General features: G+C 55.5%; 3 protein-coding genes and 1 long non-coding RNA gene across 6 annotated transcripts; 3 read left to right on the forward strand and 1 right to left on the reverse strand.

Annotated features, from left to right (window-relative positions):
* The first annotated feature begins 3,615 nt into the window (after window positions 1–3,615).
* Window positions 3,616–4,513, forward strand: LOC135405543 (olfactory receptor 14J1-like). The gene has a single exon (XM_064640250.1). It carries the CDS (start codon window positions 3,650–3,652, stop codon window positions 4,370–4,372), a length of 723 nt encoding a protein of 240 aa, XP_064496320.1. The 5' UTR covers window positions 3,616–3,649; the 3' UTR covers window positions 4,373–4,513.
* Window positions 4,514–22,221: 17,708 nt separating this feature from the next.
* Window positions 22,222–25,532, forward strand: LOC135404910 (serine/threonine-protein kinase pim-1-like). Its single transcript, XM_064639639.1, has 6 exons — window positions 22,222–23,013; window positions 23,098–23,148; window positions 23,354–23,720; window positions 24,362–24,538; window positions 24,806–24,959; window positions 25,154–25,532. Exons 1-5 carry the CDS (start codon window positions 22,222–22,224, stop codon window positions 24,910–24,912), a joined length of 1,494 nt encoding a protein of 497 aa, XP_064495709.1. The 3' UTR covers window positions 24,913–24,959; window positions 25,154–25,532.
* Window positions 25,533–25,581: 49 nt separating this feature from the next.
* LOC135405637 (uncharacterized) lies at window positions 25,582–31,868 on the forward strand. 3 transcript variants are annotated; one of them, XR_010425891.1, is made up of 3 exons: window positions 25,582–26,037; window positions 26,837–26,949; window positions 27,453–31,868. It is a non-coding gene; the product is annotated as an uncharacterized LOC135405637 (long non-coding RNA). The 3 variants fall into 3 exon arrangements; XR_010425892.1 differs by having other exon boundaries at window positions 26,841–26,949; XR_010425890.1 differs by having other exon boundaries at window positions 26,866–26,949.
* Window positions 31,869–45,452: 13,584 nt separating this feature from the next.
* LOC135404911 (zinc finger protein 501-like) lies at window positions 45,453–46,997 on the reverse strand. The gene is made up of 2 exons (XM_064639640.1): window positions 46,950–46,997; window positions 45,453–46,749 (listed from the first exon to the last, which is right to left on the reverse strand). The coding sequence occupies exons 1-2, from the start codon at window positions 46,995–46,997 to the stop codon at window positions 45,568–45,570; spliced, it is 1,230 nt and encodes a 409-aa protein (XP_064495710.1). The 3' UTR covers window positions 45,453–45,567.
* Between the last annotated feature and the right edge of the window lie 14,685 nt (window positions 46,998–61,682).

Raw genomic sequence — 61,682 nt, forward strand, 5'->3', positions numbered from 1 at the left:
GGCTAAGGAGCTGTGGCCTCACTGGTGTGGAGACTGAGGACAGCACAGGACAGCCCTCAGAGGGCTTGAAGGGAGGATTTAGAGCTGGTGGATCCTTTTGTCAGAGCAGAAAAGAGCATGAGAAAGAAAAAATTAATGCCAAGTGCAGCTGGGGAGGTCCCGAGTGGACATGAGGAAAAAGGAATTTCACTCCATGGAAAACACTGTGCTGGAACACATCAGTCAGGAGGAGTCTGGATGAGGCCAAGGCTTTGTGTGTGCAGGAAGAGCCAGGGAGGACGCAGAGATGTCAGTGCAGGAAGGTGCCAGCCAGGTGGGGCAGCCGGGGGGATGACGACAGCCTGCAGGGAAAGGGGCAGGGCATGGACACCGTAGGACAGCCTGGGCTGGAGAGGAGACAGGGAGGGGGAGAAGCTGAAAGGCCCTGCCAGAGCCACCTTCTGCAGGCCTTTGGCCAGGGCTGCTGTCTGTGCCCCTGAGGCCAGGAGGAGGGGAGTGCCCCTTGCAGCCCTGGGGCCTCATGGCCTCCTTGTCCCTGCTCAGCAGCCTGGCAGGTGCCACCCCATGGTCCTGCCCTTGGCATTGCACATCCCACATCCCAGTGCCCCAGGAAGAGCCCTGAGGAATGAGGCAGGGACAGGATCTGCCTTCCCAGGGGCTGGGGTCAGGGCTTGGCCCCTTGGTTTAAGGAAACAAGTCAAGGTTTCTTCAGCATCAGAGCCACCTTCCCCTTGCTTGTCCATCCTTGGCATCACTGTCTGCAGATTTCTGCTCTAACTGGAACCTGGGGACATGTTCTCAGTTGTGTCCCTCAGTGAGACTCATTAGCACTACAAAAAACTTCAATATTTTAATCTCATTTTGACTTCTTGAGAAGTTGTTTGAACTTCCTCTCAGGGACTGAGTCTCATGTAAACAACATCAAACCCCCCGAGGGTCCTGAAATGCCTGGGGCTGTTGCTGTGCTGCTGAGCTGGGCCGGGCTCCTGGCACACAGGGAGCTCCTGGCAAGTGGGCAGCACTGCAGAGAGACAGCTCTGCTGGTGAGCAGCTCCTCTGCACAGCCCAGCAGGGCTGAGGGCACTGCCTGCAGCACCCAGGGCACAGGAGAGAAGGCAGAGAGATGAGAGGCAGCCTGGGCTGGGAAGTGACTGAGCTCTCACAACACAAGAAACCTTCACAGGATTTTAATGACTATTTCTCTGGCTGTAGAAATATTCAACTTCCATTCCTGGAGGCATCTCCTAAAGCTGGCACATCCCACAGCTTCCAGGATCTTTCAGCAGCACTCTCCCAGTTGCTGCAGTGCAGGGGAAGTGGCCATATGGCAGAGCAGGGCAGGAGCTGCAGGCAGCAAGGGCAGAGAGGAGAAGGGAGCAGGAGGTTCAAGGGATCCTGGGGTGGGAGGACAGGGCAGAGCTGCTCAGGGCAGGAACCTTGCCAGCCCTTTGCCACGGTCAGGCTCTGGCTGCAGAGCAGTGCAGGTGAGTTCCTGCAAGTGCCTCTGCCAGCTGCCAAATGGCAGCAGTGGCAGGAGCTGTCAGGATGGCTCTGCTGGATTTGCTGGGGTGCAGCAGGAGAAGCTGCTGCAGAGCAGGACTTGCTGCTGCCCCCTCAGAGGCCCAGGGCCAGAAGGTTCCCTGTGCCAGGGCTGGCTGTGGGGTGGGAAGGTGGGGGTGCAGCCAGGGGTGCCCAGGGCTGTGGTGCAGAGCAGGGTCCTGCCCCCAGGGCTCTGTGTGCTGGGGCAGGGACTCTGCTGCCTGCCAGGGGCAGCTCTCAGCCCGGCCAAGGAGCTGCCACGGCCCTGCAGGGAGAAGGGGTGGGTGGAAGGAGTGACCCCTCAGGGCAGGGCAGGGCTGGGCAGGGCTGGGCAGGGCCCTTCAGCTGCAGGCTCAGGGCTCCTCACAGCTTCAGCTCCACCTCCTCCATTTCCAGGGGCCCTTCTCAGGAAGCACATCCCCCCAGAACACCTCCCCCTTCCCAGCCACCGCAGGGGGTCTGGGATCTGCTCTGCAGCCCCTGCCCAGGCAGAGCTGCCCCTGGGCACTGGGCTGGGGATGGCTCTGGCAGCACTGGCAGGGAGCTGAGCTGGGCACAGGCAGGGGCTGCTGGCAGGAACAGCTCCTCACCCAGAGACAGGCAGGCAGGGAGAGGCAGCTGCTGCCACAAGGGCTGGGCAGGGGGATGGGGGCCCCTCCCTGCTGTCCCTGTGGCACAGACCCCTTCCCTGAGCAGCTCCTGCCTGGGCTCCTTTCCCAGCCTAAGCAGAGCCTGTGCCCTCAGGCCCACGGGGGCTGGGCTGTGCATTGCCCTGCAGCAGCCAGAGCCCAGGCAAGGACAGGGCCCTGATTTCCAGCTGTCTCTGTGTGTCCCTCCTCCCTTGGCAGCAGCACTGTGGCATTTCCCTGCCATCTCCTGCTGTCTGGGCTCTCCTTGTTCTCACCAGTGGGTTTTCTGAGCCAGTGTGGGGTTTGGGGGGTGGCAGATTCCTGTGCAGACCCAAACCCTTTGGGTAATGCTGTGGGGATGTGTCTGTGGGAGCCAAGTGCCCAAGTGCCCTCCAGGCACCTTCAGGGTATTCAGCTGTTTGCCTGGGGGTCCTGCAGGGCTGCAGGTGCCCTCCAGAAGGGCACAGCTCTGCCATAGGATCTCTGTGCTGCACAGGATCCCCATGGAGAAAACTCCTCAGGGCTAAATCCATGCAAATGCTCTGGGCAGCTGCAAGGAGCATTTTGTGTCTCACTCTGGGAGGGGAGAGATGAAAAGGTGAGGAGTGTGTCAGTCTGTTCTTTGGACATGGATTCCTGGATCTCTGGGCAGTTTCTCTGGAGGGGAACAGTTGAGTGTGATGCTCCTCCAGCTCCAAGCTGCCAGCACAGGGCAGCTGAGCCCAGGACTGATGGGCAGAGCAGCTCTTCGCTCTGCACTGAGGGACTGTCCCTGTGCCCCTCAGAACCCACAAGACTTGACCTGCAGTGCAATGGAAATGTCAGGGATTTCAAACCTCCACAACCACTCATAAGGGTGGCAGGTGCAAGTGGGTGAACAAATCCAAAGAATTCCCTCAGCTCAGTCCTTCATTTGGGCAAATTGCAAACAGCAAAGCTGAGAAGCTCTTGGATGTATCATGAATACATTTAATTTGAGATCACCCTGCAGTCCAAGTTCCCTCTCCCAGCAGAGCAAGAAGGAGTCCTTGGGAGCCCATCAGAGAGTTCCTGATTCCAATGGTCCCCTCAGGCAGCAAAAGGCAGAGCTCAGGGGAGGGAGCTGCAGGGAGGTCTGAGTGAGGAGAGAGAGCCTGAGAGTGGGGTGGCTGAGACGGGTAATGTTTGGCTGCAGAAACCTGGTCTAACTCAGCAGTGACTTTTCCTCCTCAACAGATCAAAATAGTCTGGGGAAGGAGTAGCAAATGTCCAACAGCAGCTCCATGGCCCAGTTCCTCCTCCTGGCATTGGCAGACAGGCGGGAGCTGCAGCTCCTGCACTTCTGGCTCTTCCTGGGCATCTCCCTGGCTGCCCTCCTGGCCAACGGCCTCATCCTCAGCGCCGTAGCCTGCGACCACCACCTGCACACCCCCATGGGCTTCTTCCTGCTCAACCTCTCCCTCACAGACCTGGGCTGCATCTGCACCACTGTCCCCAAAGCCATGCACAATTCCCTCTGGGACACCACAACCATCTCCTACATGGGATGTGCTGCACAGCTCTTTTTCTTTCTATTCTTCATCTCATCAGAGTATTTCCTCCTCACCATCATGTGCTACGACCGCTACGTTGCCATCTGCAAACCCCTGCACTACGGGACCCTCCTGGGCAGCAGAGCTTGTGCCCACATGGCAGCAGCTGCCTGGGCCACTGGCTTTCTCAATGCTCTGCTGCACACAGCCAATACATTTTCCCTCCCTCTGTGCCAGGGCAATGCCCTGGGCCAGTTCTTCTGTGAAATCCCACACATCCTCAAGCTCTCCTGCTCACACTCAGGCTACCTCAGGGAACTTGGGCTCATTGGGGTTAGTGGCTGCTCAGCACTTGGTTGTTTTGTTTTCATTGTTTTCTCCTATGTGCAGATCTTCAGGGCTGTGCTGAGGATCCCCTCTCAGCAGGGACGGCACAAAGCCTTTTCCACGTGCCTCCCTCACCTGACCGTGCTCTCCCTCTTTGTCAGCACTGCAGCATTTGCCAACCTCAAGCCCCCTTCCATCTCCTCCCCATCCCTGGATCTGGCTCTGTCAGTTCTATACTCGGTGGTGCCTCCAGCACTGAACCCCCTCATCTACAGCCTGAGGAACCAGGAGCTCAAGGATGCCCTGAGGAAAATGATGACTGGATGCTTTTCAGGAGCAATAAAGTGCCTGTGTCCTGGTGTGTAGCATTCAGAATGGGACTCCTTAATGGCCCAGCCTTCCTGCTCAGGTTTTTCTTGGAGGTCATTGGATTCTTCTTGCAATAACTTTCTGTGCAATGAAATATTTTTATGCATCTGCCTTCTAATTTAGTGTCTACCCATTGAATTTGACCCAGGGATGTATAAATGATGAATTGTCCTCTCTGAGTATTTAAACAAAATTAAGGACCCTGCAGTGTCTTCTTTGTCCAAGACCCTTCTTCTCAGATGTTCCTAAAGGACAGCACACTGCAGGACAGGAGGTATTTGGAAAGGGGAAGGGGACAATAATCCCAGCCCAGCAGCACTGCCAGGGAGCAGCAGTGCTTGGTCTTTGCAGAGCTGCTCTCTTGCCACTCCCACACTGTCCTCCTGAGCCCCTTTCTCGCTGTAAGGCCTGAGTGTTCTCTGAGCACAGTCCTGGGGAGTGGAAGCCCTTGGAGCACAGGCAGGGACAGGCCCTGGGAACTTGTGAAGCAGAGCTGGGCTCTCTCCTGTGAGTGCTTCAGAGCTGCCATCCTGGGGCAGCTCCTGCCCAGCGTGGGCAGGCACAAGGTCTCTCCAGCTGCTCCTCTCCCCTCCCCAGTGCCACTGTTTTCTGCAGCCTCCTCATCCTTGCCCAGCACAGCCCTCCTGGCACAGTTGGACACAGCCCTTGTTCTACCCCCTCCTCAGGCACCTGCCCAACCCCCTCAGCTCCAGCCTGATGGCCACAAACCTTCAGGGCAGGGAGGCACTGGGGAAATGCTGAAGGAACCTTTCAGCTGCACTCAAATCCAATTGGAGGGGTTGGCCTCGAGGAAGAAATCCCTTCTCATTCTCCACAACCACCAGGACAACCTGTGTTATGTCCTGGGCACTCCTCTGGAAGTGGGGGCTATGGAAAAGGTTTTGGTGTCAGGGATATTGGGAAGGCTGGGCAGTGTCACTGGGAGACCTCTCCCAAACCCTTGGAAAGGCCAGAGCCATCCCAGAGCTTCCTGGGGCCTTGGCAAAGGCAGACCTGGAACCAGTCTGCAAACAGGGCAGCAAGGAGGGTTGGCAGAGTTCCAGACTGCTCAGGCTCAGCAGGGAAGGGGATAGGGCAAGTCCTGCTGCAGCCATTGCCAGGCATGGGAAGGACAAGGCAGGGATTGCAGAACCCCTGTGGGAGGGAATAGAAGAGGATGTTGTGTGCCCAGACTTTATCAAGGCCTTTGACATGGTCTCCTGTGGTCTCCTTATGGACAGACTTGTGAGAGCTGGACTGAAGAAGTGGAAGATGTGGTGGGTGGGAAGTTGGCTGAATGAAGAGTGTCGAATTAAATCCATGGTACAAAGTCCCCTTGGCAGCAACTTCCTGGTGAAATCCCACAGTGACCAGCCCTTGAACACCACTAGAGAACATCTTTATTATCTCTCTGTACACTGGGACAAAATGTGTCCTTTGTGGATGATGCCAAATTTCAGGGAGCTCTTGAGCAACCTGTCCTGGTTTAAAGACACATATTGGGGCAGGAAATCCAATAAAATGAACTCACTCCCCTTTTGTTCCCCAACAGTACAAGGAGACAAAATACACGGAGGTATAAGTGAAAAAATAAGATTTGACTGACAAGAAAAACAGCAACAAAACCAGCAATACCAACAGAACAGTTCAAAGCATCAGCAGAGAGAGAAATTTCCTACTCTCTACCCCCTGTCCCAACTTCCTTTTGTAAACACATAAAAACAGGGATCAACACATGCCTCCCTTCCCCCTTTTCTCCCTGAATGTACAAAGAACGAAAAACAAAACCTTTGGAAAGAGGGGACAAAGCAAAATCTGGGAAACTCTCTGGTCTGAGATCAGTTGTGCTGCCCAAGAACACGTTGACTCCAGAGGTGTCCAAGCGGGGCAGAGCCGGCGACTCCGGTCCGTGCGGCGGCGGGGGGGAGGCAGCGGCTCTGCTTGATTCCATGGAGTTCTGGGGAGGCACAGTGGCCCCTTGGTTCCATGAGGGTCTGAGATGTCTCAGGGTTCATTTGGTTCCAAAGAGACCCCACATGTCACAATGGCCCCTTGGTTCCATGAGATTCCACAGTGTCCCTGCATTCCTTTGGTTCCATGAGGCCCTGCAGTGTCACAGGGCCACTTGATTCTGTGACTTTACAAAGAATCAGAATGGCCCCTTGATTTAAGGCCAACTGCACATGGGGCTGCCTTAGGGGGAGTGTGGGCACCCAGACAAGGGAGTTGTCACCCCCCTGGACTCAGCCCTGGGGTCACCACATCTGGACTGGTCGGTCTGTCTGTGAGGTTCCCCATTCTGAAGAAATGAGGAAGAACTGGAGAGGGTCTAGAGGAGATCTGACAGGATGGACCTTTTCTCTGTATTGGAATTAGAATGAAATCTCCACAAAGAGTAGCATGGAAAGTTCAGACTGAAGGTGAGGAAAAAGAAATGTCACTCAAGGGGGACCCTTGTGGTGCAAGAGCTCGCCCAGAGGGAGTCAGGATCAGCCCATGGCTTTGTGTTCCAGGGAACAGCCAGAGCTGGTGCAGAGCCACCAGGGAGGGTCTAGAAATGCTGCTGGGAGGGGGTGGGAAAGCAGGAGGGGTGTGTGCAGCCTGCAAGGCCAGAGCAGCAGCAGGGCCAGGGCAGGACAGCCTGCAGGAGAGATGGCCAAGGGCTCTGGCAGGGCTGCAAGGCCCAAAGGCACCCAGGCCTTTGTCCCCTTGCCTCTGGCAGCTGCCTCTGCCACTCAGGCCACCACAAGCACCTTTCCTGGCAGGTTCTGCCCTTGGGTTCTGCCTCGCCCCTCCCTCAGCAGCCTGGCAGGGGTTGCCCAGTTTTGGGCTTTTGTTGTTCCTCCCCCTCCCATCCCAGTGCCCCCAAACAGCCCTGAGCCAGCCGGGAGGGACAGGATCTGCTGGGCCAGGGCCTGGGGCTCAGGCCTTGGCCTTTGTGCTCCACAAAACCAAAGCAGGCTTTGCTCAGCATTGCAGGGGCCTGCCCAGAGCCTTTGTCTGCCTGCACTCCTGGCCTCCAAGGAGCTGCTCCAAGGAGTCCCTGGGGAGGCTTTGGCAGTGCCTGCCCTCAGTGGGGCCCAGCAATGCTTCAAGGCACTTGCAGTTTGGCTTCTGACTTCTTGGGCAGCTGCTTCAATCTTCTCTCAGTACCTCAAGGATCATGGGCTGGGCTGCAAACACACCGTGGGGCTCATTAAAATGCAGAAATCCCTCAGGATCTCTTTCTTTGTCTTCCTTTAATTGTCTTCAAGGCAATTTCAAAACAAGTCTTCAAAGTTTGTACTTTTTTTGTTTTAATTCAATGATGAATAATTTTTTAGTTCAGAGGAGAGGTGATAGAGGTGTTCTCCAAGTGATCTTGATGCTGAGTGTCTCCTCAGGAGATCCACACTGACCCTGGATGATCAACCTTGCTCCTCACCCCCCAACCTCACCAGTTCTGACATGGCCCATCTTGGACTGACAGCTGATGCAGCTCCAAACACACTGTGGGACCCATTAAAACACTGAAAAACAAATTATTTTTCTTTCTTTAATTGTCTTCAAGATGTCAACAACTAATTGGAGTTGTTTTTTAGTTTAACTAAGGAGGAAGATTTTAAAGTGGACACCACGAAAAATATTTTTTTTTTATGAAGGGGAATGATTTACTCAGATCCTTGGGATGCAAGAGGGTCAGGGTGCAAAGGATTTAGACACAAACATAAGGGCGCAAAAGAGTTTAGTATCATTTAATTATTGACCTGTTTAGCAGTTATCAAGTGATTCAATAGCATTTGCCACAATTTTAACAGTGACTGAATTAGAGATTCACAAGAACAACATTCACCCCTCAGTCAATTCACACCCATACCCAGGCAGAGATGTGTGGACACATCAATAGCTGGCTGTGGAAAGGTCCCTCTCCAAAATTCTCCTTCTTGTTAGGGAAACACTCCCCCAAATCCCTTTGTGTTTGCCACCAGACAAGGGTCCCAGCTGGAGGAGTGTTTGTGGAGGGGGATCAGAATTGTCCTGGCCATCAGCGCCGCTCTTTGGAGTGTTGCAAACTGGAGGGTTCCTGAGCTGGGAGAGGCTGCCAGAGGTGTCCCACTGAGAGGGAGGTGCTGGGGAGCTGCCAGGGCCTCCCTCAGCCCCGCTGGGTGTGGGCTCACAAGGGGACTGGCTTTAGTTATCTGCTGAATTTCCATCCTGGTGTCAGGAATGACTGGAGTTTCCAAACTATTTGGGAATTGTATCCAAACTGTTCCATTAGGACTGTGATTCAGGCAGGGAATGTTCCAAGGCTTTCATGGGATGACTGATTATCCTCTGTTCCCCAACTGTTCCACTCTGGATTGTTCCCACCTGTATCATCCAGGAGCACCTGGTCCAGTCCAGGGACACTTCCCCACACTCCTGGTCCAGTCCAGAGGCTCTTTATTGCTCAGCTGGTTTGGTCAAGGCTTGTCAGGAGCTCCTGAGATCATCGACCAGGCCTGAGGAGAATGGGGGTGGATGCACCAAAACAAAGGCTTCTTAGAAAAACTTTTTGTAGAGACTTCTCTGAGCACTCTCCAAGGTGTTTGCAGATGAAAACGTTGTCCTCATAGTCTAAGGGATACATTTTACCAAGGCCTGTAGTGGAGGAATATGGGGCAATGGCTTTGAACTGAAATAGGGGAGCTTTAAATTGGATAAAATGAAGAAATACTTACCAGTGGGGCTGGCAAAAACTGCATCAGGTTCCCAGAGAAGAGGAAGTCCCCTTCCTGGATTTGTTCAAGGTTAGAAACTTTGAGCAGCCTCAATTAGTGAAGATGTCACTGTCCACGTCCAGGGACTTGGACCAGATGAGCTTTTATATCCCTTCAAAGCCAAAGCTTTCTGTCATTCTTTGAGTCTAAAGTCCCAAAACTCCTTCTCCAAAGAATTTCCATTGCTAGGACATGAATTACCATGTTTTTGAAGAAGCCATTCTAAGCCCAAAAGGTAACAAATTAATTCCAAGGAAGTTCCAAGGTATCTGTATGAAACTTTAAGCAAGTGGGTCAATGGCAGAACCTCTCAAGGTGACCTTGCAGCTGAGGATGGGGGATTTGGCCTTGGGGTCTGAGACTCATGATGGGTAGTCAGAAAGGGGATTTGGGTACTGGGCAAGACTTGTAATGGGATGTCTTGGAAAGAACCAAAGTAAGGGTAGGATCACAGCGGTTTCTGAAGGACCAAGCATGAGAAAACAGAGAGAAAAAGGAATGAAAAAGCTGGTCATGGTAAACAGGAAGATGTTCAAGACATGTCCTTGGCTGTGCCCTGTAAGTGATCCCTACAACCTGTCCTGTTTTCCTAATAACTCCATTGCCAAGAAGTTTCTGTGGGGAGGGACCTCTCTGCTCCTGGCACAGATTGTGGCCCAAGTTCCAGCCACTGCAGCAGGAGCCACAAATAGTCAGGTCTTGTGTTCTCTGGGGGGTCAGACTCTGCCCAGACTGGGGTGTGTGTGTGTTGGAAGCACAAAAGAGTGAAGCAAATGCAAAGCTAAACACCCAGTGGAGCCTGACTTTGTCCCTAAGTGGGGGATGAGAATTGGACCCAACATGTGCAGGGACAGAGGGAGGGGTTTGTCCCCCTGGCCCTGCCCAGAAGGGACACCTTTCAGGAAGGGTTGTGGCCTTGGCTGTGCTGAGGGTTGCCCCGGGCAATGCAGCTTGGGATTGCAGTGGCACTGTCAGGGCTCTGCAGAGTTCCTGGCAGTTCCTGCCTTTGTCCCCAGCAATGCCAGAGACCTGCAGGGGTTGCAGTCAATCACTTGTGCTCTTTGGGACCCCGACTGGCTCTGCTGAATGTCAGCAGGCCTGGAGTTCCCAGACTGTTCCTGCATCCAGGGTCGGGCCTGCAGTGACGTTTGTGCAGCATTCAATTGGGGCAGTGGCAGGATGGCCATGGATCCATTCCTGCACAAACACAATGGGGCTCCATCCCAGGCAGGGAGAGAATGGGCCCACAGATGTTGGAAGGATAAGAAGCAGGGAGTTTTGTCACTGTGGAACCCCATGGAACCAAAGGAACCCTGGGACATGGTGGAACCTCCTGGAATAAAGGGGACATTGTGACCCTGCAGCACCTCATGGAACCAAAGGGAGTCTGGGACGTGGCAGGGCCTGATGGAAACAAAGGAACCTCCTGGGAACAAAGGGACCCTGGACACTGCAAAAGTCAGGGAGACAAGGGAACCCCAGGACACTGTGGAATCTCCTGGAATCCAGGGGCCATTGGAATACACTGGGGCCTCCTGGAACCAAAGGGAACATGGGACACTGCAGAACCTCATGGAATCAGAAGGACTCCGGCACTCTGTGGAAGGTCAGGGAATCAAGGGGTCAGTGTGACATCCCAGAACCTTTCGGAACCAAAGGGAACCAACGGGACATTGTAGAATCTCACGGAATCAAGGGTCCATTGTGACATTGGGGAAAATGATGGAATCAGTGGGCCATTGTCACACTGCAGGGCCTGATAGAGCCAAAGAACGTTGGGAAACAGTGCAATCTTATGGAATCAAGGAGCCATTGTCCCACTGCGGAGCCTCAAGAAAAAAGGGATCCAATCTTTGCCTCAGAGTTTGTCAACAAATTAAATTTAAGGAATTACAGAAGTGGGATTGAACCACTTTTGTCCCACAGGTTTTAATGATTGGCAAAATGAAAATATTTATATAAAATAATCCTTTATTCTTACAAATGATCAGACAAAAGATCTTAATCAGAATTATTTACTACAAAATACAAAGGCTAAAACTACAAGTAGTACAGTATGAGATAGGATAGTGCACTATATTGAAGCAATTATTGAAACAATTATATTAAAGCTAGCCAAAAGAAATAATTATCACATAGAGATCTGATGGAACTCACCCAGACCAATGATCGTGGGGAGATTTCTTTTGCTCAACCTTGAGGAGTGTCCTTGGAGGGCATCCCCACCCAAGGCAGGAATCTCCACACATCTACCCCAAGAAGGGCTGTGTTAGAAGAACCTGCCTGAATGAAAGGGGACTGGACTTCTCTAGTAGGAAGGGACTGACTGCTCCTCACAAATGGACAGGCCAGTGACCATCTTCTCTGTCCCATCCAACTTCCAAAAGCAGGATGTGTGTTTGGAGTTGGGTGAACCAGGCTGGTTTGAGCATCATTCAACACCAAAACCATTCCCAGGGTGCCACCGGTAACTGGCAGATCTCACAGACAGCTTGCATGAGAGCTGGCACTGTTGGCATTGTCTGATGGCATTTTAGGCCTTCTCAGGGTAGGCCCTCCTGCCCCCCGGGTCGAGAGGTTGGCTGTGAAAGTCCATCCTGGAGATGCACAGGGAGCCAAGAGTTGGGCTCCTGAGTGACATCCAACAATGGACAGGGGGATGGGACTGACCAGATGAAAGTGTCTCAGGTAGAGCTGGACTGGCAACACAAGGGGGAATTATTCCTGGCTCGCTGGGCCCAGGACACCTCAGGGCCTCAGGGAAGAGGTGCAACATCCAGCTGGGCTTGTGATCCAGAGCTGCATTTAACCCTGGACACCAACTGCCAGGTTCTCCAGACCTGGGAAACATGTGCTGCCATCAAAGAGGCCAAGAGGGTAAAGCCCCTGTGGGGTGGGGGATGATGGCTGAGATAGAGATGTGGGCAGGCCTGGCAGATTGATCCCAGCACACTCCCCAAACCAACCAAGGCAAGCTCTATGTGCTGACAATGGTGGACACAACCCCTGGATGGCAGGAGACACCCCCTGTGCCTCCCACCACTGCCCAGAACACCATCCTGGGCCTGGAAAAGCAAGTCCTGTGGAGACACGGCCCTCCAGAAACACTGGAGTTGGACAGCAGGACTCTTTTCCAAAACAACCTTGTGCACACCTGGACCAGAGAGCTCGGCATGGAGTGGATGGATCATATTTCCTGTCCTGCACCAGCCTCTGGGAAAGTTGAATGGTAGAGTGGACTGTTCCAAAGCACCTGGAAAGCAATGGGCAGTGGGAACTTCAAACCTTGGGATCTGCATTCAGCAAAAGTCACCTAGTTAGTTAATCCTGTAAGCTCAAGAGACAAAACTCCAGGCCAGTTCAGTGTCCAAGATAGCTCAAAAGAGCAGGTCCTTTCATCAGGCCCACAGGCCCAGGGGAACACACACGACGCGCCCTCCCAGGCAATGGTTCTACAGTTTTAGAAGATGGTCCGTCCAATGCCAGAACTCTCCACCCCCCGGTTCTGCCCAGTTCTGCCCCCCAACACGCCCCTTGGGGTATTGGGTTTGGGGTCTTTGGGACCCCTTCTTCCTCATCTTTCTCTTCTTCGCAGCACGGACAGTCCTTGGAGCGCCTCCAACATTCTGGGCTTGAAGGTTGCTTTGTCTCTTGTGGGATCTTGTTTTCCAGGTCTAGGGTGTGATGTTGTTCAATAGAGGAGTTTTTCTACAATTCTACCTTGCAAAGAAATCTAAACACACTAAAGGAATTTAGAAAGTTTGATATAAAATGGTGTCCTAGTTAGAACAGCTGGGACCGATTCATCACTGGATGGGTGTAGCCCAAAACTGTGTATTCTATGGCCCTCCATGCCATTTCCCAGAAACTGTTGTCGGGGGGGGGGGGGGGGTGGCTGCCTGTGGGAGGGGAAGTTCCTGTCCTCATACCCTTTTATGGAATTCCCCGCTCTGAGGGAAGGACTGGTCATCCTTTTATGGAATTCCCCGCCCTGAGGGAAGGATTGACCATTCCTGCCTGAACTGGAGAGTATATAAACCTGGAGTTTCAGGACCTTCCTACCACTCGTGGGATCCAGAGGAAGACTGCAGCTCACCGCTCTCAACCAGCCTGAGACCACCACCCTCAACTGGACTGCAATCACCACTATTGACCAGACTGCAATAGCTCTCCCACCAGCAGGTTTTTCCCCTCTCCCTTTACTTTGGACTCAAGGGGGGGCCCAAGGAACACCACTTGGTTCATGCCCCAGGGTGCTGAGTTATACATTTGGGTTTTGTGGGTTAAGACCAATTGTTTGTTTGTATAATTGTACTTATTGTATTATTTGAATAAATTGTTATTCTGACTTATAATCTCTCCTTTGAGTTGAGTTCATTTCCCCTGCTGGTTAACTCTTAAACCAGCACAAATGGGGTAATAGGGTTGGGTCTGTATAAACTCCTGTGCTAAAGGGTAGCATATAAAACAATTACATTAGCATCCACATTTACTACACAACTCCTTTTGAAATATATAAAAAGCTAAAAACCCAAAAATATCCAGAAAACTTTAAGGCATCACACAGACCTAGTTAGGTAACTCTACCAGTTGAACAGGCCCTGCCCAAAAAGAACCTCTCTGTACCATTGAAGGGGATAAAATCCCTGTGGTCCATATGAGGAATATGTTGGGGAGGACAGTTTGGATTAGTCCTGCCTTAAGCAAAGGCAAACCCACCGATGGGATTGTTTCTGCCAAGGACTCGGGTGCACTTGGTGGATGATGCAGAGGGGTGGGGAAACACTCTGTGTCTCTCAAGGGGATTTGATTTTTGGGTCAGAACAGTTCGTGATGTTGAATTGTAGAATATTGTTTGCTGAATGACACTCCCACTGTGTGCCAGAACTCCCATGAACAATTAGGTGTTTCCTTACGTATAGTTTTTTATTTTCTATGCTTTTGATGTTTTCTTAAAAAAAAATTCCTGTTTCCATTCCCTCCTTTTTCAGTAGCCCCCATCTTGTGTGTCCCAGAGACTTAGTCTAACTGGGGAGTCTCCTATTGGATTTGAGTGACATAAATGAACCTGCAATAACCTTTTGTGTGAGATTCCTTTCCTGAGCAGAGCAGGACTGATCAGGAAATGAGAACAGCTTTCTGGCTGCCCCAGCTTAGGGACTGGCCCTTTGCCTGGAGCTGGAAGAGCTCTAGAGGACCACAAGGGCCAGGGATTTGTGCTGGCCTGGGGATATGGGATGGCAGGGAGGGGCTGCAGAGCTCTCAGGATCTCCTGCAGAGCAGAGCAGGGCTCACCGGGAGCCTCCTTTCCCTTTTGCCAAGCACGTTCCCCCCCAGCTGGGGCTGAGTCCTCTCGGAGCTCCAGCTCTGCTGTGCCCAGAGGGGTCTGGGCTGTGGTGCCACTGTCCAGAGCAGCCTGCCCTGGGCAAGGCTGTGGGGCCAGAGCCGCCTGGGCTGTGCTGGGGAGAGGCCCTTGGGGGTGGAGAGAGCTCAGGGCAGGTGGGAGAGCTTGGAGGGAGCTGGGCTGGGCTGGAAAGGGCCTGGCAGAGAAAGCCCTGGGTGTGTCTGTGACACTGTGTGAGCGTGCAGGGGGAGGACTCAGCCCAGGGGGGTTGTGGTGCAGAGCCAGGGCCTCTGGAAGGGATTGAAAACATGCAAGTGCCAGCGAGAGGAGGCTGCTCTGTGCCCTTGGTGGCACGAACAGACAAGGGATTGCTGGGCATGGCCTGGGCTGTGCAGGGGGACTGTGGGAAAGGCAAAGCTCCCCTGCAGTTGGGGCTGCAGGAAAAGTCCAGAGCCCAAAGAGCCTCAAGGGCTGTGTTGGACACCAAGGCTGCAGGAGGGAAAGGCAGGGCTGCTGTGCAATGGGGAGGGGGTTGAATTGCAGCAGACACTGATGTGGTGCTCAGGGACTCCATGGCTTCTCTGCCTGAGGCTTTCCTGGAAAGGTCTCTCAGGCCTCTGTGCTCGGGGAAGGGCTTCAGGGAGGAGGAGAGCACGTCTGGGCAGGAACCTGCTGAAATCCCCGAGGGACAAATGGCAGTGTCTGCCCCTGCAGGGGACTCAGCCTGGCCATGGCACAGCTGGAGCTGCCTGGCTGGGAGCAGCCCTGTCAGAAGCTGTGGGTGGGCAGGGAGCTGGGCAGGAGGCAGCCGTGTGCCCTGGCAGCAAGGGAGGCCAGGAGCACCCTGGGCTGTGGCACCAGGACATCAAGGACGGGCATTCTCCAGGTCACTGTGGCTGAGGAAAGCTGAGGGAAGAGCTGGGATGTTTATAAACTGTATGATGTTTAAATTTTGTTTATGGGCAATGAAGAGAAACTTTCTGTGGCTCTAAGTCTCACCAGTTCCAGCCCTCACAAAGAACCCAAACCTGAGGAGTTGGGGTTCCCACTCCAGTGGCACTTGGAGCTCCCTCCATACCCAGAGCACAGAGCTCCCTTGTCCCACAGAGTCCTTGGAAATGGAGGGATTAAGGACACAGGACAGGCTGTGGGGACCAGTTGCAGGGCATGGTCAGGGCTTTGGGGTGGTTGTGAGCCCAGGGCAGGACCCGGCACTTGGCCTTGTTGAATCTCCTCCAAGTGGCCTGGGCCCATGGATCCAGCCTGTCCAGATCCCTCTGCAGAGCCTTCCTGCCCTCCAGCACATCAACACTCCCCCCAGCTTGGTGTGCCCTGGGAACTGCCTGAGGCTGCACTCGATGCCCTTGTGCAGATCATTGAGAAAGAGATTGAAGTGCCCTGAGCCCAGTGCTGAGCCCTGGGAACACCCCTGGCTGGAACTCCATTGCCCACCACTCCTTGGGCCTGCCCACCCACACAGATGTTTGCCCAGTGAACAGATGCTGCAGAAAGTGTTTGATAAAGGTGCTGTAAGCCCAGAATATTGGGATGAGTGCAGATTTAGCTCTGCACAACACAGAAATTCATTCACTTTCTCTTTTACTCCCTCTGTGGATGGAGGGAACTTGTGACTTCAGTGTGTGACTCACTGTGTGCAAAGGGCAAATATGGACAGGAAAAAAGTAAATTGGCCACAAAAAAGGAAATATTTTCTCATTGCTTCTTTTATACAAGATATTCACTTGGAATGCACTTCTGAGATCTGTCTAATTAACCACAAAAAAATTGAAGACTTAGAAGGAAATTATTCCCAGGGGCTTGTCTCGTTAAGATGCCATCACTGAACAGAGAGTGTGGAGGAATAAGCAGACAAGGAGACCCTTCCTGGGGCTGGGGAAGCAGGAACTCAGAGTCACTGGTTCTAGGTGGCAAAAGGAGTGTGAAGTGTTACTGTGAAATCTATCTAATAAACCACAAATAATAAAGGCTTAAAAGTAAATTATTCCCAGAGTTTTGTCTTTTTAAGATGTTTTGAGCATCAATGAGCCCATTGGCACTGAATTGCTGAACTGAGGATCTGAAGACGGAACGAGCCTCTAAAGAAGTAAAATTCATCAGGAAACCTCCAAGTTGCTGAGGATGTCAGCAAGCCCCACTGAGACCATCACTGAAAAGAGAGTGTGGAGGAATGAGCAGAAAAGGAGACCATCCCTGGGGCTGGGGAAGCAGGAACTCAGAGTCACTGGTTCCAGGTTGAAAATGGACTGTGGGATGTTTCTGGGAGAGCCCCTAAAGGGTGTGCTGGTTTCAGGGGGAGTACAGTTAAATTTCTTCCCCGTGGCTGGTGCAGGACTGTGTTTTGTCTTTGTGCTGAACACAGGGTTGATAATCACAGAATGACAGAATAGGATGAGCTGGAAGGGACCCACAAGGATCATCCAGTCCAACCCTTAGCCCTGCACAGGACCATCCCCAAGGGTCACACCATGAGCCTGAGAGGATCATCCAAACACTTCTTGAGCTCTGTCAGCCTTGGTGCTGTGCCCACTGCCCTGGGGAGCCTGGTCAGTGCCCAACCACCCTCTGGGGGAAGAATCTTCTTCTAAGATTTAACCTAACCCTGCCCTGTCACAACTCCAGGCCATTCCCTCAGTCCTGTCCCTGGTCCCCCCAGAGCAGAGCTCAGGGCCTACCCCTTCTCTGCCCCTCCCCAGGAAGTGGGACCTGCAGTGAGGTCTCCCCTCAGTCTCCTCTTCTCCAGCTGAACACACCAAGTGCCCTCAGTGTCCTCACACGCCTTCCCCCCAAGGCCCTTCCCCCTCTTCCTTGCCCTCCTTTGGACACTCTCCAATGGCTCAATCTCTCCCTTCCATTGTGTCCCCCCAAACTGCCCCAATGGTGCAGGTGAGGCTGCCCCAGGGCAGAGCAGAGCGGGACAATCCCCTCCCTGGCCCGGCCGGCCATGCTGGGCCTGATGCCCCCAGGACAGGCTTGGCCCTCCTGGCTGCCAGGGCACTGCTGACTCAGGGCCAACTGGCCACCCACCAGCACCCCCAGGGCCCTTTCCCAGCACTGCTTTCCAGCCTCTCCTTCCCAGTCTGTCCGTCCAGGCGGGGTTGCCCCATCCCAGGGCAGAATCCGGCACTTCCCCCTGGTGAAGTTCTCAGGGCTCCTAAAGAGCCGGGAGGTCACGGGATGTCAAAGAGCCCCACGGAGCTGTAGGGACCCTTGGGACACTGGGGAACCTCCTGGAATCAAGGGGCCTTTGTGACATGTGGGGACTCATGGAATCACAGGAACCCTGTGGACTCTCATGGAATCAAGGGGCACCTGTGACACTGCAGGGTCTCCTGCTCCAGAAGGAACCCTGTGACACTGTAGGATCTCATGGAACCAAGGTGCCATTGTGACACAGCATGGCTGCAGGGAATCAGGGCTCCAGAGTAAAAGTCCACGGCCTCATGGAAAAAATGAATTCTGGGACACTGTGGAACCTCATGGAAACAAGGGACCATTGTGACACTACAGGGCCTCATGGAGCCAAAGGAACCCTGGGACTTTTTGGATCCTCATGGAGTCAAGGGCCAGTTGTGACACTGCAGAGCCTCATGGAACTAAAGGAATTGTGGAGAACTGCTGATGCCTAAAATCTGTCCTGACACAGTTTTAAACTCTTTTACTCTTCTTGGCTGTTAATTAAGACAATCTGACTGTGTCACTAAAAATAGAAGTTTTATTCTTCCGTCCTCCTCGTCCACCCCAAAATGGCAGAAAAGGCATGCAATGTTTACAGTAAAGCTTTTTTATCCCACCTAGTGCAGGAATTTCTAGGTTACAGGGAAGGAGGCATGCATGGACCTATTTAACACACTGTCACACACTTTTTCTAACTTATCCACACTAGTCAAATTTTTCTAACAACACACTGTCATTCTTAATTATAAATTAATTCATATTTCATAAGTGGGGTGAACTAAAGCAGACTCTTCCTTCTCATTTTTAACTTTGGTAGCAGGTGTTCACCATAGGTATCCTTCCCCTGAAGTCAGCAGCTTCTCTCCCTCTCACAGAGTGCCCAAGGCCGTCTGATGGATTCCATCCCTATCTCTGAGGCCTCTCTCTGGGGAGCTGCCTCTGGCTCTCCAGCCTGAACACCTGCTTGGTCTCCCACCCCCCAGTTGTGATTCAGTTTTCTGGAATGATTATAAATGAATTAAAAAGCTTTTCTGGGCCATGATCTAGGCAACTGCTGCCGTGGATAACGTGGATTCCAGGAAGGCAGAAGAGAAGGACGTGAAAGGGCCACCTGTGAGCAAAAGGTATTTTTCATTTTCAGTAGTCTCTGAATTTTTGTTACTAGTTTTCTGTTTCTGTTTCTGTGGAAGAGTTCAGTGTCCTCCCTCCTGGGAGGGATGGGAATAAATGATTAAACATGGAAAACATTGTGGCTGAGCTGTTCCAACACTGCAAACTGTCATTTGTCCAGATGGTCTAATGATGTCCAGATAATTGAAAACCTTCCATATGTTTCTTTTCAGGGAGAGAGAAATATTTGATGAAGAAATCCAGCAAAGGCAAAAGTGCAAGGCCAAGCCTCAGCCTGCTGAGAGCTGAGGAGTGGCACCAGCTGCCCCAGAATTACACAGGGAAAATAAGAAACACAGAGGTTTTGGAATGGGATCGAGCCATTTTCAATGGGATTGATTCACTTTGAGGTGACAGACTGATCCCTCTCGACTTTTGGGATGCAGAGCTGGGAGAGGCTGGAATGTTAATGGTCCACAGCTCCAACACTCTCCAGCTGCAGAAGCAGTGGGGGCTTTGCTGCCCATGGGCAAAGGAACCACCTGGGGAAGGGGGGGTTAATGGGGCTGGGGGGGAGAGGAGGGGCAGCACCACGAGCAGGTGAGTCCTGAGACCCTCCTGGTGTCCCCAAGACCATCTTGGTGTCCCCACCCCCCCCCCTTGACACCCCGAGACCCCCCTGATGTCTTCAATGTCCCCAGGGTCTCCCCAGGGCCCCAATCCCCCCTTGACACCCCCAATTCCACTGTCCCCAAACCCCTTCCCACTGTCCCCACTGTCCCCACTGTCCCCAACCCTCCATCTCACCCCAGGAGCCCCCCCTGGACCCTCTGACCACAAAAACATACCTCCTTCCAACATACCTCCTTCCCCCCACGCTCACAGAAAGGCCAAGGGCATTTGGGGACACGTTGGGGACAGTTTGGGGGCTTTGTGGGGCACTGGGTCATTACTGGGGGATACTGGGACACACTGGGGGGAACCAGGGGGCACTGGAAGGGACTGGGGGGGAACTGGGGCACACTGGGGGACACTGGGAGGGACTGGAGGTGAACTGGGGCACACTGGGGGACACTGGCAGATGACTGAGGAGTTCCTGGGGGATTACCAGGACACACGGGGGGATACTGGGAGGTTACTGGGCCATACTGGGGGTTACTGGGTGCTCACTGGAGGATCATTGGGCCACACTGGGAGGCAGTGGGAGGTCACTGGGATGCACTGGATGGTCACTGAGGGGGTTACTGGGCCGTACTGAGAGTCACTGGGAGATCATCGGGCTGTACTGGGGACACTGGGATCCCCTTACCCGGATGTGGTACATCTCGTCCCTGGACTTTGGGGGGCACCACCAGGCCCCCTCCCCTGGGGGCTGGGGGACCCCCTGAACCCCACTGCTGAACCCTCCCTGTAGGATCTCTGTGTGCTGAGTTTCGCGGTCTCTGGGGTTCAGGGCGGGCATCAGGATCCCCTTTCCCTGAGGTCGGTCCGCCGGGCCGGCAGGGGCGCTGTGGCCCGAAAAGAAATGGCGGGTCCAGCACGTGACGCGGGGCCTCATGGGAGTCGTAGTTCTTTCATGAGCTCTCCGCCGGCGCGCCTGCGCAGTGCAGCCAAGGCGTTGGAAAAGCCCCTGAGCCCCGCAGCCCCAAGAGGGCTCCAAGGCCCCGCGCTCTGCCCCTCGGGAACCCCCGAACCCCTCCGCTAAACCCTCCCGAGCCCTCCAGCCTTTCCACTCACAGTGCAGTGCACCCGCCGCCGCCTCCTCCATCACTTCCCCCCAGCCAACATGGCGCTCTGTGCGCTCCCCGCCTCCAGAGAGACCCCCACAGTCAATCAGCGGGCGGTCTCGCCCAGGCATCGGGCGAGCGGGAGAGGAAGACTTTGAGCCTTCATCCCCTGCGACCACCCGAGAGGAGCACCAGAGAGAAGTGCGCAGGCGCCAGAAGGCGCGTCCCGAGATTTCCATGGAACACCGCCCACTCTGGGGTAGCTCGGGAAGATGTAAAAATGTGCAATGAATATGGATGAGCTAATTTCCCAGGAACTGGAACAGCCCTGTGTGTGCAGGGACACGGGTCAGGGGGTGCTACCCCAGCAGCCCTCTGTCCCCACAGCAGGTTGGGAGCTCAGGGGGCCACCCCGGACCCCCCTTTCCCACCCCCTCTGCCCCACAGCTGCTGCAGCACCAGCTGCTGGGTGGGGGGAGTCCCCCCATCAGCCCCCAGGGTTGGGGACCTGTGGAGAATCATGACCAGAGCAAGCACAGAAAGGGTTACAGAAGCAGTGGACATTCCCAGGGCGGATCTGCCCCCTCCCAGAGCCCCAGGGAACCGCTCCAGGGCCCAACTGATGGGGGACAGGGGGGACCCATATGGGAACCCCCCTCCCTCTGTCCCCCTGCCCACTGTCCAACACCCCTTTTCTCCCCTCTCCCACCCCTTTCTCATCATCCCCACAGTCCTCAGCTCCCTCCCCGGCTCAGTTTGGGGCTGTTTCTGCCCTGCTTGGTTTCAGAGTCTCAGCCCCTTCCCTGCTCAGTTTGGAGGTCCCAGCCCCCCCTTTTCTCCCGTTCTCCCCCCCCCTTTTTCCACTGTCCCCTGAAAGGGAGCTGTTAAATATTGGGTGCTGAAAAAGCTGCTACATCGTGTCCATTCCAAATTAAGCCTGCATTTATTAGGATGGACTGGCATCCAAATGGCAGCAGGGACAGGGAGCAAGAATAGTCTTCTAATTCTCTTCTTTTTAATCCTCTCTGCAGTCGCCGGTTTTCCCCTCTAAGAGGGCAGGAAAACAGGAACAGCCCTGGTGTGGTCGGGGAGCAGCGCTGACCCCAAAGGGCTGCATTTCCCCTGCCGATCGTCCTGCTCTGCCCTCCCCCGGGGCTGGCTCTGCCTGGCGCTGGCCGGACGTGCCGGGGCTCCTCACTGAGCAAACCCCTTCCCAAACTTCAGGGGCAAGTCCAGACCCCGGCTGGCCTGGGAGGAAGCGACAGCAGCGCGGGCCGAGCGGGCGGGATGGGGTCCGAGCAGCGGCGGGAAGTTGCAAACTTGCCAGCAAAGAAGTCAAAATAAAGTGAAGCAGCTAAAAAAGCCCGTGGTCTCGGCATGGGTGCGGGAGGAAGGGGAGCTCCGTGACTCCAGCCGGGGCTGCCCCCGGGGCGCGCGGGGGCCAACGGGGAACGGACAAATGGACAAACGGACGAACCGACGAACGGACCAACGGCCCCGGCGCTTCGGCAGCAGCAGCGGCGGCAGCAGCAGCGACTCTAGAGACGAGCTCTCGGTCTTTCTCCTGCTCTTGCTCTTCTTCCTCCTCTCCCTCTCCCGGTGTCCCTGTCCCGGTGTCCCTGTCCCGTTCCCGGTCTCCCTCTCCTGCTGTCCCGGTGCCCCTGTCCTGGTGTCCCTGTCCCGGTGTCCCTGTCCCGTTCCCGGTCCCCCCTCCCCTTGCCGGCCCGGGCCATGGCCCCGGCCGTTCCCCTCTGCCGGGCGGGGCCGCCCCGTCCCCGGCCCTGGGCGGCCCGGCGCGGTCCCGCCCTCGCCCGGCTCCCGGCGCGCCGGCTGTGGCGCTGCTGGGCGCTCCTGTGGGGCGGGCTGTGGGGCGGGCTGTGGGGCGGGTTTTGGGGCGGGCTATGGGGCGGGTTTTGGGATGGGCTGTGGGACGGGCTGTGGGACGGGTTTTGGGACGGGCTGTGGGATGGGCTGAGGGGCGGGCTGAGGGGCGGGCTGAGGGACGGGCTGTGGGGCGGGTTTTGGGGCGGGCTGTGGGACGGGCTGTGGGATGGGCTGAGGGGCGGGCTGAGGGGCGGGCTGAGGGACGGGCTGTGGGGCGGGTTTTGGGGCGGGCTGTGGGGCGGGTTTTGGGGCGGGCTGTGGGGCGGGCTGTGGGACGGGCTGTGGGACGGGCTGTGGGGCGGGCTCGGCCTCGCCGCCCCTTGGCTCCGCCCGGCTCGAGCCCGGCGCCTGCCGGGGCCGGCGGGGGACGCGGGCGCCGCGGCCGCTGCCGCCTCCTCGGCGGGTTCCCCGGGCAGAGCTCCGCCGCCGCTGCCCGCTGCGGGTGGGGAAGCCCGGCCCGGGCCGCTCGAGGGGCGCTCGGGGGCCGTGCCGGGCCCCGGCCCGAACGCTGACGGCCACGTCTCGCCCGCGCGGAAGGCGAAGGGGCCCCTGCAGAAGCGCTACCGGCTGGGTTCGCTGCTGGGCAGCGGCGGCTTCGGCCGCGTCTACGCGGGGACCCGCCTGGCGGACGGAGCCCCGGTGAGTGCAGGAGGAGGAGGAGGAGGAGGAGGAGGAGAGCGGGACGGGCGGCGAGCTCAACCCGCCCTTCCCCTTGGCTTGCAGGTGGCCATCAAAGCCGTGCCCCGGGATCTCATCCGGCGCTGGGGCGAGCTGGTGAGCGAGCGGGGCCAGCGGGAGAAAGCGGGGCGGGACGGGCGGGGACGAGCCGAGGCCCGGGAGGGTGGAAGCCGCCGGGACACCTGGAGGGAGAGTGGCCGTGGGGTGGGGGGGGGACGGGGAGCATCCAGGGCTGGCAGAGGGGTAGCAGGCAGACTGGCACGGCATCAGCCCCACTGACGACCCCGTGGTCCCCCCGCAGCCCGACGGCACCCTGGCACCCCTGGAGATCGTGCTGCTGGACAAGGTGTCCAATGGCTTTCGTGGTGTCATCCAGCTCCTGGAGTGGTTCGAGCTCCCCAACAGTTTCTTGTTGGTGATGGAGCGTCCGGAGCGCTCTCGGGACCTCTCTCGGGTAATCACGGCGTGGAGGTTCCTGCCGGAGGAGATGGCGTGGGGGCTGTTCCGCCAGGTGCTGAAGGCCGTGCGGCACTGCACCAGCTGCGGCGTCCTGCACCGGGACATCAAGCCCCAGAACATCCTCCTCCACCTGGCCACCGGCGAGGCGAAGCTCCTTGACTTTGGATGTGCCACCTTCCTTCAGGACACGGTCTACACCCAGTTTGCAGGTGAGCCCACAGCCGGGGGATGCTCCTGGTGCCGGGCACCGCATGGCCATGCCCGGGTGTGGCACCAGAGATTGCCCCTTTGGCTGAGGGGGAATAGGATTAGTTCTTCAGCCGAGTTGGCTTTTGGATGGGGCTGGGGGGTGATTGTGAGACGGGCCCTGGCCTTGCTGACAGCCTGTGCCACCCACCCTGTTCTGGGCTGGGTGTGGGGCAGGGGGGAGCCAGCCTGACCAAAACCCCCGTGAGGGTAGCAGAGAAGGGGGTCAGAACTGTGCACCAGCTGGCTTGGTGTGCAGGCGAGGAAGGGCTTGGGCTGCTCCGCTCGCCTTGTTTGCCTTGGCTTATGATGAATTGTTGGGGGCAGTGCAGTGGGGCGGGGAGAAGGCATGGCTTTTCCTCACCACTGGCTGGGTTTTTCCCTTGCATGTAATAGTTGGGCCTTGCCAGGGCTTCTGCTGCCCTCTTGGACACCAGTGGCTTCTTCTCCAACCCAGAGTTTGTAACCAAGAGTCAGGGGCCGGTGAGAAGGCAGTGGGTCACAGCGTGTGCCACTGGGGCAGGCCCCACGTTGCCAGGGATGCTGGGGTGAGGCTCTGGGAGCAGGCAGCATCCACCTGATGAACTGCGTCTGTATTCCGTAGGAACACCGTCATACAGCCCGCCAGAGTGGATCTGCTTCAAACGCTACCGCGGCGAGGCAGCCACGATCTGGTCCCTGGGCATCCTGCTCTACCAGATGGTCTGCGGGAAGCACCCGTTCTGCAGAGGCACCAACACCATCTGGGACCAGCTCCCGTTCCCACCACGGGTCTCTCGAGGTGGATACCAATCTTTGTGGCACGGGGGAATAACGGTGTTGGGAGAGGGCAGCGGGCTCACGAGGACGCCGCTCTTGAAGCTGTTTGTGTCCCATGGGTGGCTGGAGGAGGTGGCCTGTGTCCTGCCATCCTGCTCTCCTCCAAAAGGGAGAATCAATGGAGAAGTTTGGGCACAGCTCTGAGCACAGCCAGCACAGCCTGGGCACGTGGACAGTGGGACAAAGGGGACAGGATCCTTCTCCAACTGACCGGCCATTTTCCCCCCAGGGTGCCAGCACCTTATCAGGTGGTGTTTGTCCATCCGCCCCTCGGACAGGCCATCATTGGAAGACCTATTGTGCCATCCTTGGGTGCAGGGCATTCACCTGCTCTAGAAGATGGGAGAGATCCATGTACTCACTTTGATCCAGGGGCCTGGCAGGTAACACCTCCACACATCTCTTGGCAATAAGAAGCAAAGAAAACCAGATTTTTTTGTCATGCCTGTAGCACTGAGGGGGGATCATCACAGGGGAACATGCACCTCTTTGTGCTGGAGCTGGGCTGCAGACCCGGTCTCCCAAGTGCTGGTGGCCACCATCCAACCTGGTTTTGCTCATCCTGCTTCACAGACAGCTGGGCCCTCGGCAGAACACTGACAGCCTGGTCTGGCCCCCAGGGAAGGAGAAGGGGCCTCTGGAGAAGCTGTGCCGGGTGGGGCTGCTGCTGGAGACATCGAGGACGACGTCAGGGATGACAAGCTCTTTGTTGTTGACCTGGACACCGGCGAGCTGAAGATGATGGACTTTGATTCTGGCCCCTTCCTCCAAGCCGTGCTCCACACGCCGTTTGCAGATGAGTCCACACCCAGGGGGTGCTCCCGGGCATTGCTCAGCCTGGCTGGGCACCGAAGGTTCCCCCTTTGCTGGCGGGGAACCCGATGAATTCTTCAGCCGGCTGCCAAGCTGCTTCTTGGCAGGAGGGTGGGCTGGGCTCTGGGCTGGGTGTGAAATGGGAGCCCGGCTCTGCCCCCAGCCTCTGCCACTGCCCCTTTGCTAGGCGGGGCTGGGGCAGGGGCAGCCAGCCTGCCAAAAACAAACCCCCGTGGGGGGAGCAAAGGTGGGGCTGCAGAACACCAGCTGCTTTGGGCTGCAGGCCAGGAAAGGCTTGGGCTGCCTTGGCTTAGGAGCCTTTCTTTGGGCCAATGCAGCAGGCCAGGGAGAAGGCCTGGGTTTTCCTTAGCTGGAGGAGGTGGGGTTTTTCTTTGGCCTGGAGGGGTTGGGCCTTCCTCAGAACCCTGACAGAATGTTAACATTTTACCTTTTTGTCTTGTTTCCACTTTTTGTTTGTAATCTCTTGTCATGAATTTGTTGTTTGTTTTCGAGGGAAGAGTTGGAGCTGGTGCCCAGTCTGGATTGGGAAGGGCTGGGATCATCCCTGGAGAGGATCTGACGTCCCCTCTGAGAAGGCTGAGGACATCCTTTGGGACACGCTCTTCTTCCAGCAGCAGATCTTGTGAGGTAGATGCTCATCTTGCCCATCTTCTCAGCAGGAGTGGGATAATGGCTTTTGGGAGATGGCAGCAGGCACATGAACATCCCGCTTTTGCAGCTGCTGAGGAGGTTGATCTCCTGGGCTTGGCTGGAGGAGGTGGCACCTGTGTTGAGTAATTTCTGAAATCCAATCGATCTGGGATGACCCCAAATGACAGTTCAGTTTTCAGCTTGCTCGAGCTGTATCTCAGCTGTTCTCTGAACAGTTCTCTCCCCCACCTGCCTGTTACTTCCCAACTGCTCCCTCTTTTCCCTGAACGAGTTCCCAGCTCATCATGGTCTCCATCAAACCACTGATAGAAGAAATAGAAACTCTACTCCCAGTACCCTGGAGTGCCCAAATGAGGAACAATGTAATCCTGGAGAAGTCCTAGAGAATTAGATAAGGGATGTCCCAAACCAGCAGGATGTAAACTAAGCCCTGTGTACCCAGATAAAAGAAACACAGTGGTTCTGTGCTGCTCAAGAACTGAGCAGCACAGATGACAGAGAAGGCCAGGAAGGACCAGAAAAGGACTTCCAACAGGGGTGTGACTATGTAAAGCAGAGTAATGAATATGTATTAAGTAAGCAAGGCTATCAAATGCACATGTAAAGAGTGTGTGTAATAAAAAGCCCTGTCTGTCATTTGGCACACTGGATTAGAGGAACTCTCCTCTGAACCTCCAGCATGCTGAACAAAGAAGAATGCCCTTTTTAACATCTCCAAATTGGGGTTAAGAAGTTTGTTTCTGCTGCTTTTGGGTGTAATTTTTGGCTCCCCCAGACAGGACACCTCTGCCTGATCTCCCACAGGTCTGAGGGATCTCTGGATCTTCACGCCAGCACCAGGACTTTGCTGGAGAAGAGCACAGATCCCCAGCCCAGTCTGGGACACAGGTAAGATCCCACTGGATAATAAGGCATTCTTTTTGGGAATCCTGCCCGTGTCAAACGTATGGATCTTTCAGCACACTGGGTGGGCTCTTTGGTATTTTGGGAATCCTGCTCATCTGAGACCTGTGGATCTTCCAGCCCTTTGGGTGGGTTATTTGGTATTTTGGAGTTTGGTATTTGGCTTTGTTTTATCAATCAATATTGTTGTGTTCTTATTTGTTTCTGTATTGTAACATTTTGGGTCTACTGTTTAGAGATGGGGAGTGGGCAGTCTGAAGGGGGAATTGTGAAGAGGTCCCCACTTTGTTGCATTTTGCAATTTTGGATGAAGTTTGGCAGCCCCCCCGGAGGAACAGCTCCCAGGGAGAATTTAATGAAGTGTTGGAATCAATGGGTGGCTGTTCTGGAACATTGAATTCTAATCCATTGTTACAGTTGATGCTGTTTCAGAACGGGAACAGAAGTGGAAGGAGGTTATGTCTGGTGATGTGTTTTTCACTTTGCAGAACCCTGTGAAATGGCAGAAGGATTGTGGTGTGAATGCAGCGCCCTCAGAGCCCTTGGTGTGAGCCCGGAAAGGAAAATCAAGGGAAATGGTTAAAGCCTTGTTGTTCAATGTGGAGCACAGGAGAACTTTGTTCTCATTGTCTCCCCGATAAGGAGGAGGACTCAGATCTTCTGGTTGGCCCCACGGGCAGGTTGAGTGGGGGAACAGAAAATCAAGATGCAGAAACCAATCTTGCAGGGGAACTGGCATGTGAAGAGGCAGATTTAGCATGTCCAGAAGGAAAGGGAGAGAGAATGTGTCAGAGAGAGAGCAGAGAGCTTCAGTGCAGCTGCAGGAAGAACTAGAGCTGAACAAGGAGGGGTGGGAGTGGCCCCCCTGTGTGATAGAACCCAGACTAAATGGCAAAAGCCTTCAAAATGATGATTCAAACCCAGGATCTGGGCTAGAAGGATCCTATGTTAGAAGTGTTGTTTGGTAGTAGGGAGAAAGCAATGGTTGTTAAAACTAGTCAGAGGTTTTTGGAAGAGCAGATTTTGGTGGGGAATATACAGAGTACATTGGACATTCCCTTTCCCACTGCAGATCCTGAATGGGATCCTAACATCCCTATTTTTAGAGAAAGGTTCAATAGATACCTGCAGTGGATGTTATCTGGAATGAAACATGCCAGGCCAAAGGCAATGAACACATCAAAATTCTTTGCAATGAAGCAGGATCACAGGGAATAGCCTACTGAATTTTTAAATCATCTGGAAGAAACAGCACAAAAATATACTTATATCCATCCTGAAACACGGGGGGAAGGACTCAACTGGCCCCCATATTTGTGGGGCAGTCCTCAGATGTGGTTAGGAGGGAATGACAAAAAGCTGAGGGACAAGATCAATCTAATTTAGGGACATTGTTGGAGGTTGGGAGAATCAGCAGGAATCAACTCAGCAGGAAGGAGTTGCAGTTCTGGAAGAAATCCCCGAGGAAATGGTGCCCCCAGGGAGAGGAAGAGGATAAGAGCATGGGCAGCCTGCTTCAAACATCCCCCCCAGGAGACTTGGTATCAATCCCTGTGCATCCTGTAAGAAAGCTGGACACTGGAAATGGGATTGTCCACAACTGAAACTTCAGAACCCTCCCAACCCTCTCCTGGCATCACTGAAGACGACTGAGGGGGCACCAGAGGATTCTTCCCCATCAGAACATCTGGTTCCAGCCAAGCTAAGGACAATTGGTTGTGGCTGTGGGAACTTGTTCCCCTGTGTTAAATAAGGGAAAATGAAACTCAAGTCACAATTCTGGAACAATTGTCTGGTGTGCCAGGGAATTGGCAAACTGGGCCATTTTTAATGCTGTGGATTTGAAATTGGGAAAACAGTGGTTGGCTCCCCAGTGTTTGTATTTCCCCAATTCCCCAAAGCCTCTGCCTGGGAGAGATCTCTTGGAAAAATTAAATGCCACAATCCAATTGAAAAATGGTAAAATGTAGGTTATTATTGCAGAGCCTAATTCTGTGGAAGATTCTAGTTTTGCATGAGAGTCTCCAAAAGCAGAACTAATCCATCTGCCAACGTCACTTGGGGATGCAGTGATTCCAATAGGATGGGCTGGAGAGGTGCCCCCATGATCCAAAAGAGCAGAACTGTGAGAATTCCAGTGAAACCTGGAGCAGGGTTGGTCAGGCCAAAGCAATAGCCTTTGAAAATGGAAAGTTGTGAGGGATTCTCACTCTCTGTAGAAAAATTGATGAAATTTTGCTTGTTAAAAGAATGTGAATCTAAATGGAATGCTCCAATTTTGCCAGTCAAGCAGGCAAATGGAAGGCTATCCCAGTTAGTCCAAGACCTCAGAGCTATAAATAATAGAGTAGAAGATATACAAGCAGTTGTAGCAAATCCTTACACTTTGCTAACTCCCCTAAATGAAAGTTTAATGTTTCACAGTATTAGATTTGAAAGCTGCCTTTTTCTGTCTCCCTTTGAGTTGTGAAAGTCAAGAGCTTTTTGCTTTCAAATGGGAAAATCCAAAGACAGGGAGGAAAACCCAGCTGACTTTGGTGGTCCTCCTGCAGGTGATGCCAGCTCAGCTGATGCTAAGGAAAAACCTCAGGAGCAGTTAATTGAGTGTGAGATAAGGAAAGGGTTTGATTTGTGCCAAGGCACAGATGTTACAGGATGCATGCCCGCTGTGCCTGAGATGTTACATTTTATAATACTACCTGTCCAACCCCAAGTGTTTCCAGCCCGTAGCCTTTGCTCTGGTCTGCCCCGGGCCCACTCCCTGGGAATTGAGTCTGGGGTGCATTTCGGGACCCTCTCTTCATCACCATCACCATCCTCAGAGCACAAAGGGTACACGGTCACCCAGTTCTTGACTCTGTTCTGTTGTTCAGGCCAAGATAGGAGTGTTCTCTAAACAGCATAGGCCTTGCCTTGACAAGAGACTAAACATTTCTACTGAATTCAGGGGTAGGATTGATATGGGGAGCATGGAATGGGGTAGGAGGGTTTAGGAATGTGTAAACTAAAGGGTGCTAAAGGGTGAGGAATACAATATAGCTACTTCTAAAATTACTTCTACTATAATTACATATAAAGCTTATAAAAATTAACAAAGTCAAAAAAAAAACTAAATAGGGCTTAAGGCATCACAGGGGTTTAAAAATATCCCCCCAATATTTGGAACTCAATTGGCAAAGGATCTGGAGGAATGGAAAAGTCAAAACCCTCTTGGAGCCTTGTTCCAGTGTGTGGATATTTTGATAGCCACTGATGCTGAGCAGCAATGTTGGGATCAGACACTATGGAATTTCCTTGGACTGGGTGGATATGGGGTGTCCCAAACACAAAGTGCAAGTAGTCCAGACCCCAGGAGCCTCCCTGGGCTTTGGAATTCTCCAAGGACAATGGAGGCTGGGCCAGGAACAAAAGAAGCAACCTGTCAACTGCCCCAGCACCAGCAAAGGAAGCCCAGAGCGGGATTGCTTCCAGACTAGAGGAGAAGTGTATTGGGGCAGAGCTGACTTAGGAGACAGCCCCTGGGAAAGTCCTGGTTGGGAATTGTTTCCCAGTGGGGGCAGCTTTGTCCAGCGTGGAAAACAATTCTCTGGATGCACAGGAACTCCCCCCAGCAGGTCATGGAATTGGGGGCACTCCTCTGCAGTGCCTCAGCCCAGAAAGCAGAACCAACTGTGCTCACTCCAGCTTTGGAATTGAGTCAAGGAGAACAAGTTAATCCTTGGACTTGCTTGAAGATCTCCAGAAACCAACAGAGGTTGCTGTCCTGCACTGCAGAGTGCACCAAGAGGGGGAGACCAAAGCAGAACTGGGGAATCATTTGGCCCATAATTCTGCCAAAGAGGCTGCAGAAAAAGGCACTTTAGAGAGTAAAGTTTTGTCTTTAATAACCCTGACAGAGATACCTCTCCCAGTAGAAAAAAATTAGTCTAGTGCTAAGGATTGTCAGCTCATTGAAACCTTAGAGCAAAATTTGCTCCAGGAGGCTGGGCAGTTACCCCAGGTGGGCAAATAATAGTCCCTGAACCAGTCTGGTGTGACCTGGTGGATGGGGAACATGAGGGTATTCCTTGGAGTGAAGCAAATCATTGAAACATTTGCACAAGTAGGTTATAAGTCCAAAACTGCCCCCAGTTGTACAAGCAGTGAATCAGCAGTGTGGTGTGTGAGAGAAATGATCCAACCCCTGCCAATGCAGTGGGAACAGGTGATGTAAAGTGTAGAAATGTTCCAGGTGAATGTTGGCAGATGGATTTGACTGAATTGCCCAGAAAAGGGGGGTGTAAAGATCTCCTAGTCTTGGGGGATACCTTCTCTGGGTGGCCAGAGGTTTTCCTTGTTGCACTAAGAAAGTTTGGAAAGAGACTGCAATCCTGTTCAATGCAATCCTCCCTGTATTTGGGATGCCTTTGGGAATGTCATCAGAGGTTACCACTTGACTGTAGAAACAAAATGCTTCACTCTTGTTTTGCTCTTCTGAACACAGTTCAAACACTGTTGACATGGGAGGAAAATTTACATCTCTTTTTAGTGCCAAAGGTGATCCAAGTGTTGTCTAAAAGTGTCTGTATTAAGTAAGCAAGACTCTGTAATGAATCTGTAAACTGTGTGTGTAATGTAAAGCCCTGTCTGGCTGTCCCTGAAGTGCTGAGGCTGAACAACAGCCCCTGAGCCAAAGCTGAGCTCCAGATGAACCTCCCAACCTAATGGGCTGTGTCTCCATGTATCTGCTCATCAGCTAAAACTGGGTCTATTTGTTGGTACAAATGTGCTGTGATGGGACTCCACCTGTGTATCTGCTCCTGAACAGACAGGTGTGCTTATTAGTCAGATCTGTTAGTCTGGGCTCATTAGTGAATCCTGTTTGTACCTGTTCATTAACGAAATATGTCTGATTGTGAGCAAAATGTGATCTTTATCCTTCTGTATCTGGAGAGTGGTCAAGGCCATGGCAGTCGATGTCTGGCCTTGTTTGGCAGCAGATGGGGCAGGGGGAGCCTTGGTTTGGGAGAAGTAGAACATTGCTCCCAGTATTCTGCTCTGGCCAAATAAGGAACAATAGAATCTTAGAGAAGTCCTGGAGAATTGGATCAGGGCTGGAACTCAAGCAAACAGGATGTGAGCTGAGCTCTGGGGACCCAGAGAAGATCAAACCAAACATGATGGTCTCTGTGGGGAAAAGCAGTGATGCTGAGAACCGAGGTCAAGAAGGGGACACCTGACTTTGGGGGGGCACCAGATGCCAAAAAACCCACCAGAGACCCCCAAAGAAGACCCCAAATGACCAAACAGGTACTTGCAATAGGGGTGTGACTGTGTAAAGCAAAGTAATGGACATGTGTTAAGTAAGGGAGAATATCCAATGCCTCTGGAATCAGTGTGTGTAATCCCAAGCCCTGCCTGTGTCCCTGAGCAGGCTGGATTAGAAGAACTCTCCTGCAGGCGTCCATCACGCTGCCCTAAAGAATGCCTGCTTCTTAACAACCCAAACTGGGGTGAAGGGCTTGGGTTCTGCTGCTTGTGGGGATCATTTCTGGCCCCCAGATGGGACCCTGTGGCTGATCTCCCATGGATCTGAGGGGTCTCTGGATCTTCACGCCGGCCCCAGGACTTTCCTGGAGAAGAGCACAGATCCCTGGCCCAGTCTGGGATGTGGGGAAGATCCCACTGGATAATAAGGCATTCTTTTGGGGAATCCTGCTCATGTAAGATGTGTGGATCTTCCAGCACTTTGGGTGGGTTATTTGGTATTCCACGATTTGGTGTCTGGCTTTGTTTTATCCACTGATCATTGTTTTGTGTTTGTATTTGTCTCTGTACTGTAACATTTGCACAGGTGGGTTAGGGGTGCAAAACTGACCCCAGTTGTACAAGCAGTGAGTCAGCAGTGTGGTGTGTGAGAGAAATGATCCAACCCCTGCCAATGCAGTGGGAATAGGTGATGTACAGTGTGGAAATGTTCCAGGTGAATGTTGGCAGATGGATTTGACTGAATTGCCCAGAAAAGGGGGGTGTAAAGATCTCCTAGTCTTGGGGGATACCTTCTCTGGGTGGCCAGAGGCTTTTCCTTGTTGCACTAAGAAGGTTTGGAAAGAGACTGCAATCCTGTTCAATGCAATCCTCCCTGTATTTGGGATGCCTTTGGGAATGTCATCAGACAGAGGTTCCCACTTGATTGTAGAAGTGGTACAAGAAGTCAAATCAGGGATGCATTATTCCAGAATTCCAAAGGCCAGAGCCCCTTGGGTAATTGAGAGGTTGTCTGAGAAGAAACAAAATGCTTTAGTCTTGTTTTGCTCTCCTGACAATAGTTAATTGGGTCTTGACTTGGGAGCAAAATTTACATCTCCTTTTAGTCTCAAATGTGACCCAAGTGTTGCCTCCAAGGGATTGTTGGGTGTGCACTCATTTACCTGAAAAGACAAGAAGCCATTCACCATTTCTGCCTCCCCTATTCTGGCAGAAATGATTCTTGGTCACTGGGTGAGCACTTGTGTTCCCCAAAAAGTAGACCCAGCAGTTAGTGTGCAAGTACCCCCCCATCTCTGACAATCCTGCCTGTGTCCAAAGCTGTGACCCCCTAAAGGGACAGGAGAACTGGATTGTGTTAATGAAAGGGGCACGTTTGTGGGAAATCACACCCAATGTCCTCAAACCCTTCCTGCTGGGGAAATGACTGATCCTTGGCCGGTCCCCAATGGAACAGGGTGGTGTTGGCTGTGTGGAAATAACACCTGTGAAGGGTTGCCCCAAAGCTGGAAGAGCATTTGTATTTCAGCTTGCATCATGACTCAGTGCTGTAGCTGTTCTAATGCCTCGAGCTGTAAAATGAAATAAAGCTCCTAAGGCACTCCATCCCTTCAGGAGCTTTGTCTGAAGAAAAGGAGGGATTTGATGTGGGACATAGAACACTGCTCCCAACATTTCTCTATGGCCAAGGAAGGCAAACCATAATCTTGGAGAGGTCCTAGAGAATTCGATCAGGGATGTAACTAAGCAAACAGGATGGAAGCTGAGCTCTGTGCACCCAGAGAAGATCAAACCCAAACGTTACAGTCTTTGTGGTGAAAGGTAATGACACTGTGTCTGCTCAGAACCGAGGTCAAGAAGTGGACACCTCAACTTTGGGGGGCACCACATGCCAAAAAACCCCCACCAGAGACCCCTGAAGAAGACCCCAAAGGACCAACTAAGGACTTGCAATAGGGGGTGTGACTGTGTAAAGCAAAGTAAGGGAGAATATCTAAGGAATATAGAAACTGTGTGTGTGTGATATAAAGCCCTGTCTGGCTGTCCCTGAAGTGCTGAGGCTGAACAACAGCCCCTGAGCCAAAGCTGAGCTCTAGATGAACCTTCCAACCTACTGGTCTCTTTATCCATGTATTTGCTCCTTAGCTAAAACTGTGTATGTTTGTTGGTCAAAGAGGTACTGTGTGCAAAGACTACCCCTGTATCTGCCCATGAACAAAATAAATGTGCTTATTAGTGAGATCTGTGAGTCTCAACTCATTAGTGAATGATATTTGTATGTGTTCATTAATCAAATCTTATGTCTGATTGTGAGCAAAATGTGATCTTTATCTTTCTGTCTTTAGAGAGTGGTCAAGGCCATGGCAGTGGATGTGTGGCCTTGTTTGGCAGGACATGGGGCAGGTTGACTGCCTTGGTTTTCCCTTTAAGCCCTGGCCAGGCTCTGGGTGGAACCCAGGAGGAGAAGGGAGCCAGATGGTTTTGCACACTCGTAGCTCTGTGAGCTTGTTTCTGCAAGGCCAGAAAAGCTGGACCCCCTCCCAGCAGAGATGGAACCCTCCCCTAGGAGTGGACGCCCTGGGTGGGATTCCCCGTGCCCGGGAGGGGTTCTCCAACCCTTGGCTGCGACCGGGGCTCCCCCGCTGCTGTGCGGGCCTGGCTGAGGGGAACAGATGAGGGCAACTGGGCAGGGACTTTTCTACTCACTCCAGGCACTCTTGGTAGGAACGATGAGGTGCATTACTGAGCTCAGCCTTTTGTCATTCTTTGCTGGTTTGCACTGCAGGAAAATTACACACTTGTTCTCCAAAGTTGGTGTCGGTGTCTCTTGTGCTGACCCTCGTCGTGGGCAAAACAGTTCCATGGGGCCCTGCAGTGTCACAATGGTCCCCTGATTCCATCAGACAACATTCCTAATGTACTGTCTAGACTAGAGGAAAATCACAGGAAGAGCCCTGGTTTGTTAGGACTTGCTTTGTCTGAATGACCCCTGTGGTGCTTTTGGTGCTGAGTCCTTGAACCTCAGGTACTGAGGGGAGATTGCACAAACCTTTCCATTAGTCAGAGTCAGAAGGAGAACTCAAAATATCTCGAAGCATTAATGGGTCCCACTGAGGGGCATTCCCAATACAGGCTCCTCATGGACTCGCTGGAAGAGAGAATTGGAGGCCATGATTGCACAAACTTCTCTTGAGATTCAAAAGCAAAACCCAAAGGACTTTGAAAACCCTGCAGTCCCTTGAAGCATTAAGGACTTTCCTGACAAAGGGCCATTCCTGACAAAGCCTCCCCAGGGACTCTCCAGCAGATCCTTGGGGGCCGTGAGTGCAGGGAGGCAAAGGCTCTGTGCAGGCAGCTCAGATGTTGAGCACAGCCTGGCTTGGTTGGAGGCAGCAGAAAGGCCCAGCCCTGACCCCCAGCCCGGGGAAGGCAGATCCTGTCCCTCCCGCCTGGCTCAGGGCTCTGCCGGGGGCACTGCCTTGGGGGGTGACGCTGAGGGAAGGACAAGGGGGTGCCAGTGCCCAGCCTGCCCGGGCCCTTTGCTGTGCCCTGCCAGCAGCAGCCTCCCCGTGCTGTGCCCAGGCTGCTCCTTTCAGCTGCGGGCACAGACAGGGCCCAGCTGTGCCTGCTGCTGTCCCATCCTGCGCTCAGCACGAGGGACGGGGCAGCCCAAAGAGAAGCCCCGTTGCTGGAGGGAGCCCAGGCCCTCGGGCAGAGGGGATCTCCCAGGGCCTGTGCCAGCCAGGGGCCTTGTGCTGGGCTGTCACAGGCCAGGGCAGGGGCAGCTGGAGAGCCCCTGGCCCAGCCCTGAGTCACAGGCTGAGCCATCAGCTCCTGCTGAGAGAAGGGACCTCACAGGCCCTTCCCCAGCCACCTTCCTGCTCTTGGCCTGTCCCCTCCAGGGGCACAAGTGACCTCACAGCCCCTTCACAGCCACCAGCTTCCTACTGGGTGATGAGTTCCTGAGGCACAACTGACCCCTTGATACTGTACCCAACCATCCCCCCCCTTGTGGAGGACCACACACACATAAACTTGTGTCCTCAAATTTGTCCAGTAGATTCCCAGGATTTCCATAGGGAGATGTTCCTCACAGGAACTGCTGTGTTTGCACTGGTGCATTTGATAGCTCCACTTCTGCCTCTCTCTCTATTCTCTCTTCAAAGAGCTCTCCAAGGAGAAGATTCCTTGAACTGTAGAATAGCAGAGGCTGGCAGAGCCCCCTGAGCAGCCCTGCCCTGGCTGTGGCTGGGCTGCAGTTCCCTCTGCCCAGAGCAGCCCCTGTCCTGCTGGGTTGGTGCTCGTGGCTGCAGCGCTGTTGGTCCCAGCCCAAGGCTTTGGCTGTCCCTGGGCAGTGCTGGCCCCACAGGAAGTGTCTCTGCAACCACCCCACCCAATGGGCTGGGCTGGGCAAGTGTTTCACAGGGGACATGGCTGGGACAGCTGGGCTGGACTGACCCAAGGGATATTCCATTCCATGGGATGGCATGATCAGCAATAACTGAGAGAAAGGAAGGGAGAAAGGGCAGGGAGGAGGGGGAGAGACGTGGATGCTCTTTATTAATACATTTGTCTTCCAAAGAAACCTCTCCATGGACTGAATTCTTGCCTCCCAGGGGTTTTCTTTGTTTCTGCCTGCGGCCTCTGCTTTTTCCTTCCCCCTCCCCAGTTAATCTCCCTTTATGTTGACCAACGATTTTTTCCCCTGCTTTCCCCCTGTTGTCTGACTGAGGAGGGGAAGTGAGGGAGCAACTTGGTTGTCACTGGATGGCCAGACAGGTTTAACCACAGTCACCTTGCCCAAACCTTCTCTTACAGGCACCCCCAGAAATGTCAGGTGTCCACACCTGAGCTTGGTCACGCCCTGCTCACCCCCTCCCCCAGGGCTGTTCAGAGACAGGAGTCCTTCCCTTGCACACAGTTCCTGGCAGCAGGGCAGTGTCTCCCTGGGCTCCTGCTGCCACTGCCAGGGGCTGGAAGCCCCTCAGCCCTGGGGGCTGTCAACTGCTCTGCCCCTCTCTGAGATGCCCCACGGCCTGAGGGGTGGACACAAGGAGCTCTGTGCACAGAAGCACATCCCAGGGCTGCATCCAGAGGCTTTCCCAGGGCATGTGACTCTCCAAGTGAGAGCTTGTCCCTCTGGATTTATGGCCCCCCAGGAACAGCTGATGTTTGTGCTCACTGGAGTTCATCTCCCCACACACACATAGTGCCCACACTGAAGTCTCCTCAGGACTAAGCAAAGATGGATTTTTGACCTGGTCACTTGATATCTCTCTGTGGAGAGACAACCAACCTCTTGCAGGTGGGGTGAGAGGCCAGGGCTGGGAATGGGGGTGGCAGGGGCTGCTCTGTGACAGTGGCCCTGGGGCACCTTCCCAGGCTGTCCCTGGAACAAAGACACAGCCCAGCCCCTGCTCTGCTGCTCCCTCAGGGCTGTGCCAGGAGCTCTGGCTGTGCCAGGACACTGCTGTGTGCCCCCACCCTGCACACTCCCACTCTCAGCTGGGCACTGGCATTTGCTTTGCCAGGGCATTCCTTGGGCACATTGCTGACAGGGACTGTGGAGGAAGAGCCTGAAGCCCTCCTGCCCTGCCCTCAGGAGATGCCCTTGGCTGATGGAGGTGCTGGTGTGGGGCCCAGCTCTGTGCCAGCAGTGCCAGGGCCTGTCCCTGCCTGTGATCCCAGCACGGACACGCAGCAGGACTGTGCCCAAGCTGTTAAGAAGGGGTCACCCAGGAAAGCTGTCCATGGAGTTGCTGCAGAGACCCAAGAAAGAAAGCAGCGACCTCTCAGACATAAGAGGACTGAGACCAATTCCTTTGATTGTGGTGGTGGGACCTCTGGCCTGGCATCACAAAGGTCAGACAGTGAATACTCTGACCAGGAACAGGAATGGAGGGTCCCTGCCTTCGGCCAGGAGGAGGAAAGGGATGGTCGGGTCTGCTGGACTGGGTGGGTTGGATGGCCTGGCACGTGGGATCCACAGAGGTAGATAAGGGTGCACAGAGCACACTGATGCCATCGAGGCACAGAAGTGCAGAACCCATCTGGATCTCTGGAGTGACAGGGGATGCCAGGAATTGTCAGTGTTGGAGGCTGAAGTGACTTTAACGGGACAATTGGGAAAAGCACCCCACTGTGACTGGCCCAGAGGCCCCTTGTATCCTTGCCATTGATTACCTCAGGAGGGGAGACTTCAAAGATCCCAAGGGGTATCGATGGGCTTTTGGTGTGGCTACTGTGGCTACAGAGAAGGTCAAACAATTACCTACCCTGCCTGGCCTCTCAAAGGATTCTCCCATTGTGGGATTGCTGCAAGTCGAAGACCAACAAGTGCCCATTGCCACCAGAACAGTGCCCTGAAGGCAGGATGGCACCAACTGGGACTCCACAATTCCCATTCAGGAACCAGTTCATCGACTGCAGAAACAGGGAGGGATCAGCAGGACCCGCTCACCCTTTACCAGCCCCATATGGCCAGCGTGGAAGCCTAATGGGGAGTGGGGGCTGACAGTGGACTATCGTGGCCTGAAAGAAGTCACGCTGCCTCTGAGTGCTGCTGTGCCGGACGTGCTGGAACTTCAGATGAGCTGGAGTCAGAGGCAGCCCAGTGGGGCCACAACTGATACTGCCCATGTGTTTTTCTCCATTCCTCTGGCAACAGAGTGCAGACCACGGTTTGCCTTCACCTGGAGGGGTGTCCAGTACACCTGGAATCAAGTGCCCCAGGGGTGGAAGCACAGCCCAACCATCTGCCAGGGACTGATCCAGACTGCACTGGAACAGGGGGAGCTCCAGAGCACCTGCAATATATTGAAAATGTCACTGTATGGGGCAAAACAGCAGAAGAAGTTCTTGAGAAAGGGAGGAAAATAGTCCAAATTCTTCTCAGAACTGCTCTTGCCATAAAGCAAAGCAAGATAAAGGGACCTGCACAGGAGATTCAGTTCTTGGGAATAAAATGGCCGGATGGATGCTGCCCTGTGCCCCTGGATGTAGTAAACAAAATAGCATCTATGTCTTTACCAGCTAACAAGAAGGAAACACAAGCTTTCCTAGGCCTTGTGGGTTTCTGGAGGATGCACATTCCAGGTTACAGTCAGCTTGTGAGCCCCCTCTGTCGAGTGACCCGGCAGAAGAACCATTTTGAGTGGGGCCTTGAGCAACAACAGGCCTTGGAGCAGATCAAACAGGAGACAGCCCGTGCAGTAGCTCTGGGGCCTGTTGGAACGGGAACAGCTGTGCAAAATATCCTCTACAAGGCAGCTGGGGAGCATGGTCTCACCTGGAGCCTCTGGCACAGAACACCAGGAGAAACCCGAGGTCGACCATCAGGGTTTTGGAGCCGGGGTTATCGAGGATCAGAAGCCAACTGAAAAGGAGATACTGGCAGCCTCTGAGGGGGTTCGAGCCCCCTCAGAAGTTGCTGGAACAGAAGCGTGTCTCCTCTTGGCACCACGTTTGCCTGTGCTGCACTGGATGTTCAAAGGGAACATCCCCTCAACTCATCATGCAACCAGTGCTCCATGGAGCAAGTGGAGCAAGCTTTGATCACACAGCGAGCCCGAATGGGAAAACCCAGTTTCCCGGGGATCCTGGAAGAGATTATGGACTGGCCAGAAGGCAGGGATTTTGGAGCACTGCCTGAAGAGGTGACTCGTGCCCAAGAAGCACCACCATATAATGAGTTCCCAGAAAATGAAAGAGGGGATGCTCTGTTTACTGATGGATCTTGCCGAGTGGTAGGAAACCATGGGAGGTGGAAAGCTGCTGTGTGGAGTCCCACACGACGGGGCGTTGAAGCTGCTGAAGGAGAGGGTGAGTCGAGCCAGTTTGCAGAAGTGAAAGCCATCCAGCCAGCCCTAAAGATTGCCAAAGGAGAAAAGTGGCCTGTGCTACACCTCTACACTGACTCCTGGATGGTGGCTAATGCCCTGTGGGGGTGACTACTGCAGTGGAAGAAGGCCAATTGGCAACGCAGGGGTAAAGCCATCTGGGCTGCTGCATTGTGGCAGGACATCACTGCACGGGTGGAAAACACGACTCTGAAAGTGCATCACGTCGATGCTCCCGTGCCCAAGGGTCGTGCCACTGAAGAACATCAGAACAATAAGCAGGTGGATGAGGCTGCCAAGATTGGAATGGCCCAGGTAGACTTGGACTGGGAGCAGAAGGGTGAGCTCTTTATAGCCCGATGGGCCCATGGAACATCAGGACATCTGGGAAGAGATGCGAGGTACAGGTGGGCTCGTGATCCAGGGGTCGACCTGACCATGGAGGCCATCACACAGGTCACTCATGAATGTGACAAGTGTGCAGCAATTAAGGGAGCCATGCAAGTAAAATCTGCCTGGAATAGAGGGCGGTGGCTGGATTTCCAACATGGTGAGGTCTGGCAAATTGATTACATTGGACCACTGCCACAAACACACCAGGGCAAGAGCTACAGACTCACCATGGGGGAGGCAACAACTGGCTGGCTGGAAACATATCCTGTAAACCAGGCCACTGCTCAAAACACCATCTGAGGCCTCGAGAGGCACATTCTGTGGTGACATGGGACCCCAGAGAGAACTGAATCAGATAATGGGACTCACTTCTGGAATAATCTCACAAGTTCTTGGGCAAAGAAACATGGCATCGAATGGATCTATCATATCCCTTATCACCCACAAGCCTCTGGAAGACTGAGAGGTATAATGGACTGTTGAAAACCATGTTGAGAGCATTAGGTAATGGGACATGGAAACATTGGGAGGCAAATTTAGCTGAGGCCACTTGGCTGGTCAACACTGGGGGATCTGCCAACTGCCCTGGTCCTGCCCAAACAAAACCCCTACACACTGTGGGAGGGGATAAAGTCCTGGTACTACACATGGGGAAGTGAGGGGGGGAAGTCAGTGTGGGGTTCTCCTCCCACGAGAAAAGGCAAACCCATCTGTGGGATTGTCTTTGATCAGGGACCAGGGTGTACCTGGTGGGTAATGAGGGAAGATGGGGAGACCTGGTGTGTGCCTCGAGGAGATTTAACCTTGGGGGAAAGATGATCTGTGTTCTGAGTTGTGTGTTGCAGGAGGTAAAGTAGCAGGAAGACATGAACCAATGAAGAACCAATTGTGTGAGGAGGAAGGAGAGTGCGATGATGACCCGGGACGGGCTGGTGTCGGTGCCCAACGATTGATTGTGTTGCTTCTGCTGTCCTGAGTACCCATCCTGATGGAATGGAGCCCAGCATCTGGAGGGGTGGAAGAAGGCCATGAAAATGGGAAAATAAGACCTATCTGTAAAAGGGCAGGGAATAGCAGTTAATCAAAATGTATAAATATGTACGTTGGGTCTAAAGACAGTTTAGGAATGTGGTTTAAGTAGCATGTGTTGGTAAGGAGGGATCTCAGTAATGCAGAATAAATACAATGGAATAGTCAGAAGATAAATAAATTATGTGGGGTCTCAGTATGACACAAATGGTGTGGAATAAGGGGTGGAGACTGTATTGGGTCTGGCTGAGCTGCAGTTCATTTCCCCAGAGCAGCACTGCCAGTGCTGTGCTCTGCACTGGGAGCTGGAAAGGTGTTGATAACACACTGGTGTTTGGGCCACTGCTGAGCAGGGCTGGCACAACATCAGCACTGTCACATTCCTCCCCAGTCGAGGGCAAGACCCAGGGAAGGGACACAGCCAGGTCAGCTGAGCCCAACTGACCACAGGGACATTGCAGACCATGGGAGGTCAGCTCAGCTCTAAAAGCTGAGGCACAGAGCAGGAGGGGGGCATTCATTGTCTAATGGCTGCCTGCTGAGGAACCCTCACAGGAACCCAAGCCCTGCTCCTCGGGAGTGGCCGACCATGGCTGCTCATGGGGAGTAGAGAACAAACCCTGCTGTCTTTGGCTTCTGTGTGCACAAGCTTCACTTTGCTTTTGGCTTTAAATAAACTGCCTTATCTCAATCCACTATTTTTTTTCCCACCTTACTCTCTCCCCTGTCCCACTGGGAAGGGGAGTGATAGAGCGGCTGGGAGGGCACCTGGTGTCCAGCCAAAGTCAACCCACCACACACCTGAACACTTCCAGAGACTCTACCACCTCCCTGGGCTACTTGTTCCAATGCCTGAACACTCTCTCAGGGGAAAAGGTTTTTTTTTAACATCTAATCTGTGCCTCACCTGATGCAACTTAAGGCCATTTCCTCTCTTCCTGTCACTAAAGGCTTTGCAGAAGAGACCAACCCCCACCCCACTAAAACCACTTTTCAGGTCATTGTAGAGAGCAACGAGGTCCCCCCTGAGCCTCCCCTTCTCCAGACTCAACCAGCCCAGTTCCCTCAGCCGTCCCTCAGCAGACATGTTTTCCAGAGCCTTCCCCAGCTCCGTTCCCTTCTCTGGACAGGCTCCAGCCCCTCAAGGGCCTTTTGGCACTGAGGGGCCAGAACTGGACACAGCACTCCAGCTGGGGCCTTCCCAGTGCCCAGCACAGAGGGGCAATCAGTTCTCTGCTCCTGCTGGCCACACTCTTCTCCACAAAGGCCACGATGCCCTTGGCCTTCTTGCCCCCCTGGGCACACTCTGCCTCATATCCAGTCTCTGTCAAGCAGCACCCCCAAGTCCCTTCCTGCTGAGCAGCTCTCAAGCCCCTCTGCCCCCAGCCTGGAGCGTTCCAGGGGGTTGTTGGGGGCCAAGGGCAGGCCCTGACACTTGGCCTTATTGATCCAGCCTGTCCAGATCCCTCTGCAGAGCCTTCCTGCCCTCCAGCACATCCACACTCACACCCAACCTGGTGTTGTCCACGACTTTCCTGAGGGGGCACTCGATCCCCTGGCCCAGATCATCCACAATGATGTTAAACAGGAGCAGCCCCAACCCTGAGCCCTTGGGAACCCCACTAGTGACCGGCCCCACCTGGATTTCCTTCCATTCCCCACCACTCCCTGGGCCATCAGCCACTTTGTCACCCAGCAAACAGCTCCCCAGGCAAGCCATGAGCAGCCAGTTTGTGCAGGAGATGCTGGGGGAGATGGTGCCAAAGGCTTTCTGGAATTCCAGAGAGACACATCCCCAGCCTTTCCCTCAGCTGCTGAGCGGGTCCTTTGTCAGAGAAGGAGATGAGGTTGGTCAGGCAGGACCTGCCTTTCCCAACCCCACACTGGCTGGGCCTGATCCCCTGGTTGTCCTGCCCGTGCCATGGGATGGCACTGAGGAGGATCTGCTGCATGGACTTCCCTGGTCCTGAGGTCAGTGGGACAGGCCAGGAGTTGCCCAGATGCTCCTTTTGGCCCTTCCTGGGGATGGGCATCCCATGTGCTTGTTGCCAGTCAGCTGGGACTTGTGCAGTTGAGCAGCACTGCTGGGCAATGAGTGAGAGTGGCTTGGCCAGCTCTTTCTCCAGCTCCCTCAGGACTCTTGGCTGCATCCCATGTGGGCCCAGGCACTTGTGGGGGTCTCATTGGCAGAGCAGGTCACTGACCATTTCCTCCTGCATTCTGGGGGCTTCACTCAGCTCCCCATCACCAACTGCCAGCCCTGGGAGCTGGGGATGCTGAGGACAACTGCTTTGGGTGTTAAAGACTGAGGCAAATAAAGCAATAAGTAACCTCATGGAACCAAGGACCACTGTGACACTGCAGGGCCTTCTGGAGCCCTGGGACACTGGGCAATTTCATGGAATCAAGGCAGCACTGTCACCCTGGGAAAACTCCTGGAATTCAGGGCCCATTGTGACACTGCAGGTGTCACACATGGAACAAAAGGAACCCTGGGATGCTGCAGAAACTCCTGGAACCAAGGGAGCATTGTGACATTGAGGGGGCTGATGGAATCAGGAGTCCATTGGGACAATCAGGGCCTCATGAAATCAAAGGAATTCTGGGACACTGTCAAACCTCCTGCAACCAAGGGTTCCTGGTGACACGCGTGTCCTCCTGGAACCAAGGGAGCCCTGAGATATTTCTGAACCTCCCAGAATCCAGGGGCCATTGGGACCCTGCAGAACCTCCTGCATTCAAGTGGTCCTTGTGAAACTGCAGGCTCTCCTGGAACCCAAGGATTCCTGGAACACTGCAGAGCTCACGGAACCAAGGGGCCACTGTCCCACTGCAGCTGCTTCTGCAGCACAAGGGACCCTGGGACAATGGGAAATCTCCTGGAATCCAAAGGGCATTTTGGGACTGCAGGGCCTCATGGAACTAAAGGAACCTTTGGAGACTGTGGAAGTTCATGGAATCCAGGGGCCATTGGGACATGTGGGGCCTCCTGGAAGCAAAGGAACCCTGAGAATTTCTGTGGGAACAAGTTAAGGCAGCAGCAGCTGCATTCAGTTAATCAGGATCAACCAGGAGTGTTTTGGCCTTGACTGGTGTTTTCCACCCAGAGAGGGCTGTTTGCCAAAGTGGAAACCACTTGGAATGCTCTGCATGGCAGCCTGGGTTTTTCTGTGGTGGCTGAACACAGCCAGCACATGAGGGGAGGGGAATGTGTGGGATCAGGGCACTGCTTTGGGGCCATGCTGGGAATTTCAGTGGACTAAAAGACAAAGGCCAGGTGCTGTTTCCAAAGGGACCCCAGTGAAAGGGGGACACTGGAAAGATGGGAGGACAAGTCCCACAATGGAACTCAGTGTGAGCAGCCTCATTTTCTCCTTCAGCATCCACAGGAGAGGGGGCAAAAACTGGGGGTTGGGACCCCAAAACTGATTGGGGGGGATATTGAAGATTGAGGGGACAGCGGGAAATTGGGAAGAACAGGGAGAAGGGTGGAAAAGGGGGGGTGGTCTGGCAGGTCAAACAGTCCCATGGGGGTCTTTGGACACAGTGGGGTTGGCAAAGGGGGGTGGCCCCCAGAGCTCCCAACTTCCTGTGGGGTGCTGGGGGCTGCTGGATCCAATCTCAGCCTTGGATTATCCCAGCAGTTTCAGTTTAGAGGAATTACAGAGCTGTGACTGAACCACTTCTGTCCCACAGGTTTAAAGGATGGCAGATCAGATCTGTTGATAGAAATGAATTATTTAGGGTTACAATTGATCAGACAAAAGATCTTCATCACAATTATTTACTGCACAATAGAAATACTAAAACTACCAGGAGTACAGGATAAGATAGGACAGTGCTCTACACTAAAGCAACTGTTGAAGCAATTCTACTCAAGCTGGCACCAAAGCAATAATTCTTAATTAGAGATGGATGGAACTCCCCCAGACCAATGCTGGTGGGGAGATCTCTGCTCTCAACCTCCAGCAGTGACTTGGGGGGTCCCCAGCCAAGGCAGGAATCTCCACACACCCCCCAGGAAGGGTTCTGTTGGAAGAAGCTGCCCCTGGGAAAGGGGATTGGCCCTTTCTGGTCAAAAGGGATGGACTGACAGTCACTGGACTCCAGGGGTTGCCTCCCCATCAGGGGGTTCATTTGGGGTGGAAGCAGCGGCCGAAGCTCTTCCTGCAGTCGGGGCACTCGAGGGCTTCCCTTGCCGGTGGGTCCGTTGGTGTTTGGTCAACTTAGAGCTCTCAGTGAAGCTCTTCCCACACTCCCCACACTTGTAGGGCCTCTCCCCGGTGTGAATGCGCCGGTGCCTGACAAGGGAGGAGTTCTGGTTGAAGCTCTTCCCACACTCGGTGCAGAGGAAGGGCCTCTCATCCGTGTGTGTCTGCTCATGCCTGCGGAGATCTGAGCTGGTCTGAAACCTCTTCCCACACTCCCCACACTTGTAGGGCCTCTCCCCGGTGTGAATGCGCCGGTGCCTGACAAGGGAGGAGTTCTGGTTGAAGCTCTTCCCACAGTCGGTGCAGAGGAAGGGCCTCTCATCCGTGTGTGTCTGCTCATGCCTCAGGAGATTTGAGATGGTCTGAAACCTCTTCCCACATTCCCCACACTTGTAGGGCCGTTCCCCAGTGTGGATGCGCTGGTGTAGGATCAGTTCAAAGCACTGGCTAAAGCTCTGCCCACATTCCCCACACTTGTAGGGCTTCTGCCTACTGTGGATGTGCTGGTGTAGGATCATTCCAGACCTCTGCCTAAAGCTCTTCCCACATTCCCCACACTTGTAGGGCTTCTGCCCAGTGTGGATGTGCTGGTGCTTGACGAGGGTGGACCTCTGCCTGAATCTCTTCCCACATTCCCCACACGTGTAGGGCCGTTCCCCAGTGTGGATGCGCTGATGTTGGATCAGGATGGAGTTGCAGTTGAAGCTCTTCCCACATTCCCCACATGAGTAGGGCCGTGCCCCAGTGTGGATGTGCAGGTGGGTTAGGAGGTAGGAGCTCTTCCTGAACCTTTTCCCACATTCCAAGCACCTGAAGGGCTTCTCCCTGCTGGGAGGATGCTCAGGGACCACCAGCTCAGAGCTCCCCCTCAAGCTCCGGCCGCCTTCCCAGCACAGGCTGGCTCTTTCCTCCTCAGAGCACCCTGGGCTGGCTTTGGAGCCCCTCCTGCGGGGGGATCTCCGGCCCTTTTCCTCCCCGCTGCCTTCCTGCGCCGGGGAGCCCTTCAAAACGGCCTCTCCCACCAGGCTCTGCCGGGGGGATTTGTCCTCCGGGCTCTCCGTCCTCAGCTCCGGGCCTGGGGCAGGAAGCAACAAGGACAGGGAGGGGATTTGCCTCCGGCCCACAGGGAAGGCCAAGGACATCCCCCCAACTCCGGCCCCGGCAGGACGGCGGCGCCAGCGGGGTTGTCCTGCAGCCGGGGCCATGCTGGGCTGACAGAGCCAGCACAACACCCGCCCAAAGGGACAATGACTGCCTCCTCACCTGCCTGGGGGGCCCAAGGCATCTTCCTCTTCCTCGCAGCTTCCTCCTTCATCTGGCCAAGCTTTGGGAAGGAGAAATCCTGATGGGGGGAAAACAAGGGCTGAGTGTGTTGGCTTGGGGGTTCCTCCTGCCCAAGTCCATCTCTAGAACTCACCGGGCATCCTGTGACCATAAAAAACCTCCAAAACACCAAGATTCAGCCCAGAAAAACCCAAACAATCAAAATTCAGGCAAAAGCTCCTCAGAAATAGTGAGAAAACTCCTGCCCATCCAAACTGCAAAAAGTTGAGATTCAGCTAAAAAGTACTCTAAAATATGAAGATTAGCCCAAAAAAACTCTCCCAGGAGTTCCCCCTCTCTGGTCTCTCCCCTCTGGGGTTCAGAGGGTCTCCCCTGTCTGGGATGCTGGGGGTCCCATTTAGGGATGCTGGGAGGGTTGGGAGTCCCAAGGGTCCCTTCTCCTCTGACTCTCACCTTCAGGGTGCCACGTTCCCAGACATTCCCCCTCTCCAGGTTCTCCACCTTGCTGTCCCGGGGATCCCAGGGGTCCCCACTGTCCTACTGTGCTGCTCTGAACCAGCAGAGTAGTTGGAGAACAGCTGGTGGTAAAGTGTGGTCTGTGCCAAGTGTTTTAGGGCTCTTTGGTCCAAAGAAATGTCTGTGCCCTGAGAACATTGGATCCAGCAGCCCCAGTACCCCAGAGGAAGTTGGGAGCTCAGGGGGGCCACCCCCCTTTGCCAACCCCCCTGTGCCCAAAGACTCCCATGGGACTGTCAGACTGTCCAGACCACCTCCCCTTTTCCACCCTTCTCCCTATTCCTTCCACTTTCCATGGTCCCCTCAATTCCCAGCCTGTCCAGGATCACTTCTGGGGTCCCAACCCCCACTTTTTTCCTCCCTCTCTCACATCATCCCCCCACTCCCCAGCCCCCTCATGCTCAGTTTGGGGGTCCCACCCTCCCCTTTCCCCACTCTTCTGACCTCTCCCACCCATTTCCCATCATCGCCCAAACTTCAGTGCCCCTCCCCCTCCACTTTTGGTGGGTACCCTCCTCTCCCACTCAGTTTGGGGTCCCACCACCCCTTCTGTCCCCTCTGACCCCCCTTTTCCCATCAACCTTCCCCTTCCCATCCCCTGCTCATCCGAGAGCTCCTCGCCCGCAGCCGGGGGGGCTCCCAGCACCACCAGTGCCCAGACAAGTCTGCTGACCCATCCCTGTCCAGTTCCAGCAACTGCTCGGCTCCAAAAGGCGCTGGGAGCAGAAGGCAGCCCCCCGTGTCCGTGCGGCTCCGCCTTCGCCGCCTCTTTGTGCCGGGAATTCCGCCGCGCTCCAGCCGCGGCAGCGCCGGGCGGGGAAGGCGCAGGGGCCGGGCGGGGCCCCCGGTTCCCCCGGGCGGTCCCTCGGGCCTTTCCCTGCCCGAAAGGGCGAGCGGCCCCCGCAGCCCCCGCTCCCTCGGGCCGTTCCAGCCCTCGTGGGCAGCGAGGGGCGCTGGATGGTCCCTACGAACCCCCTGCCCTCAGTCCCTCCTGGGCTGGCACATCTCCCAGCCTGTGTCACGGCACCGGCTGCTGCCAAGGGACGGCCCTGCTGCAGTTTGCACTTAAACCCAACAAACTGGGGTGGGGGGGCAGCCCTGGAAATCCGGGTTTTGCTCCCACGGCTCTGCGGGGGCTTCCCATGGGCTCTCAACCTCCTCTGGGCGTCCCCTGGTCTGGTGTGGGCTCCCCCCGGGTTGCAGCTCTGCTCCATCCTGCACTCACCCAGAGCTCCAGCTGGTTCCGTAGGGCAGCGATCCCCTGGTCCCCTGCCAGTGCAGGCACCTCACCAGAGTTGTTACTGGAGCTTATCTGGCCCCCTGCCAGCCTGGGACTCCTTCTCCAAACCACCAATCCAAGTGTGCCAAACGCCCTGGTTGGTCAGTGCCGGCTGGGGCAGCGGGCACTCGCTGAGGGGATGAGAAAACTGCACCTGGGGCTGGGCTGAAAGAGGCTTCAGCACCACTTCTGATGGTCCAGGGGCAGCATCTGGCTTCTCCCAAACAGAGAGAGGGCACTTGTTCCTCTGCAGGGAGTCAAGGGCAGGAGGGTGACTCCTGCTGTATGGATGGAATGGCAGAGGAGCCCTTGGGTCCCCAGGATGGATCAGCACTCAGAGATACAAACTGCCCTGGGGCGCAGGATGCAGCTGCCAGCACAGATTTCCCTGCAAAGTCTGCAGGGAGTCGAGCTCTGCAGAGGAGATTGTGCCCCATGGTTGGGGCAGCGGCTGCAGGGGGGGATGGCAGCAGCTTCAGCTCCACGGCACTTCCTGGGGGGAGCTCAGCCCGGGGGGGACGGGCAGGGACCTGATGGGGATGGACAGGGGCCCAGCAGGGACAGCCAGGGCCTGCAGGGGAAGGCACAGGGACAACCTGGCCCCACACACTGCCAGGGCTGTCTCTGCTCCTCCTTGCAGGCTCCGTGGCCAGGCACAGTTGGTGTTCCTGGGTGCCCACCATCTCAGCACTTGCAGCCGCTCAAATCAGCGCCCGCAGCTCTGCAGCAAAGCCCCAGCTCACCTGGCACACAGGGGATGGACACAGCACCTGCTCGGGGATGGGCACACACAGCTTTGTGCCTTCCCCACCACGGGGCTCTCCTTCCTCAGCAGCACCTCTGCCTTGCACTTATTCTCAGCCTCACCTCAGGGACAGCTCTGGGCTCACCTCCGCGCCACTTCTCAGCCTCACCTCAGGGCCTGGGCTCAAGGACAGGAACCTGCAGGGAGGGGACATCAGGTGCAAGCTGAGGGCTGCCTGCCTGCACTGGCCTGGGGGCTTCTTTCTCCTTCTACAACCAGCCCAGAACTCAGCCTGCTTTTCTAACACCACACATTTACAGACTAACCTTGCAGATAGATATGGACAGACATCTCTATCACCCTGGGGATGGAGCCTCAAGCATGTGCTGCCACAGGAATGGCAATCAGAGAATCACAGAATCAGCCACGTTGGAAAAGACCTCCCAGATCATCAAGTCCAACCCTGGATCCAACCCCGCCGTGCTTCCCAGACCATGGCACTGAGGCCACATCCACTCTCACCTTCAACACCTCCAGGGACGGGGACTCCACCCCCTCCCTGCCCAGCCCATTCCAAGGCCTCATTACTCTCTCAGCAAAAAATTGCTTCCCAATATCCAACCTAAACCTCCCCTGGCACAGCTCCAGACCCAGCCCTCTTGTCCTACTGCTGCTTCCTGGCAGAACAGCCCCACCCCCACCTGGCTACACCCTCCTGGCAGGGACTTGCAGAGAGTCAGGAGGTCTCCCCTGAGCCTCCTCTTCTCCAGCCTCAACACCCCCAGCTCCCTCAGCCTCTCCTCACACCACTTGTGCTCCACTCCCTTCCCCAGCCTCGCTGCTCTTCTCTGCACCTGCTCCAGCCCCTCCAGGGCCTTCCTCAACTCAGGGCCCAGAGCTGGACACAGCACTCCAGGGGTGGCCTCACCAGCGCTCAGTCCAGCCCAACAATCCCTTCCCTGCTCCTGCTGACACACTCTTCCTCAGCCAGGCCACCATCCACTGGCCCTCTTGGCCACCTGGGCACACTGGGGACTGGGGGTACAGACCAGGACAGACCAAGACAGACCAAGACAGACCAGTACCTCCTCACTGCTCCCCAGATCTCTCCTGGAGCTGGGCCACGTTGTTGTGGGACACCTGAGCCCCCCCAGTGTCCTCCCAGTACAGCCCAGTGCCCCCAGTACAGCCCACTGTGTTCCTGTCCCAGGGTGCCGAGTGATCCTTATTTGGGGGGGTTGGAAGGGATTTGAGGGGGGGCTGGGGGAGATTTGGGGGGATCTGGGAGGGGTTGGATGGGGATTTGGGGGGTTTTGGGTGTAGTTGGGGGAGTTAAAACAGGTTTTGGGGGCATTGGGGCATCAAAGGGATCAGTGGAGGGAGAGGATTAAAGGGAAAAGGGGGGTTAGGGGACATTTGGGGGGCTTAAAGGGGCCTCGGGGGGAGAAGGGGCTGCACCACGAGCAGGTGAGTCTTGAGACCCTCCTGGTGTTCCCAAGACCGACTTGGTGTCCCCAGTTCCGCCCTTGACACCCTGAGACCCCTGTGATGTCTCCAATGTTCCAAGGGACTTCCCACAGCCCCATTTCTCCACTTGGAACCCCCAATTCCACTGTCCCCAAATCCCTCCCCACTGTCCCCAAACCCCATCCCTGATGTCCCCAACCCTCCATCTCACCCCAGCAGCCCCCCCTGGACCCTCTGATCACAAAAACGACCCCCCCACCCCCGCTCACAGAAAGGCCAAGGGCATCTGGGGACACACTGGGGACAGTTGGGGGGCTTTGTGGGGCACTGGGTGATTACTGGGGGATACTGGGACACACTGGGGGGAACCAGGGGGCACTGGGAGGAACTAGGGGGTTACTGAGGGATGCTGGGAGGGCAGTGGGAGGGATTAGAGGTGAACTGGGGCACACTGGGGGTCACTGGCAGAGAACTGGGGAGTTACTGGGGGATTACCAGGACACACAGGGGGACACTGGGAGGTTACTGGGCCACACCGGGGGTTACTGGGTGCCCACTGGAGGATCACTGGCCCATACTTGAAAGCAGTGGGAGGTCACTGGGACACACTGGGTGGTCACTGGAGGGTTACTGGGCCATACTGAGGGTCACTGGGAGGTCACTGGGATATACTGGGGGCACTGGGATCCCCTTACCTTGATGTGGTACATCTCCCCCCCCGGATTTTGGGGAGCATCACTAGGACCCCTGGGGGCTGGGGGACCCCATGAACCCCACTGCTGGGCTTTAGAGGACCCCACAGAATCCCCTCAAAACCCCTGAAATCCCCTCAGAAATCCCCCCTCGACCCGTCGAAACCTCCTCAAGGTCCCCTCAAATCCCCTCAGAGACCTCATCCCTCCCCAGCACCCCCCAAACCCTCTCAGTGACCCGCAAAACCCACCTGGGACCCGCCAAGCCCATTCAGGGACCCCCCAGTCCCCCTCAGGGACCCCTTAAACCCCCCAGAGACCCCAAAACTGCCGAAAAGGTCCCCGCAAAGCCCCCCAGGACCCCCAAACCTCCTCACAGACCCCCAAAAGCCCCCCTGGGACCCCCCAAATCTCGTCAGAAAACAAAACTCCCTCAGAGACCCCCAAACCCCTTCAGGGACCTTCAATTTCCCCCCGAGTCCCCTCAGGACAGCGAATCCCCTCAAGGACCCCTCAAAACGTCCCCGGGACCCCCGAACTCCTCCGCTAAACCCTCCCGAGCCCTCCAACCCACAGCCGCGCTCCCCGCAGCCCCCGAGGGGATCCCCAGACCCCGCTCTCGCCGCCCCCCCCGCCAGACTCACAACGACAAACAGACCCCGCCGCCATCACGGAGTCCCGGCACCCAACATGGCGCTGGCTCTGCGCGCGCACCGCCCGGACTGACCCGCCCTGCAGCCAATCAGCGCGCGGCCACGGCCCCCGCCCGCCCTCTGCCACGCCCCCACCCCGCGCGGGGCGGGTCTCTGAAGGCGGAGGGCGGGCAGAGCCGGCGCCATGTTGGCCGCGTGAGAGCGGCAGGGGAGGGGGTGGCGGTCGCTGCGCTCGCTGTGTGAGCTGGTGGGGGTTTCGGTGAGAGCGGGGCTCTGGGGATCCCCTCGGGGGCTGCGGGGAGCGCGGCTGTGGGTGGAAGGGCTGGAGGTCTCGTGGTGGCTTAGCGGAGGAGTTCGGGGGTTCCCGAGGAGGTTTTGAGGGGTCCCTGAAAGGACTCAGGGGGGAGGTTGAAGGTCCCTGAAGGGGTTCGGGGGTCTCTGAGGGGGTTTTGGTTTCTGAGGAGATTTGGGGGGATCCCAGGTGGGCTTTGGGGGCCTCTGAGAAGGTTTGGTATTCCTGGGGGCTTTGCGCGGACCTTTTCGGCAGTTTGGGGGTCTCTAGCGGAGTTTAAGGGGTCCCAGACGGTTTTGCGGGTCCCTGAGGGGGATTGGGGGGTCCCTGAATGGGCTTGGGGGTCCCAGGTGGGTTTTGCGGGTCACTGGGAGGGTTTAGGGGGTGCTGGGGAGGGATGAGGTCTCTGAGAGGATTTGAGGGGACCTTGAGGAGGTTTCGACGGGTCGAGGGGTAGATTTCAGGGGTTTTGAGGGGATTTTGTGGAGTCCCCTAAAGCCCAGCAGTGGGTTCATGGAGTCCCCCAGCCCCCCGGGGAGGGGTCCTAGGGATGCCGCCCAAAATCCGGGAGGAGATGTACCACATCTGAGTAAGGGGATCCCTAGACCCCCGTATATCCCAGTGACTTCCCAGTGACCCCCTCAGCGACCACCCAGTGTGTCCCAGTGACCTCCCATTGCCCCCCAGTATGGGCCAGTGATCCTCCAGTGAGCACCCAGTAACCCCCAGTATGGCCCAGTAACCTCCCAGTGTCTCCCCGTATGTCTTGGTAATCCCCCAGTAACTCCCCAGTTCTCTGCCAGTGACCCCCAGTGTGCCCCAGTTCCCCCCCAGTCCCTCCCAGTGCCCCCTGGTTCCCCCCAGTGTGTCCCAGTATCCCCCAGTAATGACCCAGTGCCCCCCAAATCCCCCCAACTCTCCCCAAGGTGTCCCCAGATACCCTTGGCCTTTCTGTGAGGGGGGGGGGGGTGTTTTTGGTCAGAGGGTCCAGGGGGGGCTCCTGGGGTGAGATGGAGGGTTGGGGACATCAGGGATGGGGTTTGGGGACAGTGGGGACAGTGGGGAGGGATTTGTGGACAGTGGAATTGGGGGTGTCGGGGGGGGATTGGGGCCATGGGGAGGCCCTGGGGACACTGGAGACACCAGGGGGGGTCTCGGGGTGTCAGAGGGGAAATTGGGGACACCCAGAGAGTCTTGGGAACACCAGGAGGGTCTCAAGACTCACCTGCTCATGGTGCAGCCCCTGCCCTCCCCTCCCCCCTCAGGCCTCAATAACCCCTCCAAATGTCCCTAACTCCTGTTTTCCCTTTAATCCCCTCCCCCCACAGATCCTTTTGACTCCCCAAAACCCCTTTTAACTCCCCAAAATGCACCCAAAACCCCCCAAATCCTTATCCAACACCCTCCAGATCCCCCCAAATCTCCCCCCCACCCCTCAAATCCCTTTCAACGCCCCCCCCCCCCCCCCAAAAGAGGGAGCCTGGGACAAGAACACAGTGGGCTGTACTGCGGGCACTGGGCTGTACTGGGAGGGCACTGGGGGGAGCTCAAGTGTCCCACAACAACGTGGCCCAGCTCCAGGAGAGATCTGGGGAGCAGTGAGGAGGTCCTGGTCTGTGCTGGTCTGTACTGGTCTGTCCTGGTTTGTCCCCCCAATCCCCAAAGCCCCTCCCCACCTCCCCCAGGACCCTCCCAGACCCCAAAGCCCCCCAGGCCCCCCCAGGCCCCTGACTTGGTCCTGCTGCCCCTTGAGCATCTGCAGCTGCTGCAGAACCAGGCATTTCATCAGCAAATGTGCAGCTGACACCAAGCTGGGGGTGTGTTGATGTGCTGGAAGGCAGGAGGGCTCTGCAGAGGGACCTGGCCAAGCTGGATCCATGGGCTGATTGCAAGGGGATGAGGGTCAAGCAGGCCAAGGGCCGGGTCCTGCCCTTTGGCCACAAGAAGCCCTGGCAGCCCCCTGGGCTGGGTCCAGAGTGTCTGGAGAGCAGGCAGGCAGAAAGGGAGCTGGGAGTGGGGTGGACAGGAAGCTGAACAGGAGGCAGAGTGTGGCCAGGTGGCCAAGAGGGCCAGTGGATGGTGGCCTGGCTGAGGAAGAGTGTGGCAGCAGGAGCAGGGAAGGGATTGTTGGGCTGGAGTGAGCGCTGGTGAGGCCACCCCTGGAGTGCTGTGTCCAGCTCTGGGCCCTGAGTTGAGGAAGGCCCTGGAGGGGCTGGAGCAGGAGCAGAGAAGAGCAGCGAGGCTGGGGAAGGGAGTGGAGCACAAGTGGTGTGAGGAGAGGCTGAGGGAGCTGGGGGTGTTGAGGCTGGAGAAGAGGAGGCTCAGGGGAGACCTCCTGACTCTCTGCAAGTCCCTGCCAGGAGGGTGTAGCCAGGTGGGGGTGGGGCTGTTCTGCCAGGAAGCAGCAGTTGGACAAGAGGGCTGGGTCTGGAGCTGTGCCAGGGGAGGTTTAGGTTGGATATTGGGAAGCAATTTTTTGCCAAGAGAGTAATGAGGCCTTGGAATGGGCTGGGCAGGGAGGGGGTGGAGTCCCCGTCCCTGGAGGTGTTGAAGGTGAGAGTGGATGTGGCCTCAGTGCCATGGTCTGGGAAGCACAGCGGGGTTGGATCCAGGGTTGGACTTGATGATCTGGGAGGTCTTTTCCAACGTGGCTGATTCTGTGATTCTCTGATTGCCATTCCTGTGGCAGCACATGCTTGAGGCTCCATCCCCAGGGTGATAGAGATGTCTGTCCATATCTATCTGCAAGGTTAGTCTGTAAATGTGTGGTGTTAGAAAAGCAGGCTGAGTTCTGGGCTGGTTGTAGAAGGAGAAAGAAGCCCCCAGGCCAGTGCAGGCAGGCAGCCCTCAGCTTGCACCTGATGTCCCCTCCCTGCAGGTTCCTGTCCTTGAGCCCAGGCCCTGAGGTGAGGCTGAGAAGTGGCGCGGAGGTGAGCCCAGAGCTGTCCCTGAGGTGAGGCTGAGAATAAGTGCAAGGCAGAGGTGCTGCTGAGGAAGGAGAGCCCCGTGGTGGGGAAGGCACAAAGCTGTGTGTGCCCATCCCCGAGCAGGTGCTGCGTCCATCCCCTGTGTGCCAGGTGAGCTGGGGCTTTGCTGCAGAGCTGCGGGCGCTGATTTGAGCGGCTGCAAGTGCTGAGGTGGTGGGCACCCAGGAACACCAACTGTGCCTGGCCACGGAGCCTGCAAGGAGGAGCAGAGACAGCCCTGGCAGTGTGGGGGGCAGGTTGTCGCTGTGCCTTCCCCTGCAGGCCCTGGCTGTCCCTGCTGGGCCCCTGTCCATCCCCATCAGGTCCCTGCCCGTCCCCCCGGGCTGAGCTCCCCCCAGGAAGTGCCGTGGAGCTGAAGCTGCTGCCATCCCCCCCCTGCAGCCGCTGCCCCAGGCAAGGGAACAGCAAAGGCAGGGCCAGGAGCAGAGGCAGCAGCAGGGGAGCCCTGGGGGGGCCGGGAAGCTCTTGTGTGGGGCAGGAAAGAGGCGCTGGGCACGAGGCCGGGGCTGTGCTGAGCAGGCCCAGCCCTCACATCCCCCCAGCCAACGCCGGCTGCCCGGGGGGCTTGGGAGGGACCCCCAGCCCGTGTGCCCCACACTGAGCTGGCAGAGAGAGAGCCAAGGGACAGGGATGTGTTCAGGGCCCCGGGTGAGGGACAGGCAGGGCCATTGCAGGGCCACGGTGAGGGCACAGCCTGTGGCAGCAGAGCTGCCCAGGGCCGGGGGCAGCCGGGGGTGTTGGGACCAGCCAGTGCTGGGGCCGAGCAGAGCACGAGGCCTCTTGCAGAGCCCTGGAGCAGCCTCCCACTTGCCAGCCCCGCCCTGGTGGGGTGACACTGTCCCCTCCCTACAGGACACTGCCCTAGAAATCTTTGTGGTGACCTTTTGTGTATATTCCTGTTTTCTGATCCATCCTGGGGACCCAAGGGATCCTCTGCCATTCCATCCATGCAGCAGGAGTCACCCTCCTGCCTTTGACTCCCTGCAGAGGAACAAGTGCCCTCTCTCTGTTTGGGAGAAGCCAGATGCTGCCCCTGGGCCATCAGAAGTGGTGCTGAAGCCTCTTTCAGCCCAGCCCCGGGTGCAGTTTTCTCATCCCCTCAGCGAGTGCCTGGTGCCCCAGCCGGCACTGACCAACCAGGGCGTTTGGCACACTTGGACTGGTGGTTTGGAGAAACAGCCCCGGACTGACAGGGGGCCAGATAAACTCGAGGAACAGCCCTGGCAAGTTTTAAGTGAAACTACAATAATACAGCTCTTTATTAATATATAGTAACTCAATCAAGTGCTCGTGAAATGACCTCACTCCCCTCAGCCTCCCAATTAAACACCTTTTTATTGGCTGAATCTTCATATTTTGGAGTATTTACTGGCTAAACTTTAACTTTTTGCAGTTTTAGGGGGGTTCATATCGATATTTCTGAGGGGTTTTTTTCCTGAATCTTGGTGGTTTTTGTTATACTGGGCTGAATCTTTGTGTTTTGGAGGTTTTTTTGGTCACAAGATGCCCGATGTGTTCTAGAGATGGACTTGGGCAGGAGGAACCCCCAAGCCAACGTGCTCAGCTCTTGTTTTCCCCCCCATCAGGATTTATCCTTCCCAAAGCTTGGCCAGATGGAGGAGGCTGCGAGGAAGAGGAAGATGCCTTGGGCCCCCAGGCAGGTGAGGAGGCAGTCATTGTCCCTTTGGGCGGGTGTTGTGCTGGCTCTGTCAGCCGAGCATGGCCCCGGCTGCAGGACAACCCCGCTGGCACCGCCGTCCTGCCGGGGCCGGAGTTGGGGGGATGTCCTTGGCCTTCCCTGTGGGCCGGAGGCAAATCCCCTCCCTGTCCTTCTTGCTTCCTGCCCCAGGCCCCGAGCTGAGGACGGAGAGCCCGGAGGACAAATCCCCCCGGCAGAGCCTGGTGGGAGAGGCTGTTTTGAAGGGCTCCCCGGCGCAGGAAGGCAGCGGGGAGGAAAAGGGCCGGAGATCCCCCCGCAGGAGGGGTTCCAAAGCCAGCCCAGGGTGCTCTGAGGAGGAAAGAGCCAGCCTGTGCCGGGAAGGTGGCCGGAGCTTGAGGGGGAGCTCTGAGCTGGTGGTCCCTGAGCATCCTCCCAGCAGGGAGAAGCCCTTCAGGTGCTTGGAATGTGGGAAGAGCTTCAGGAAGAGCTCGAGCCTCTTCACTCACCAGCACATCCACACTGGGGCACGGCCCTACTCATGTGGGGAATGTGGGAAGAGCTTCAACTGCAACTCCATCCTGATCCAACATCAGCGCATCCACACTGGGGAACGGCCCTACACGTGTGGGGAATGTGGGAAGAGATTCAGGCAGAGGTCCACCCTCGTCAAGCACCAGCACATCCACACTGGGCAGAAGCCCTACAAGTGTGGGGAATGTGGGCAGAGCTTTAGGCAGAGCTTTGAAATGATCCTACACCAGCGCATCCACACTGGGGAACGGCCGTACATGTGTGGGGAATGTGGGAAGAGGTTTCAGACCAGCTCACATCCCCTCAGGCATGAGCAGACACAGCACTCACCTTTCGTCAGCAGAAATGGCTCTAGGTTCTCATTCAGGCTCTCCTCATTATCCAGCACAAATTTGAGGATTGATGCCAGCTCAGCCTGTGTCAGAGGAGCCATGGGGTCAGCAGCTCTGCTGCAGCTCACAGGAAGCAACCACAGCAGACTTGGGGCAGCAGGCAGCTCCCTTGCCTACCCATGCTGGTGCCCACACTTGCTGCCACAAGCCTTTGACAGACCAAAACCACCGGTGAGCACTGCAGTACCCACTCCACACTGTCTTTTAAGGGGACCCAGAATAGGAGGGCAGGTCTCAGAGCACCCCCTGAAAGCCACCGCTGCTCCTGCTGCACCCCAAGGGAGGGAACCCCAGAGGGATTACCTGGGTCTTGTAGTCAAACTCATTCCAGTCACCAGGGCTCTTGCAGCTCATAGAGGTGTGATACAGGAGCAGCACAGCCACCTGAGCAAGGCAGGGAAAGTGTCACTGACCCCACGCCAGTCATCAGCACCTTGGTGCCAGCCAGGACTAAAGCATGGCACACAGTAACCTTGGCCAGAGCCAGCTCCTCTCCATCCACCAGCTTCTGTGCAGAGACCAGGTTCTCTGCAGCCAATTTGTGCCTGCAGTGCTCTGCAACAAGAAGCAGGATTCCCTCTGCCCGGAGTGCGGGAAGAGCTTCAACCAGAACTCCTACCTCATCAGGCAGGAAGAGCTTCGGCCGCTGCTTCCACCCCAAATGAACCCCCTGATGGGGAGGCAACCCCTGGAGTCCAGTGACTGTCAGTCCATCCCTTTCAACCAGAAAAGGCCAGTCCCCTTTCCCAGGGGCAGGTTCTTCCAACAGAACCCTTCCTGGGGGTGTATGGAGATTCCTGCCTTGGCTGGGGACCCCCCAAGGTCACTGCTGGAGGTTGAGAGCAGAGATCTCCCCACCAGCATTTGTCTGGGGGAGTTCCATCCATCTCTAATTAAGAATTATTGCTTTGGTGCCAGCTTGAGTAGAATTGCTTCAACAATTGCTTTAGTGTAGAGCACTGTCCTCTCTTCTCCTGTACTCCTAGTAGTTTTAGTGTTTCTCTTGTGCAGTAAATAATTGTGATGAAGATCTTTTGTCTGATCATTTGTAACCCTAAATAATTAATTTCTATCAACTGATCTGATCTGCCATCCTTTAAATCTGGGGGACAGAAGTGCTTCAGTCACAGCTCTGTAATTCCCGTGAACTGAAAGTGTTGGCATAATCCAAGGCTGAGATTGGATCCAGCAGCCCCCAGCACCCCACAGGAAGTTGGGAGCTCCAGGGGGCCACCCCCCTTTGCGAACCCCACTGTGTCCAAAGACCCCCATGGGACTGTTTGACCTGCCAGACCACCCCCCCTTTTCCACCCTTCTCCCTGTTCTTCCCAATTTCCCGCTGTCCCCTCAATCTTCAATATCCCCCCCAATCAGTTTTGGGGTCCCAACCCCCAGTTTTTGCCCCCTCTCCTGTGGGTGCTGAAGGAGAAAATGAGGCTGCTCACACAGAGTTCCATTGTGGGACTTGTCCGCCCATCTTTCCAGTGTCCCCCTTTCATTGGGGTTCCTTTGGAAACAGCGCCTGGGCTTTGTCTTTTAGTCCACTGGAATTCCCAGCATGGCCCCAAAGCAGTGCCCTGATCCCACACATTCCCCTCCCCTCATGTGCTGGCTGTGTTCAGCCACCAGAGAAAAACACAGGCTGCCATGCAGAGCATTCCAAGTGGTTTCCACTTTGGCAAACAGCCCTCTCTGGATGGAAAACACCAGTCAAGGCCAAAACACTCCTGGTTGATCCTGATTAACTGAATGCAGCTGCTGCTGCCTTAACTTGTTCCCATAGAAATTCTCAGGGTTCCTTTGCTTCCAGGAGGCCCCACATGTCATAATAGCCCTTTGATTTTATGAGCTTCCACAATTTCCAAAGGTTCCTTTAGTTCCATGAGGCCCTGCAGTCCCAAAATGCCCTTTGGATTCCAGGAGATTTCCCATTGTCCCAGGGTCCCTTGTGCTTCAGAAGCAGCTGCAGTGGGACAGTGGCCCCTTGGTTCCGTGAGCTCTGCAGTGTTCCAGGAATCCTTGGGTTCCAGGAGAGCCTGCAGTTTCACAAGGATCACTTGAATGCAGGAGGTTCTGCTGGGTCCCAATGGCCCCTGGATTCTGGGAGGTTCAGAAATATCTCAGGGCTCCCTTGGTTCCAGGAGGACACGCATGTCAGCAGGAACCCTTGGTTGCAGGAGGTTTGACAGTGTCCCAGAATTCCTTTGATTTCATGAGGCCCTGATTGTCCCAATGGACTCCTGATTCCATCAGCCCCCTCAATGTCACAATGCTCCCTTGGTTCCAGGAGTTTCTGCAGCATCCCAGGGTTCCTTTTGTTCCATGTGTGACACCTGCAGTGTCACAATGGGCCCTGAATTCCAGGAGTTTTCCCAGGGTGACAGTGCTGCCTTGATTCCATGAGGTTGCCCAGTGTCCCAGGGCTCCAGAAGGCCCTGCAGTGTCACAGTGGTCCTTGGTTCCATGAGGTTACTTATTGCTTTATTTGCCTCAGTCTTTAACACCCAAAGCAGTTGTCCTCAGCATCCCCAGCTCCCAGGGCTGGCAGTTGGTGATGGGGAGCTGAGTGAAGCCCCCAGAATGCAGGAGGAAATGGTCAGTGACCTGCTCTGCCAGTGAGACCCCCCCAAGTGCCTGGGCCCACATGGGATGCAGCCAAGAGTCCTGAGGGAGCTGGAGAAAGAGCTGGCCAAGCCACTCTCACTCATTGCCCAGCAGTGCTGCTCAACTGCACAAGTCCCAGCTGACTGGCAACAAGCACATGGGATGCCCATCCCCAGGAAGGGCCAAAAGGAGCATCTGGGCAACTCCTGGCCTGTCCCACTGACCTCAGGACCAGGGAAGTCCATGCAGCAGATCCTCCTCAGTGCCATCCCATGGCACGGGCAGGACAACCAGGGGATCAGGCCCAGCCAGCGTGGGGTTGGGAAAGGCAGGTCCTGCCTGACCAACCTCATCTCCTTCTCTGACAAAGGACCCGCTCAGCAGCTGAGGGAAAGGCTGGGGATGTGTCTCTCTGGAATTCCAGAAAGCCTTTGGCACCATCTCCCCCAGCATCTCCTGCACAAACTGGCTGCTCATGGCTTACCCAGGGACCTGTTTGCTGGGTGACAAAGTGTCTGATGGCCCAGGGAGTGGTGGGGAATGGAAGGAAATCCAGGTGGGGCCAGTCACTAGTGGGGTTCCCAAGGGCTCAGGGTTGGGGCTGCTCCTGTTTAACATCATTGTGGATGATCTGGGCCAGGGGATCGAGTGCCCCCTCAGGAAAGTCGTGGACAACACCAGGTTGGGTGTGAGTGTGGATGTGCTGGAGGGCAGGAAGGCTCTGCAGAGGGATCTGGACAGGCTGGATCAATAAGGCCAAGTGTCAGGGCCTGCCCTTGGCCCCCAACAACAGCCTGGAACACTCCAGGCTGGGGGCAGAGGGGCTTGAGAGCTGCTCAGCAGGAAGGGACTTGGGGGTGCTGCTTGACAGAGACTGGATATGAGGCAGAGTGTGCCC

This window comes from Pseudopipra pipra, chromosome W (assembly GCF_036250125.1).
Source record: "Pseudopipra pipra isolate bDixPip1 chromosome W, bDixPip1.hap1, whole genome shotgun sequence".
Classification (NCBI taxonomy): Eukaryota; Metazoa; Chordata; class Aves; order Passeriformes; family Pipridae; genus Pseudopipra; species Pseudopipra pipra.

What these genes read in the sequence shown, in the direction of transcription:
- LOC135405543 (XM_064640250.1), top strand. Translation starts at nt 3,650, where the DNA reads ATGCACAATTCCCTCTGGGACACCACAACCATCTCCTACATGGGATGT.
- LOC135404910 (XM_064639639.1), top strand. Translation starts at nt 22,222, where the DNA reads ATGGCCCCGGCCGTTCCCCTCTGCCGGGCGGGGCCGCCCCGTCCCCGG. An exon ending in GCCTGGCGGACGGAGCCCCG is followed by an intron (nt 23,014 to 23,097) that starts GTGAGTGCAGGA and finishes CTTGGCTTGCAG; the next exon opens with GTGGCCATCAAAGCCGTGCC. An exon ending in GGTCTACACCCAGTTTGCAG is followed by an intron (nt 23,721 to 24,361) that starts GTGAGCCCACAG and finishes TGTATTCCGTAG; the next exon opens with GAACACCGTCATACAGCCCG.
- LOC135404911 (XM_064639640.1), bottom strand. Translation starts at nt 46,997, where the DNA reads ATGAAGGAGGAAGCTGCGAGGAAGAGGAAGATGCCTTGGGCCCCCCAG. An exon ending in AGATGCCTTGGGCCCCCCAG is followed by an intron (nt 46,750 to 46,949) that starts GCAGGTGAGGAG and finishes CCAGGCCCGGAG; the next exon opens with CTGAGGACGGAGAGCCCGGA.